Source organism: Labrus mixtus, chromosome 22 (assembly GCF_963584025.1).
Source record: "Labrus mixtus chromosome 22, fLabMix1.1, whole genome shotgun sequence".
NCBI lineage: Eukaryota > Metazoa > Chordata > Actinopteri > Labriformes > Labridae > Labrus > Labrus mixtus.
This window is the reverse complement of record NC_083633.1, coordinates 4610839-4679253: the sequence shown is the minus strand read 5'-3', so window position 1 is coordinate 4679253 and position 68415 is coordinate 4610839. Positions and strand designations below refer to the sequence as shown.

General features: G+C 40.0%; 4 protein-coding genes and 1 long non-coding RNA gene across 9 annotated transcripts; 4 read left to right on the top strand and 1 right to left on the bottom strand.

Moving 5' to 3' along the window:
* Window positions 1–9826: 9826 nt before the first annotated feature.
* On the top strand, window positions 9827–26352 carry LOC132956427 (NXPE family member 3-like). 5 transcript variants are annotated; one of them, XR_009666021.1, is made up of 8 exons: window positions 9832–10224; window positions 10777–10951; window positions 13473–13768; window positions 14117–14187; window positions 14920–15126; window positions 15210–15545; window positions 24527–24662; window positions 25084–25220. XR_009666021.1 is itself a non-coding variant. In XM_061029891.1 (7 exons), the coding sequence occupies exons 1-7, from the start codon at window positions 10097–10099 to the stop codon at window positions 17550–17552; spliced, it is 1356 nt and encodes a 451-aa protein (XP_060885874.1). In that variant the 5' UTR covers window positions 9827–10096; the 3' UTR covers window positions 17553–17889. The 5 variants fall into 5 exon arrangements, 3 of the variants coding, with proteins under 3 accessions (XP_060885874.1, XP_060885875.1, XP_060885873.1); XM_061029891.1 differs by lacking the exons at window positions 24527–24662; window positions 25084–25220 and adding an exon at window positions 17410–17889 and having other exon boundaries at window positions 9827–10224; XM_061029892.1 differs by lacking the exons at window positions 24527–24662; window positions 25084–25220 and adding an exon at window positions 26212–26352 and having other exon boundaries at window positions 9834–10224.
* A 482-nt stretch (window positions 26353–26834) lies between these two features.
* LOC132956435 (NXPE family member 3-like) lies at window positions 26835–28095 on the top strand. The gene is made up of 2 exons (XM_061029901.1): window positions 26835–26926; window positions 27661–28095. Exons 1-2 carry the CDS (start codon window positions 26866–26868, stop codon window positions 27873–27875), a joined length of 276 nt encoding a protein of 91 aa, XP_060885884.1. The 5' UTR covers window positions 26835–26865; the 3' UTR covers window positions 27876–28095.
* A 103-nt stretch (window positions 28096–28198) lies between these two features.
* On the top strand, window positions 28199–48184 carry LOC132956422 (NXPE family member 3-like). Its single transcript, XM_061029883.1, has 7 exons — window positions 28199–28286; window positions 38674–38809; window positions 42199–42690; window positions 43379–43674; window positions 44009–44079; window positions 46275–46481; window positions 46565–48184. Exons 2-7 carry the CDS (start codon window positions 38693–38695, stop codon window positions 47107–47109), a joined length of 1728 nt encoding a protein of 575 aa, XP_060885866.1. The 5' UTR covers window positions 28199–28286; window positions 38674–38692; the 3' UTR covers window positions 47110–48184.
* LOC132956438 (uncharacterized) lies at window positions 29723–34783 on the top strand. The gene is made up of 3 exons (XR_009666026.1): window positions 29723–30347; window positions 32120–33520; window positions 33661–34783. It is a non-coding gene; the product is annotated as an uncharacterized LOC132956438 (long non-coding RNA).
* Window positions 48185–60922: 12738 nt separating the features above from the next.
* LOC132956424 (NXPE family member 3-like) lies at window positions 60923–68182 on the bottom strand. The gene is made up of 6 exons (XM_061029886.1): window positions 68057–68182; window positions 63781–64248; window positions 62628–62923; window positions 62293–62363; window positions 61827–62033; window positions 60923–61745 (listed from the first exon to the last, which is right to left on the bottom strand). Exons 1-6 carry the CDS (start codon window positions 68171–68173, stop codon window positions 61192–61194), a joined length of 1713 nt encoding a protein of 570 aa, XP_060885869.1. The 5' UTR covers window positions 68174–68182; the 3' UTR covers window positions 60923–61191.
* Window positions 68183–68415: the final 233 nt, after the last annotated feature.

The following is a 68415-nucleotide window of genomic DNA, read 5'->3' as shown; positions in this document are numbered from 1 at the left end:
ACGGTTTCTTTGGTGGCCAAATGGGGACCATGATCAAAACCTGGTTGAACACAGGATGGTTGCACATCTGTTTGGGGCTACATCGTATAATTGACACGGTCATGCATAATTTCTATGTTGATGATTGCCTTGCATCTGTAACTTCTGAGGAGGAAGCAGTGGCCCTATATCAAGACCTACGTGCACTTTTTGCTAAATGGGGGCTTTCAACTCACCAAATGGATTAGCAACAGACGTGGGGTGCTTGCTGCTATACCTCTAGAGCAGGGGTGGGCAAACTTTTTGACTCGCGGGCCACAATGGGTTCTAAAATTTGACAGAGGGGCCGGGCCAGGAACAGATGGATGGAGTGTTTGTGTGAACTAATATAAATGACATGTAAAAGCCATTACATGAACGGATTTGGCCTTTAACAGGTAGCAAAGCATGAATATGCAAGGCTCATTGTACAAATTGATTTCCAAATGCATTCATTTAATTAATTTAAATTTTAATAAACACAGTAGAGAAACTCACGTTCAGTTTCAGTGGGAACAGTGTTGTTGAGCTCCCTTTTTTGCCAGTGCATTAAAGTCTGGAGTTAGTTTTGTAGTGGTAATTCCCAGGATAGATCCGAGGTGTTGGTCAGTTAACTTGGATCTGTGAGGGGCTTTGTTGATGTTCATGACGCTGAATGTCTGCTCACATACGTAGGTATATCGCTTAGCTCAGGAAATTCGTCGGATTTCCCCATTAACTCCAAAAATGCGCTGATCTCCTCTTTCAGCTCCCACACTCGTTGAAACACTTTGCCCAAACTTAACCAGTGGACACGAGAGTGGTACAGTAAGTCCTGATGATCCGCATCAGTTTTCTCCAGGAACATAATAAACTGATGATGCTGAAGTCCCCTTGCTCGTATAAAGTTAACAAATTTTACAACTGGATTCACGACATGATTAAGCTGCAATACAGACTTACACAGAGATTCCTGATGGATGATGCAGTGAAGGAAAATAACATCCTGGTCAGGGTTTTCCTCTTTCACTTCATCCTGGATTCTTTTCCGCAGCCCAACATGTTTTCCAGTTAAATTTGGCGATCCATCCGTTGTGACATTGGCAAGTTTACTCCAAGGTAGCTTCATTCTCTCGATGACCGCAGACACCTGGTTATACAAGTCCTCTCCTCGCGTTTTTCCTTTCAGGGACTCCATGATCTCCTCCGTTATCTCAAAACTGTCATTAATCCCTCGGATAAAAATGAGGAGCTGAGCAGTGTCTTTCACGTCATTACTTTCATCCAGCGCTAGTGAATATAACTTAAAGGACTCAGCCTTTTTGTCTAATTCGCTGGCTATATCTTCGTCAATCAGTTCCACACGGCGAGTCACAGTCCTGCGTGATAAACAGATTTTTTCAAACTGGCCTTGGCTCTCCGGACACAAGAGACCTGCTGTCTCTACCATGCATTATTTTAAAAACTCGCCTTCGGAGAAAGGCTTGCTAGCCTTTGCTAATTTGAATGCCAGCAAAAAACTTGCCTTGGTAGTTGACTCTTGAATCGCAGTTTGTTGGTGAAAAAAATGTTGCTGAGTCTGTAAATTAGCCTTCAACCTCTGAGCCGCAGCCGCCCGTTCTTGCGGGGACTGCTTGCTAGCGTAGTTAGCATGCTTCGTTGCAAAGTGACGGCTGATACTGTACTCTTTGAAAACTGCAACAGTTTCTTGGCATATCAGGCATACAGCCTTTGATTGGACTTCAGTGAAAAAATATTTAGTTGTCCACTCCGTATTAAACACTCGGCATTCACTGTCCACTTTTCTTTTCTTTGGTCCGCTCATTTTTACAGAAGGGCTCATACGGGTTCATAGGGCAAAGCGAAAAAGTAAAGAAGGGAATAATACACCACACTCTGAAGTGTGCCATCTATTGGGGAAACGCGGGCATTACAGGGGAAAACGAACAAGGTTTAATTATAATAAAATTTAATTTAATAATAATATAATTTGGACAAGTTCGGCGGGCCGGATTAAAAAGCCCAATGGGCCGTATATGGCCTGCGGGCCGTAGTTTGCCCATGCCTGCTCTAGAGGATAGAGCAAAAGACGTCAAGGATCTGGACTTGGACAATGACACATTTCCAGTGAAAAAGGGCATTGGGTGTACATTGGTTTGTTCAGTCAGATGTTTTCAAGTTCAAGATTATGATAAAAGACAGACCCTTCACCAGAAGAGGGATCCTCTCCACAGTCAGTTTAATCTATGACCCCCTAGGGATTCTGGCACCTGTGGTCTTGTCCGCTAAAAGGATCCTACAGGACTTGTGCAGAAAAGAGCTTGGTTGGGATGATGTTGTTCCAGCGTCTGCTGCACAAGAATGGGCAAGTTGGTTGCAGAAGCTTTCCCAGCTTGAAGCTTTGAAAGTGGACAGATGCCTGAAACCAGTGGATTTTGGGGAAGTAACTTGTGCACAGTTGCACCACTTTGCAGACGCAAGTGAAAGTGGTTACGGGACAGTTACTAACCTGTTATCATACAACATCCACAACACAGCGCACTGCACATTTATCATGGGAAAGGCCAGAGTAGCCCCATTAAAGTCTATCACCATACCCCGTATGGTGATAGACGGCTGCTATGGTTGCAAGTCATATGGATGTAATGTGGAGAAAGGAGCTGCAGATGTCTCTGCAGGATTCAGTGTTTTGGACAGACAGCACTTCTGTACTAAAGTACATTCAGAACAAGACGTTGAGGTTTCAAACCTTTGTAGCAAACAGGGTTTCAAAGATACTTAACGTGTCTAATCAGTCTCAGTGGAGATATGTTGACACCACAAGCACCATTTGGCCTCTAGGGGAGTCAAAGCAGAGACATTGTTGAAGGATGACACATGGATGTCTGGACCTCGTTTCCTGATTGGACCCAAGGAGGAGTGGCCTGTAAATCCTGACAACTCTGGGAAAATTTCAGCTGATGACCCTGAGGTCAAGATAAGCTTGATGGTAAATGCTGTGCAGGCTGAGGAGGAGAAGGATGCAGTATCCCGCATGATCCATCATTTCTCTTCTTGGACCCAGCTAAAGAAAATGGTTGGTTGGATCCTTAAATTCAAGAGCCTGCTACTATGCCTTTGTCAGAGAAGAAAAGAGTCGAGCCTGACTCTGGCTCAGTCTCGTCTGGACAAGGTACAACAGGAAGTAGAGGTGGAAAGGGAGATGCAACGCTTCAGAACCCAGATTTCAAGTGGCTCTCTTTCAGTGGAGGACCTCAAGACAGCAGAGCTTGATATTATTCGCTTTTGTCAAGGAAAGAAGTTTTCAGATGAAATTAACAACTTCTTCAAGGGAGAAAGTGTGAAGAGGATAAGTCAGATCTACAAACTCAATCCAGTCCTTGAAGAAGGTATTCTAAGGGTTGGAGGTCAACTTCATAGAACAGCTATGCCTGACGAAGCCAAACATCCTACTATATTAACCAAAGATCTTCATATATCAAAGATCATCCTCCAACATATACACAAAGAGATAGGACACAGTGGGCCAAACCACATGCTGCCTTCGTCAGAAATATTGGATACCTGGTGCAAGCGTGGCAATAAAGAATGTCTTGTCTTCATGTGTTGTATGTCGACGATTGCATTCAGCTCCAGGACACCAGCAGATGGCAGACTTGCCAAGGGACAGAGTTTCTCCAGATGCACCTCCTTTCACTTATGTTGGGGTTGATTATTTCGGACCCCTTGAGGTTAAATGAGGAAGGAATACAGTGAAAAGATATGGTGTACTCTTTACATGCTTGACAATACGAGCTATTCATATTGAGATAGCTTCATCTTTGGACACAGATTCCTTTATTCATGCCTGCCGACGCTTCGTAGCAAAACGCTGACAAGTGTTGGAAATGAGGTCAGACATTGTTGGGGCTGAGCGTGAATTGCGGGAGGCAATTGAAAAATGGAATCATGACCTAATAAATAACACCCTCCTTCAAAAAGGAATAAAGTGGACTTTCAATCCCACTACTGGATCACATCATGGAGGAGTATGGGAGAGATTGATAAGGTCTGTGAGGAAGATCTTGAATTCCAGCCTTAAGGTGCAGAACCTTGACGAGGAGGGCCTTCATACTGTTCTCTGTGAAGCAAAAGCTGTTATCAACAGCCATCCGATCACCAGAGCATCCACTGATCCCAATGATTTGGAGGCTCTCACTCCAAACCAACTTCTGCTGCTAAAGCCCAAGCCTTTTCTACCACCAGGACAGTTTCAAAAGGAAGACCTTTATGCCCGTCGCAGATGGAAACAAGTGCAGTACATGGCTGACTTGTTTTGGAAACGTTGGATCAAAGAGTACCTGCCTCTTCTTCAGGAGCAACAGAAATGGTTGAGAGTTAAACGCAACTTTAATCTTGGAGATATTGTGCTAATCGTTGATAACACAGCACCACGTAACTCCTGGGTTACTGGAAGGATCGGTCAAACTATTCCAGATAAAAGAGGACTAGTACGTCAGGTGAGGATCAAGACCAGGACCAGCTATCTTGACAGGCCTGTCACCAAGGTTTGCCTTCTCCTGGAAGCAGAGGAGCCATGAGAGCATGCTGACCATTGATCTTCATAGACCTTGACATTGACGCTTACCAAGACATTGACATTTTTTAACTTGACTGTGTGATGTAAAGATCACTCTTTTTGGATTATTTTTTAAGAAGAAAAAAAAGGGAACGTTTTCTAAAAATTAACTGTATATTTAAAGGTTTCTCATCTATCTCCTATATAATTAAATGTTAGATAATTATTGTGTCATAATAATTAGGGGCCGGAATGTAGGAGCCATATATGTAAGTTGATTATGTATTTGGTGTCATGGGTTGTTTACTGATTTGTTTATTGTTTACAGTCTGCTTGTTACTGGTGGTGGGTGTGTTCAGCGGAAATCTCGTGGTGATGGCAGTGATTATATGGGCTGCACTCACCTGTTTACCTGGTTTTTGGCTTGGATGGAGAGAGGGGGTGAGCATGGGAAGAGACAATTTCTGTTGACCGCCACACTATACTGCACTGCGATCGCAAGTTTATTTGATGACCTGATAACAGCGGTTGTAGTATCTTGTTTTGTTTTTGGAAGAATAAATGACTAAAGCAGCTTGGATCTGGAAGTCATTTATAACGACAGCGCGTCACAGCTTCACTCCCGTGTTTAGTCCCTCGCGGCAAACTTTTTGACGACCTGCAAAGGCCGATATAGCCGCAATATGTACTGTATGTGCAAAGTCACAATTTAAAGTAATGACAAAATGAAAAGCGCTACATTGAAATGCAAAATTAGCTACTACCAGCCTTCACTAGCCCAAATAGTTTCATTTAAAATAACTTCAGCCTCTGACAAAGAAAATAGCCAATCAGATTTCAGGATTATTAGGATGCACCAGGGGTGTCAAATCAGATAAAAAAAAGCCACTACATTTTGTTTGAACCTCACAACAAAATAATGAAATAGGAGTTAAAGATGTATACAACTTTTCAGTGTATCTACAAGATTACATATATATGGGTGCAACTGTGACAAATTAAAGTTTCAGACAACGATACTAGTGTTTCATTGGTACACACTGCATTAAATATACATATAGAGTTATCTGAATAACTTGGTGAGAAACACAGCTTGCAATCACTGAGGTTCCGTGGTCAATTAAAAAAATAGCCTTTGACACTGGAAACTAGAGGCTTAATTTGGAACTCCATGTTATCAAGGGAGATAGAGGTTAAATCATTACTCTGCAACAGAGGGAAAAGACTCTGGCAATGCAGTCGCTACTTGAAGGACACCCCTAGCAGTTTTGCATCAGACCGAGAACTGAATGCAAACACTTCTGCTCATGCATCTATTAAGAGAACTTCTGCGGAAAAGCGCTCATGTCCTAATTCCCTAATCTAACACCTACAGTCCACAGTACAGAAAAGCAACTGCATTTATCACTGACCGATGAGAGTCTGCTCAGCATAAGCACTCACATGTGCTTCTATCTTTAGAGGTAAAGCTGCAGGTATCATTTATTACCGAAGTTGTGGAAAGTGGGGAGAACCATATCAGCCTTTGAGCTGCTTTAAGTTACATCCATAATTTATCACCAGACTGAGTCTTAAAGATCTTAAATGTAAATAATGCTTTGGTTGCAAAGGAATTCACTGTGAGGTCTGAAGGAGTTCTACTTAGTAGCTTTTTTTTGGTAAAAGCTACATCCAGGAGTTAAACTATATTATGTAGCTGTGACAACTACTTCTACTGCTCTATAAATAAGAGGCCATAGTCTTCCATTAAGCAACTGTTTTCTAGTTTCATTATTTCACGATGATGTTTTCAACCTAGGCAGTTGCAACTTGCAGTCTGTCGTGTCAACCTAAAAAAAAAGCACCAAGCAAGAAATATGATTTGTTTTGTAACAGTGCATCCATTTGTATTAAGAATTTCTTTTCAACCAGGATCGGCTCACATAACAACCGACAGGAAATACTGGACATAAATATCGAGGGTTTTATTCCACCCCCTCCTCCCAACATACCGGACGAGCTGCTCTACTCGTCGGTGCCTGCCTGGTACACAGGCCCGGCGAGGAAGCAGCGAGAGAGGAAGCAAAAGTGGGGAAAGCGAGCCGGCATCCATGCTAGGCTAAGATGCTCCCCGGACAAACCGGCACTACCAAGCCTGTTTGTCGCGAACGCCTGGTCCATTGTCAACAAGTCCGACGAGCTGAGACTGAGGATTTATTCGCACAAGATGAACAACTGTGCTTTTTTCATCACCGAAACCTGGCTGAATCCTAACATCCCCGATGCGGCTATAGAGATAGCAGGTCGGACTGTTTACTGTTCGGGTCGAACAGCTGATTCCGGAAAAGACAAAGGTGGTGGAGTGTGTATTTATGTGAGTAACACCTGGTGCACATCCACAGACACTGTTGAGCAGTTCTGTTCCCCGGACTTGGAGTTCATAACGCTGAAATGCAGGCCGTTCTATCTGCCCAGGGAGTTCACTGTTGTGTTTCTCACTGCTGTTTACATCCCACCACAAGCTAATGCTGAGCTAACGCTGGTTAAGCTGCATGATGCCACACATGAACTTCAAAATGACCATCCAGATGGCGTGTTTATAATAGCAGGGGACTTTAATCATGCTAACCTCAAATTCCATCAGTTTATTGACTTCCCAACGAGAGGAAATAACATTTTATACCATGTATATTGCAACATACCAAGGGGTTACAAAGCCTCGCCTTCCCCCATCTTGGCCGGTCTGACCACATCAGCCTGCTTGTGACCCCTGCATACAGACCTCTCATTGCAAGGATTAAGCCCACAGTTCGCACCATCAGGGTCTGGCCTGAAGAAGCCATGGCCAGACTACAGGACTGCTTCGATGAGACAGACTGGGACATCTTCAAACAGACTTCCACACACAACAACCACACAGATCGGAACACCTATGCCTCATCTGTGCTGCACTACATCACCTTCTGCATGGACAATGTAACCACAGAGAAGAACATACGCACACTCCCCAACCACAAACTGTGGATGAATGCAGCTGTGGTTAACCTGTTAAAGGCTTGTGATGCTGCTTTCCGCACAGGGGATCATGTGGCCTACAGAACAGCCAGGTCCAAACTGAAGAACGGCATCAGAGAAGCAAAGCTACAAAATGCATATAGAGGAGCACTTTAACAGCTCTGACTCCCGACGCATGTGGCAGGGCATCAAGACAATAACAGGCTATGCAGGCAACAACAGCAGCCCAACACACACTGCCAACCCATCCCTACCCGAACATCTGAACCGCTTCTTTGCCAGGTTTGATTGCAGGGACAGTCACAACAACTCACCACTGACACTGCAACGGGACCCACCAGGTGAGACGGGCTCTGAACAACATCAATCCCAACAAAGCTACTGGACCAGATGGAGTACCAGGACGGGTCCTGAAACACTGCGCAGGACAGCTAACAGCAGTGTTCACCGACCTTTTCAACACTTCCCTGATACAGGCCACAGTCCCAACCTGCCTCAAGTCAGCCATAATCACTCCTGTGCCAAAACAGACAGCAATCAGGTCATTGAATGACTATCGACCAGTGGCGCTGACCCCGGTAGTGATGAAGTGTTTTGAACAACTCGTTCTGACACACATCAAGAACAACATCCCACCCTCCTTGGACCAACACCAGTTTGCCTACAGGACCAACAGGTCAACTGAGGACGCATACTGCCCTAACACACCTGGATCAGTGAGACAGCTACGTACGGATGCTGTTCATTGACTACAGCTCCGCTTTCAACACCATCCCCCCACACATCCTAGCCACAAAATAGATGCAGTAGAATAGAGATATAAGTGGACAGTGATCTTTTTAAAGTAAACTGAATTATTGACAAATGTAAACAGAGCTATATGCAGTAGATTAATACTGAGTGAGGGGAGCAGCCGGCCAGCCGTCCCGTCCATGTTAACACGCTGTAGATACAGCTCAGAAAACATCACAGACAGTGGGACTCGGGTGTCACACTCCTTGTAGACAGTCATGACTCAGAGTTATTTTCAGAGGATATACTTGATTTCTGCTGTATTTATGTGTAAAATGTCACACATTCAGCCTTTAAAGTATGCACAGACTCTATAAATTTGCACTAGCTCCATTCAGACAGCTGCTGTACCTTGCCATATAAATTATGCTGTGCAGCTGTATAACAGAGTTCAATTAAATCTGATATAAATTGTATATCATTTTATAATCTTATTCCTGCATTGGTCAATTTACATTTTATGGTAGGCCTACGGCTTTAATTTGACATTTCTGTAGGGGTTTCTTTTATATTTTCGTGCAGGTTAATAGGCTACATGGGGGGGGGTGACAAATATAATAATATAACATAGGCTTAGTCCATAACTATAGAAATAAAGTTATTACAACACAAGCTTAGTCAATTTTTAATTCATTTAGATATTTTAGTGTAAAGAACGTAATAAAATGTGACATATTGTACATTTCCTGTACACTCCTGTTTTGATAGAAAGATTTGCAGAATCACATAATTCACAGAGTGACATCTTGGTGGCACTCTGTTGTCTCAAGTGACTCACACATCTTCCTAGTTGTTGTCTCACTTAGACTGACAGTTACGTAGCAGTGCAATTGCTCATACAATGGAAAATGGAGTTGATGAAGGGGCAGAAGAAAGGATCCTTTGTTTTCTTGTCCCCTGACATCATCATATTAGATCCCGAGCAATTCTGTCCCAAAACACTTTTTTTTCCATGTTGAGATCATTGCAGTGGATATTACTTCAGTATTTTATAGAGTGGCCCTCAGTGTATCGGCCTGGTCTTCTAAAATGTCTATAATCCGCCATTTAATTAATAATGCGGCAGATACAGAAACACCTAACTTTGAGAGGGAAAAGTAGACAATATATAATTGGAAAAAATTAAAACACAACTTTGATCATTGAAAAGAGTAAATAAGAGAACATTTGTAAATGAAATGTTCATAAGGGGAGAGCATGCTGTAAGATCAAGAAATGTAAACGACTATTGTCCTTAGGTCAAGTTAAGAATAATTCCAAAGTGACTTCCGGCAGATTAAAGTTTTAAAAATAAACAGTTATTAATAATACAAATGTATTTGGACAAATATTCCATCTTTTTTTTGTTTATTTTATTTTAGTAAATTTGTTCAATGCATCTTTGTCACCATCCTTCTTTTTCAACTCCTTGCCAGCTGAATTATAAAGAAAACTCTATCATCTTCCTCAAGAAAGTGACCTCCGCTCCTTCCACTGGTCCTGCGTCGGCTCCTTACATGCCTGACAACTTCTGCACCTTCAAGCCACTGTGTTCTGCAGATGCTGAGGAGGAACATCTCATATTGGAGTCCATTGCTTGGCCTGAAACTCCTCCTCTGCCAGCTCCTTTTTCATTGAATCAGACAAGTAACGCCGCCCACAGCACCTTCACCATTCTCCCAGGGGGGGTTGGAGACGAGCAGCATGTAGGAGACCAGCTGGAAGTTATGATAAAAATGTACGACTTCCAAGGTAACCCCAAGAAGTCTGGAGGAGATGCAATTGTTACCCGTTTGCACAACAGGGCACTTGAAGCAGGTGTGGCTGGACGAGTGGTGGATCACCTTAATGGCTCCTACTCTGCTGTATTCTCTTTACTCTGGGAAGGAAGTGCACAGGTTGAGGTAAAGTTCAAGGCTATATCTTTAAATTGTTAATGTACAATAAGTGATGACTAAATAATTACCTAATGCAATGTCCTGTAGGTCATTTAATTCATGAAATCTAAACCATTCCCCCAGACTTACTTTTGCAAACAAACAACAACATAAAAAGTAAGAAAAAAGAAAAGACATTGTGGAAGTTTTAAAAACTACTGTTCCTCCAATTGCCTCTTCTGGCGGTCTCTAATGAGTCATTCACCTTTGATCCCGTTGCCCAACTTTACAACACAAATAAACATGTTTTTTTATTTTTATTGAACCTTTATTTAACCAGATAAATAACTCATTGAGATCAGGATCTCTTTCACAAGGGTGACCTGGCCAAGAGGGCAGCAGCACACGTCATAAAAAGCATTACATGATAAAGAGACAGTTTACAAACAATAAGTTAAGAGAGAACAACAATTTACAATGTGCAAATTGATTTACAGATAAAGTGCAGAATCTTGATCACAGAGTACAATTCAGAAACACAGGCACTGTCCAATTGTCTCGCGTTTTTTATCTTTTAAGATCGAGCCAAAGGCTTCAAGAGCTCCGCCATTTTCAAGTCATTTTGGAGAAAGTTCCATACGGTGGGAGCAGCAAAACTAAACGCTCTTTTCCCGAGCTCAGTGCATACACGAGGCACAGACAGTTTAAAGACATCACAGGAACACAAGGCATAGTGGCTTCTGGTTCTTTGAAGGTATGAACATAGAAAAGAAGGCACCAAACCAAGAAGAGTATGAAGGTAAATATGTTGCAAAATAGGAGAGCTTGTAGAATGTGATGTGAGAGCTTGTAGAATGTGATGTGAGAGCTTGTAGAATGTGATGTGAGAGCTTGTAGAATGTGATGTGAGAGCTTGTAGAATGAGCTGTGAGCTTGTAGAATGTGATGTGAGCTTGTAGAATGTGATGTGAGAGCTTGTAGAATGAGATGTGAGAGCTTGTAGAATGAGATGTGAGAGCTTGAAAGAAATGTGAATCATTGGCCAATTCCTCCCTCACGCAGACACACAGCGAGGGGAGGAGGGAGGGGGAGGGGGGCATTTCTAAAAGTAGAAATTTGTTTTGCTACAGACGTCTCGCAAAATGTGTTGCAAAACTCAAGCAGCGCAGATTCACGCGAGAAAAGTAGTTTGTGCAGTTGTAGTGGCAGATTTGAGAAGTTGTAACCGCAGAGTTGAGGTTGTGAAGGATAATAGGCACGAATAATAAAAAAACATGTGAGTAAATGTTGGATTACAAGTTTGCAGCTGTCATTTTACTTGTGTAAATATCAGTCTACTAATTTGTGAATATTTTTTCTGTGACTTCACATTCAGATCACGGATGTGTGAATATTTTCTTTGGGTTCAAATTTTTAACTCTACAGGTTCACATTTCTTTCAAGCTCTCACATCACATTCTACAAGCTCACATCACATTCTACAAGCTCTCACATCACATTCTACAAGCTCTCACATCACATTCTACAAGCTCGCATCACATTCTACAAGCTCTCACATCACATTCTACAAGCTCTCACATCACATTCTACAAGCTCTCACATCACATTCTACAACTCTCACATCACATTCTACAAGCTCACATCACATTCTACAAGCTCTCACATCACATTCTACAAGCTCACATCACATTCTACAAGCTCTCACATCACATTCTACAAGCTCTCACATCACATTCTACAAGCTCACATCACATTCTACAAGCTCTCACATCACATTCTACAAGCTCTCACATCACATTCTACAAGCTCACATCACATTCTACAAGCTCTCCTATTTTGCAACATATTTACCTTCATAGAAGAGCTTTATAAATAAGCTTCAGCCAGTGTATATGCCTGCGCACCTTCAAAGATGGCCAATCTGAGTTAGTGTACAGGTCACAGTGATGAGTGAAGCGTCTACAACCAGTCTTACAAAATGTTATTTTCTTCTGCTATTCTGGAAAACTTAACATTGAGGAAATGTATTTACCACAACGGTTAAACGTTATCAAGCCAGTAGCTTTTACCTGAAAAATAAAATATAGACTTTAGACAAAAGTAATGTTACTCAATCATCACTTGAGTGTGTCTCCATACATCTGTAGTGGTGACTGTGTCTCCTCCAGACACCCTGTCCTTTGCCTGCATTTTAATGTTTTGGTTTTCTGGGTGGGGAGTGGATGTGCTTCCCCCTGCCAATGTCAGTGTGAAGGTGTGTTTAGGAGTGGATACAATTCAGTTATTGGTTGTGATTCAACCCCTGGCTAATATGATTGATGTGGAAGTAACAGCAATAACTTAAAATATAATCATAGTGAGGTGAGACGAAACGCTACACGGATAAACCTTGTTCAAAAACGAGGGTTGTCTCTCACTCATGGTTTCAGAATTGGCCTGCATTCTGTTGGACATGCAGATGTCTTACATCGGTGGTTAGCTTGTGCTACCATGCGATATTGCAGTGTATGTACAAGCAGGAAACTTACACACTACTCACCTGCAGTGAGTGTGCACTTCTGGGGACGGTGAGCCCAGGAGGAGGGGCCCAATTTGGATGTTGTGTTCACAAGCTGCAACAAACAATGCCACTGACTCTACCTTTACATAAGACATCAGTAGAACACTTTAATTAACCTTTTTGTTGAGTTGAATTACTGAACTAAAGAGGTTGGTGTTGTTGGATCCTTTTGGAGATATTTTCATGCAAATGTTAGTCATTTGATGTGACTGTATGTAAAAATGTTTCCTGTGGGCCAGAGAATGGTGTGAGGATTGTTGAATGCTTTACTCCACAGACAAGTGGAGGGTCTATAATTATAAGAAAACTAATTCTATGGAGGTTCCAATAGCCTAGTGGGTATGATGTGCACCCAATTTACATAGGGTATAGTCCCCTTTGCTGCGGCATGGGGTTCAAATCTGACCTTTGCCCTTTGCTTAATGTCATCCCCAACTCTCTTCTCCCAACACTTCCTGTTGTTGTCAGCTGTCCTATCCAATTAAGATGAGACAGGTCCAAAAATATACATGTTGAAGAAAACAAGTTCTACTGGCCAGCTAGTGGGGAGTTGACCATTTGCATCAATGTCTCTTAAGCTTTTAATTTAAAATAAATGAACAACTTCAGTCAGCTGACACCAAAAATACAACTTTGTTTTCTAATTATTCAATTAATAATTAGTAGGCATGACTTGTATGATATAACTTTAAACTCTTGTTCTTTGTTTTATCAGGTGACGCTTGTCCACTCAAGCGAGGCTATCACAGTCCTCCGTAGGCTAAGCAGAGAACAGCCTGATAGGACTATCTTAAAGAGCGTCTTCCGCTCAGGTTCAATCTCTGAAACTACCATCTGTAATATTTGTCTACGTCAAACCAACCAGCCACAGTGCAACTACACTGACCTCCATACTGGTGACCCGTGGTTCTGCTACAAGCCAAAGAAACTGAGCTGTGATACCAGGATGAACCACATGAATGGAGGAATAGGTATAAAACTCAAGGCTAATGAGGCGAACCTTTTCAAAAGGTGAGGGAGCACAGCAATAGAAACGATGCATCTAGTTTTACATGTAATGACTATAAACAAAGTGTAAAGTATGTATCTCCTGGGGGAAAATGTCATGTTTATAATCACAGGAGGCAAAGATAAAATCTTAAGATGTTTATAGTGTAAGATGATACCTATCAAAACACTTAGTCTGAACAATTAAAGTCTCTCTCATCAACAAAACTATAAAGTGTATCTTTAGAGTCCAAATATGGAGGCAAAGTATTTACGGTGACTAAAGTGCTACCTTTTGGTAAATCACATTTGACATTTACATATTGTAGTGTGTTTAAGAGATTCTTAATCATGGGAGCTTTTCCCCCCCAGCAATGTCAACATGCAAGTCTTCATTCAGGCTTCAGGACCGGCCAATGTTACTGTGCTGCCTCAAAGGAAAGGTAAAGCACAACTTTTCTACTTTCAACTAAAAAATATCTCCATGTGACCTTGAAAATAAAAATGGTTTGGTAAAAATGTATACAACCTAACTCTCTGTATTCAAACAGATATACATATAAGTCAAAAAAATATAAAAAATAAACCAGCTTCTATCTACAAAACTGAGGAAGAGCTGCAAGTGCTTATCTCATTAACTCAGTACCAGTGTACTAATAAAAAACTCAAACCACTTAACATCTGTAAATATTTTAATTTAAATAATTAACATTGTCAAATAAAAGGCATTTGGTAACATTTTCCTGAACCACAATAAACATGTGCATTCGAGACATACACTCACTATATTGTAGTAAAGCATAAACTTAATCTTTTGAAAAACATCAAAGAACTCTGTAGAAGCCATTTTAATCATGATCCATTAAATTTAAGAATTTTGATTTCAGTTCATGTTAATAAAACACAACATTTAGATCATAAGAAATAAGAATATCATTTACAGTAAATATTTCAGAATTAAGTAACAGATTGTCTCCTACTTAGTGATAAAAACTGTTTATGAAAGTTGCCACTACAAATGCTTTTGTGACATGTGTATAATGTCCTCATTAGTGTAAAGTAAAATGAGTAAGGTAAAGCAGAGACCTTGTTTTGGCCTTTTTAGGGGATCTGTGGACAAATGATACAACAATGAGTTTAATAACCAAATGCTTATTTTGATCAACAATTCTCAGAGCAACCCATGGATAGTCAAGGCAGTGGGAAGTCTGGACTCTCTGGGTATTACTACCAGGGTGTGTGGCGATCACTAGGTGGCACCAAAGTCCACCAATTCAACAACTCCTCTGCCATCAGTCAGTGTCTGAAAGGAAAGGAGGTCCACATGTATGGAGACTCCACCGTCAGGCAGTGGTTTGAGTACCTTGATGCTTCACTTCCAGGTAGTTGATTCAAAGTGATTCCAGGCAACAGTTTAATTGTATTTATATCACAGCTTAATCTGCTCCTTTTTTCATACTTTCAGATGCTAAGGAGATAAACCGGAATAATCCAAAGAAATCAGGACCTTTCCTGATATGGGATAATGCAAAAAACATCTTGGTGAAGTTCCACTTACACGGTCCTCCTCTTAGTGCTTCCATCCATATCCCAACCAGTGAGCTGCATTACATTGCCAATGAAATAGATGATGTAGTTGGTGGCACCAACACAGTTGTAATTTTTGGTATCTGGGCCCACCTCACTCCTTTCCCAATGCAATTCTACATCAGAAGGCTTTACGGCATCCGCAGGGCGGTGATTCGTCTGTTAAACAGGGCTCCAGACACGCTGGTGGTCATCAGGACTCCAAACCTCAGAGGTACAAACCCCTATATATTTGCCTTTAATGACTGGTATGCTATTCAACAGGACAAGGTGGTCAGAGCTGTGTTCAAAGGACTTAATGTTCAGCTGGTGGATGCCTGGGAGATGGTTCTGGCCCACCACCTGCCTCACTACATTCACCCACCTCCTCCCATCATTAAGAATATGATTAACATTATATTGTCCCACATGTGCCCCCAATAGTGCATTTAATAATAATAATAACTTTATTCATATAGCACTTATCTAAACAAGGTTACAAAGTGCTTTACAGAACGCATTCAATCAAACAAAATAAAACATACATGAAAAGTGCTTCACAAAAGAATCAGGATAAAACATTGGTGAGTTATAAAAATGTATTCAATGAATTAAAGCAGGACATTAATTACTAATCAATCGTTAAAAAGGCCTTCTTATAAAAATGTGTTTGGAGCAAGGATTTCAAAATAAGAACAGTTTGCCAGCCTAATTTCTACGGGTAGGGTAACCCTTAGTAACCAGCCTAGATCTAGGAACGACTAATAAAGGTGCTCTTGATGATCTAAGATTTGGCTCGGAGCATAAGGGGTTAAAAGTTCTTTAATGTAAGGGGGGGGGGGGTTAAATCAACCCTGTAAGTAACGGGCAGCAAATGGAGGGAGGAAAGGATTGGGGTAATGTTTGACCTACAGTTTGCATTTGTTAAAGGGGTCATATTATGCTTTTTCTGGTTTTATATGCCCTTTAGTGTGTTTTCCATGTGTCCTGTGCATGTTTAGGCACATCTATGTGCAAAAATTCAAAGTCCGCAGAAACGTAGCTTCTCCTACGTCCTCCTGTTAGCTTCAGCATCAGCTGCATGTAACGCTCGGTTCTAGCCCCCCTCGAAAAAAAACTTGCCAGTGTGACGTCTTGTCAGTGTGATATCACTGATCTAAGCCCATTGGCTTGTTGTGGCAAGCCCAGCAGCTCATGTTGCACGCCCATTAACTTCTGTAGCACGCCCACAATATGCCGCAGCCTGCGGTAGCACAGTAGTGCTAAGGTGCTAATGTTTTTGCTCCCTTCAGAGCCAAAGTGGCTGCATTCCCAATATGGTAAAAGGGGCGTGACATTTCCGAGAACCGTGCAGAGCGACTGACCAATTACGGCAGAGCCGACAGGCCGACTAATCAGATCAGACTTGGCACACGTGGGGACTCTGAACGTGGGCACTTCAGAGCCTTAGAGAGAGAATCAGAAGAGAGCCGGTGCATGGAGCGGCAGTACATGAAAACAGATACTTTTTAACTTTAGCTATTGTGAACATACTTTAGTAGGTACATAGATTAAATATAAGAACCCCAAAAAGGGCATAATATGACCTCTTTAAAATCCGAGCAGCAGCATTCTGCACTTGCTGGAGGCTGGCCATTGAGGACTGACTAAAGTGAAAAGTGAGTTGCAGTCGCCTAAACGTGAAAAGACAAAGGCATGAATAAGCTTCTCTAGATCAGGGAAAGACAGAGTTGATTTAATTTACTAATGTTTCTTAGCTGGATGTAATTATTATTATTGATGTGTGGAAAGAAGTTAAGCTGTGAATCAAATGTAATACCTACATTTCTACCTGTAGATTTTATATTGGGTGTTAGACCGGACCAAAGAGCGGCTTGAATTTGCTTGCTATATGATCGGGGCCAAAGAAAATGACCTCTTGTCTTCCCTGTATTTAGCTGCAGACAATGACAGCTCATCCATTTCTCAATGGGGGCCATGCACTCCACTAAATTGTTTAAGCGGCTGATATTGTCTGACTTGAAGGACAGGTATATTTGCACATTATCAGCATAACAGTGATAGGAGACCCCCTCAAAGTGATTCATAATATTTCCTAGTGGGAGCATATGAAGGGAAAACAAGACTGGACCAAGAATTGAGCCCTGTGGCAGACCGTATGTCATGGGGGCCGAGGAAGAAACAAAATTACCAATTGAGACAGAAAATCCTCTATTTGACAGGTATGACCCAAACCATTTGAGTGCAGTTCCAGTGATGCCCACACACTGATTAAGTCTATTGGCTAGAATTTTATGATCAATAGTATCAAATGCTGCGCTTAGGTCCAACAGCAATATAACCAAACATTCCCCATTATAAGCGCTCATCAGCAAATCGTTTGTAGCCCTGATAAGAGCAGTTTTGGTACTGTGTCGTTGGAAGAACCCTGATTGAAACTTGTCACAGATGTCATTATTGTTTAAAACAGATGTGAGCTGGCTAAAAAAAAAACACCTTTTCAACCTTTTCAAGAACCTTAGATATGAACGAGAGTTTGGAAATGGGTCTATAATTCTCTGGAAGTGATAGATCAGGGTTAGGCTAATATCCATGATTTTTTTTTAGGAAAAAAGATAAGAACTTTTCACAGTCAGCATTTGAGGAAGCTGACAGAGCTGGGGGGCAGGGTTAATAAAACCCTTTTCACACATATGGAAATCTCCTGAAAAAATCTGGAGATTAGGCTCCCCGGAGGGGCTTTAGGGTATATGTGAACACACACAGCCAAATTTTTTGTGCTGACTTTACCCGGAGTATCTCCAGCCAGACCCTTAGTATTTTTTAAGCAGAAAGTCCGATTGAGCTAATGTGAGAACTCTGCAGCAGAATTCACCTCGAGCCAATGGGAAGAGAATGACGTTTATACAGTGACTGCCGCACGGTGCATAAAGTGTCTGCACGTGACCACTACGATCTTGGTGCACGTAATTAAAAGGTTGCATTAAGTTTTCTGTTCATCAGTATATTGTTCTCTGCTCTTTTGTGGATGTTGTCATTCCATTGGACTACACATAGCATTGATTTAAAGTCAAATATTCTCATTATAGCGTCGTGTAGCGGACTCTGTTGCTTCGGCCGCTACTTCTAAAGCTATTAACTAAGTCAACTAAGTCACTGTGTTGAGATAGTAAAGATGGAGTTTGTTTTAGTTGGCCAAGGGAAAAAGATTAAAGATATGTGAACAAATAGTACTGATGGGGTATTTTGGGGCAGTATCAAACACAGTGCTGAAGTAGACACTCAAATGATCTGAGATAAAAACGTTTTCCAAGGCCAAACCTAGAGTAAAATCTAAATCTAATGTGTGGCCCCTGTTGTGAGTTGGCCCAGATACATGCTGTACTAGGTTAAAAGACTCAGTGATTTTTAAAAACTCAGTTGAAAGACCATTAGAGGGATCATCAATATGGATATTAAAGTCACCAGCAATAATAAGTTTGTCAAAGCCAGCAAATTCATTTAAAAAGCTACCATTGGACCCGGAGTCCCTATGGCAATATTCAACATCCTCGACAAACTGATAACCAAGTTTATATGTATACATATATATATATATATATTACTACCAAAGCAAAAGGGTGGGCTTAATTTACCTAACCTCAAATACTACCACTGGGCGGCACAACTGAGGACCTTAATAACATGGTTTAACTACTGTTAATCAGCTCTTTCAAGGGGAAGTATTGAAATCTTACGAACACCTCCAGAGAGAATTTGGTTTATTAGGGATAGATGTCTCCAGTTACGACACTATCTACAGACGCATTATCTACAGACGCATTAAGACTGGGAGCCGGTGTGTAAGTTACCATCGAGTTTAGAAAGAATCTTTATGTTGACTATGGAAGGAGTGTTGAAAAAGAATCTTATTTCCCATCTCTACAGATGGTTTCAGGGTAAGGACACAGGAGACACTTTACAAACGAAACAGAAATGGGCATTAGAAATGAATACTATTATTACTGATGAAATGTGGGAAAAGACATGCCAAGAGAGCAAGAGAGAGAGATGAGTATGGAGTTTCCCTCTATGTTCTAGTGTTTCTTAATTTTTCATTCTACAGTGTTTTCAGTGTTTCATGTATTTATTTTGTAGTTGTCCTCAGTGTTTCTTGTGTTCATTCCTTCCTCTGTGTGTTTCCCTCCAGTGTGATTGCCCTCATTCTCTTCACCTGTGTCATTAGTCTCACCTGTGTTTGATTACCACTGTGTCTATTTAGTCTCTGTGTTTCTTCCCTCCTGTGTCAGTTCATTGTTGTATGTCAGTTGTCAGTCTACTAGTGTCTCCTTGTTTTTTTGTTTTGGATTTTGATAGTAAGTTTTTGTTTGCCTTTTTTGATTGTTAAATACTTTTAGTTTATTCTGCACTTGGGTCCACCTCTCCTTGTTTTCCAACCATTCATGACAATTTGTATCTTGTTGTCAGAGCATCTAGGAGGGATGTTACAGCAACTACAACAACTACCAATCTAGTTGAAGGCTCTTTCCTCTTAACTGTGGATGGAGTTTGTTCTTTTTTCACATTCAGTGAGTCCAGTTTGGAAAATTCAGTTGAAACTCAGCGTAGCAACCTGGGCGAGAACAACTTTAACCTTTTTAGAGAACAAAAAATCCTGTAAAACTGGTTTGATTCAGGATACTGCCTGCAGGGTTTTAGAATGTATAGCTGGTGTATGTTCCTATCAGTAACTGTATCTTCCTGTTTTCTCTTTAAAAAAAAAAAGGCAGTCACCAAAGACAATCATATAGAGGGTAGAATGAAGGGAGGCAACATTCTTGGCAGTGAAACCCTCCCTCTGAAAACCCAATGACTTTTTGTGTTGTCTTGATGCTTCTTGTTACGACAGGTTGTCTGTTATCTGTAAGTGAAGGATTCTATCATAGTACTAAAACTCAGAGAAATAAACTTCTTTTTATTATTTGATCACCATCACATTAAGAAGATTTCACCACTGTGTTCTCTCCATATTAATCTCTACTGAGGTAAGACATAATGTTCTTTATTTTGATTAAGGGTATAATTTTTATTTTTATTTTTTATTCATGTTGTGTCAACATGTTTCCATTTGGGTATTTTGTAGTTTTTCTAAACCCCTTTTATGCTGCTGAATAATTCTTTGCTTAAACCTTTTGGAGGATGTACTCCTGTGTCACATTTACTCTGTTACAGCATACTTTATCAATCTGTTAAATGATTACAAAAAAATCAAATTAAAAAAACATGTTGTATAAAATAGTCCTCCATTTACAGTTTTTTATATCAAAGAAGTTCAAAATGTATTTAAATACCTCAATATGTTGAGTCATTTGGGAAGAATGAGCTATTTGACCAGTTTAAATTAAATTACTGTAGACATGGTATCACATGTTGAAGCTGGGAGACACAGAGTTGATGAGGTTGATTGAATGTTTAATATCTAAAATTGTACACCATGGTTATTAGAGTCACTGATTTTTGAATCTACAAAGTAACAAGTGAAACTGAAGAAAAAACATTGAGGAATAAATGGAACAGAATTAGAATGTGAAATGTAATTGTGTTAAAGTATAAAGTAACAAAATAGTACCAATTAAAACATTTAAAAATAATCTTTAGTTAGGCTAAATGTATGTTTACTTCATGCAGGCATTACTGTGTGCCTGCAGGGAAACTAACCCGACCTTACATACAACCTATTTTCCACAAATTACTTCACTACTTCATGAGATCAGATTTCCTGATCATGTACAACCCAGTCTCATGTCAAAATGTGTAATACCTACATTGGTCCACAGCGCAAAACGTAGTAGTTTCACAATAAGGGCTCTAAAATTGTGACATGCCTACGTTTCCTTTTGCCTATTCTTTTGTATAGGCATGCCTCAGGTCACGTGACTGCCCAGTTTGGAACAGATCGATGCATATTAGCAACATTATAAACTATAACATGTAACAATACATAAAGACAATATTGTACAGTTTGTGTGATTTATATGATTTCATAATTATATTTAACAAAATAATCCTGACGGATTAGATTAATACCAGAAAATGCAATCAATAAAGTAAACGGCCGGCGATAAGAACTACAAACGGGCGCATGACACTGACATCAAATAATGACGTATTGATAATCGTCACTTGTGAGCGACCTCTTTGTTAGATCTTTCAGGGGGTATTTACTGATGTTTTTTAAGGTTGGTTGCAAAAACACATCTTAAATCTGTGTTAACCAAAGATCCCATTCAAAAAGCCCATTATGCTATGGTCTGCCAGTGTACTGCTGACATGCGCAATCGTGCAGTCACGCCCACTGTCGGTTTAAAGGCAGAGGGCGTGCACCTGGTAACTTTTAGTTCACTATTGACTCAACGCCCCCCGCCCCCTCCCCCCTCTCCCTCCTCTGCGTAGAATCAAATTTTGAATCCCTTTTTCATACACTGTCACCAGAACAAAAACTTCCTAGGTCTCTTCTAAGAGATTTTGTGAGCCCACAAGTCACTTGAGGCCCAACTCTCAATTTGCCGAACCTTTCACAACTGAAACACTTTTATCAAAACATCAAGAGTGTTAAAAAGTGTGAAAATATTCCAAAAGACAGAGGGTCATTCTCCACTATATGCTGTATGCTTTGTGAACAAGACTGATGTTAAAAACTCCTTTTTAAAGGTGCTTAAATGAGCTCATTTGACCATTTGAGGCATAGAAGAGACATGAAGACCTGTTCAACCCTGTTGCTCTTTGGCTCTCATAACAAGCACATGGGATGTTTCAAAGATATGAAAGACATTAAACTGAATATTAAAACAATCACTGATGACAAATTAGATTAACTCTTCTATAAGGAAAGAACGATTAAAAAAGTACTAGAATGAATTAATATGGAGAAGAGCGTAAGAGATTTTTACTTTTAGCCATAATTCTAAACTAAGCACTTAAGGCTGTCCTCCAAGCATATAGTTCCCCAGATTTTATGATATACTTACACCAAAACAAACAAACAAACAAACAAAATAATAATAATAATAAAAAAAAACATTTTATGTACTGGGCTTTGAAAGCGCTCTATGAAAGTATGACTGCAAGACCCCTATGAAATGAGAATATTACGGTTTTTGGCTTAGAGCTGAACGACATACATCGTTGGAAAGGTCTCATCCTGGAGAGTAACATATGTGAAGATGAGGTTTCAACATGACCCCTGTTTTGAAATAATGACCTTTGAACCTTGAACCAAGGGCATGTTTGAAGGCTTATACCTCAGCAACAAAAGGGGCTACAGACATGGGAATAACTGTTTTAGAGAGGTCTTGGAACAAAGTATCATGTGAGGGTAGTCAGCTCATCAATACAACAGGGGGAGCTGCTATATATGGTTAAAATACATTTTAACAAATGTATCAATTATTTTTTAAATATCTGATAACATAAATGTGTTAACCATCCAATTAAACTCCCCTGTGGACCCTCAATTAAATATATATTACTTCTTAGGTAAGGGAAACACTGAGATTTGTCTAAAAGAGTAGTCTTTTCCGTTTCCAAAAAAAGGTTGTAACTAAGATTATAAAAGGCTTACAAAAGATATATTCACTGAATATGTCACGGATCTCGTGTGGCCGAAGTATTTATTGCATAGTACATATATGATCTATGTTAAAATAAAGTACATGTATCAGTTAATTTCTGACATTTTGACTGTTATTCTAGAAACGTAAATTTTGGTAGTTATGTCTGGCGTTGTGCACAGAGGGAACATAATTAGGGTTGTAAAAAATGTATATCTACCCACTATATCAAATATTTACTAAAGCCGAATGGGTTTTGTAAAATAATCTAGACTATATATATTGTAAAAAAGTGATCAAATCAAACCTGTTTTAAAAGATAGTATTAATCTGTCAGGATTATTTTGTTAAATAAAATCATATAAATCACACATGAACTTTACAGTATTGTCTTTATGTATCAAGGATTGTTACATTTTATAGTTTATAATGTTGCTAATATGCAACTATATTATATATTATATTATATAACTATCGATCTATTCCAATCGTTTTATTAAATTTGGTTGTAATGAAAGACATCCATAAAAATGTAACAGAAATCATTATTTATTGCATAGGAGCTTAGTTTGATGTCTAGGGTCTGATGTAACCCGTTTTAAGAGCCACGAACCGAACGTCCACTTCCTTCCGGTTCGTTGTTGCTAGCGTCCAAAGCAACTACCATAGCAACAGTAGAAAACATAACAGTCCAACGTTTTTCTAGCGAGACCTGAAAGAATGTCATAGAAACGAACAAACTAAAGATCATAAACATAAACCGAACGAAGATTATGAAGATACAATGTACATTTGTCGCCAGAAAGGTTATCAAAACGACACTGAAGCCTCAAACTATCTTAAAATATTGCATTTTCCACCGAAAATAGAAGGGATGTCCGCCATGTTTTTCTTTTCGCCAGGGGAAAACTGGGCAGTCACGTGACCTGAGGCATGCCTATACAAAAGAATAGACAAAAGGAAACGTAGGCATGTCACAATTTTAGAGCCCTTATTGTGAAACTACTACGTTTTGCGCTCTTTTACCTGCTTTTTGTAAAGTGTGTCAAGATAACACTTGTTATGAGTTGAGGTTATACAAATTAAATTGATTGATTGATTGATTGATTGATTGATTGATTGATTAGGCTAAATGTACATGTTTCCTTTGTGCCTCCATTACTGTGTGCCTGCAGGTAAACTAACCCTACCTTAAGTCAACCTTTTGTCCTCAAGTGACGTCAGTACATTTCATAAGACCATGTAACCTTGGCACACCTGATTGTGAGAATTTGACCATCAGTATGAACATTGTAATTATGTTCCTGTCAAACCTCAAGCACCAAAAAGTTGTTTTGTTGTAAACTCCCTGTTTGGTAACATATAATTACCTTAATTTATGACCTTACTTGTCTGTGCTGCTGCAACGCCCGAATTTCCCCTCTGGGGATCAATAAAGTACTATCCTATCCTATTCTATCCTATTATCACATTCTCGATTGACTAGATTAGTTTGATGTTGGTAGTGAGACATGATGACACTATAAATATTCAGAGGTTTTTATGACTGAGTTAAGTGTCTTCAAGAAGAATTCACATTATAAACTTAACACAGAGTCTGTTTCCCCTTTTGGTTGTTTTAATCCAGTACCAGAGGAGGACTCACCATGTGGCTAAAAGGTTTTATAAGTAACCATGTCAACATGAAACTTGTGAAGACTTGTGTCATCCTTCTCCTTTTGACTGTGTTGTTCTTTACACTAAGAAACATGGACCTGCTGCAGGTGAGAACTGGGATTATTGGTAACACTTTAAAGGTGGTCATTGAGTGTCTTTCAATGTACTAAAGCGGGGAATGGGCCCCCCTGAGGGCTCCTGAGACACTGAAAGGGGGGTTGCGAGATGCTTACCATAAACAAGTAAAAGTTTTATGATTTGCAAAATGCATATTTCACCCATTATTGTGAAAAAACATAAGGGGAAAGCATGCTGTAAGATCAAGAAATGTAAACGACTACTGTCCTTTGGTCAAGTTAAGAATAATTCCAAAGTGACTTCCGGCAGATTAAAGTTTTAAAAATAAACAGTTATTAATAATACAAATGTATTTGGACAAATATTACATCTTTTTTTTTGTTTATTTTATTTTAGTAAATTTATTCAATGCATCTTTGTCACCATCCTTCTTTTTCAACTCCTTGCCAGCTGAATTATAAAGAAAACTCTGCCATCATCAACAAGAAAGTGACCTCTACTCAGCCCACTGCTCCCCACACTGCTCCTCACACTGCTCCTCCCACTGCTCCCCACACTGCTCCTCCCACTGCTCCTCCCACTGCTCCTCCCACTGCTCTTCCAGTGCCTAACAACTTCTGCACCTTCAAGCCACTGTCTTCTGCAGAAGCTGAGGAGGAACGTCTCATATTGGAGTCCATTGCTTGGCCTGAAACTCCTCCTCTGCCAGCTCCTTTTTCATTGAGTCAGACAAGTAATGCCGCCCACAGCACCTTCACCATTCTCCCAGGGGGGGTTGGAGACGAGCGGCATGTAGGAGACCAGCTGGAAGTTATGATAAAAATGTATGACTTCCAAGGTAACCCCAAGAAGTCTGGAGGAGATGCAATTGTTACCCGATTGCACAACAGGGCACTTGAAGCAGGTGTGGCTGGACGAGTGGTGGATCTCCTTAATGGCTCCTACTCTGCTGTATTCTCTTTACTCTGGGAAGGAAGTGCACAGGTTGAGGTAAAGTTCAAGCCTATATCTTTAAATTGTTAATGTACAATAAGTGATGACTAAATAATTACCTAATGCAATGTCCTGTAGGTCATTTAATTCATGAAATCTAAACCATTCCCCCTGACTTACTTTTGCAAACAAACAACAACATAAAAAGTAAAAAAAAAGAAAAGACATTGTGGAAGTTTTCAAAACTGGGGGTTCCAATAGCCTAGTGGGTATGATGTACACCCAATTTACACAGGGTATAGTCCCCTTTGCTGCGGCATGGGGTTCAAATCTGACCTTTGCCCTTTGCTTAATGTCATCCCCAACTCTCTTCTCCTAACATTTCCTGTTGTTGTCAGCTGTCCTATCCAATTAAGATGAGACAGGTCCAAAAATATACATGTTGAAGAAAACAAGTTCTACTGGCCAGCTAGTGGGGAGTTGACCATTTGCATCAATGTCTCTTAAGCTTTTAATTTAAAATAAATGAACAACTTCAGTCAGCTGACACCAAAAATACAACTTTGTTTTCTAATTATTCAATTAATAATTAGTAGGCATGACTTGTATGATATGACTTTAAACTCTTGTTCTTTGTTTTATCAGGTGACGCTTGTCCACTCAAGCGAGGCTATCACAGTCCTCCGTAGGCTAAGCAGAGAACAGCCTGATAGGACTATCTTAAAGAGCCTCTTCCGCTCAGGTTCAATCTCTGAAACTACCATCTGTAATATTTGTCTACGTCAAACCAACCAGCCACAGTGCAACTACACTGACCTCCGTACTGGTGACCCGTGGTTCTGCTATAAGCCAAAGAAACTGAGCTGTGATACCAGGATGAACCACATGAATGGAGGATTGGGTATAAAACTCAAGGCTAATGAGGCAAAACTTTTCAAAAGGTGAGGGAGCACAGCAATAGAAACGATGCATCTACTTTTACATGTAATGACTATAAACAAAGTGTAAAGTATGTATCTCCTGGGGGGAAATGTTGTGTTTGTAACTACAGGAGGCAAAGATAAAATCTTAAGATGTTTATAGTGTAAGATGATACCTATCAAAACACTTAGTCTGAACAATTAAAGTCTCTCTCATCAACAAAACTATAAAGTGTATCTTTAGAGTCCAAATATGGAGGCAGAGTAATTTATGGTGACTAAAGTGCTACCTTTTGGTAAATCACATTTGACATTTACATATTGTAGTGTGTTAAGAGATTCTTAATCATGGGAGCTTTTCCCCCCCAGCAATGTCAACATGCAAGTCTTCATTCAGGCTTCAGGACCGGCCAATGTTACTGTGCTGCCTCAAAGGAAAGGTAAAGCACAACTTTTCTATTTTCAACTTTTAAAAAAATCTCCATGTGACCATGAAAATAAAAATGGTTTGGTAAAAATGTATACAACCTAACTCTCTGTATTCAAGAAGATATACATATAAGACAAAAAAATATAAAAAATAAACCAGCTTCTATCTACAAAACTGAGGAAGAGCTGCAAGTGCTTATCTCATTAACTCAGTACCAGTGTACTAATAAAAAACTCAAACCACTTAACATCTGTAAATATTTTACTTTAAATAATTAACATTGTCAAATAAAAAGCATTTGGTAACATTTTCCTTAACCACAATAAACATGTGCATTCGAGACATACACTCACTATATTGTAGTAAAGCATAAACTTAATCTTTTGAAAAACATCAAAGAACTCTGTAGAAGCCATTTTAATCATGATCCATTTAATTTAAGAATTTTGATTTCAGTTCATGTTAGTAAAACACAACATTTAGATCATAAGAAATAAGAATATCATTTACAGTAAATATTTCAGAATTAAGTAACAGATTGTCTCCTACTAAGTGATAAAAACTGTTTATGAAAGTTGCCACTACAAATGCTTTTGTGACATGTGTATAATGTCCTCATTAGTGTAAAGTAAAATGAGTAAGGTAAAGCAGAGACCTTGTTTTGGCCTTTTTAGGGGATCTGTGGACAAATGATACAACAATGAGTTTAATAACCAAATGCTTATTTTGATCAACAATTCTCAGAGCAACCCATGGATAGTCAAGGCAGTGGGAAGTCTGGACTCTCTGGGTATTACTACCAGGGTGTGTGGCGATCACTAGGTGGCACCAAAGTCCACCAATTCAACAACTCCTCTGCCATCAGTCAGTGTCTGAAAGGAAAGGAGGTCCACCTGTATGGAGACTCCACCGTCAGGCAGTGGTTTGAGTACCTTGATGCTTCACTTCCAGGTAGTTGATTCAAAGTGATTCCAGGCAACAGTTTAATTGTATTTATATCACAGCTTAATCTGCTCCTTTTTTCATACTTTCAGATGCTAAGGAGATAAACCGGAATAATCCGAAGAAATCAGGACCTTTCATGATATGGGATAATGCAAAAAACATCTTGGTGAAGTTCCACTTACACGGTCCTCCTCTTAGTATTTCCGTCCTTATCCCAACCAGTGAGCTGCGTTACATTGCCAATGAAATAGATGATGTAGTTGGTGGCACCAACACAGTTGTAATTTTTGGTATCTGGGCCCACCTCACTCCTTTCCCAATGCAATTCTACATCAGAAGGCTTTACGGCATCCGCAGGGCGGTGATTCGTCTGTTAAACAGGGCTCCAGACACGCTGGTGGTCATCAGGACTCCAAACCTCAGAGGTACAAACCCCTATATATTTGCCTTTAATGACTGGTATGCTATTCAACAGGACAAGGTGGTCAGAGCTGTGTTCAAAGGACTTAATGTTCAGCTGGTGGATGCCTGGGAGATGGTTCTGGCCCACCACCTACCTCACTACGTTCACCCACCTCCTCCCATCATTAAGAATATGATTAACATTATATTGTCCCACATGTGCCCCCAATAGTGCATTTAATAATAATAATAACTTTATTTATATAGCACTTATCTAAACAAGGTTACAAAGTGCTTTACAGAATGCATTCAATCAAACATAATAAAACATACATGAAAAGTGCTTCACAAAAGAATCAGGATAAAACATTGGTGAGTTATAAAAATGTATTCAATTAATTAAAGCAGGACATTAATTACTAATCAATCGTTAAAAAGGCCTTCTTATAAAAATGTGTTTGGAGCAAGGATTTCAAAATAGGAACAGTTTGCCAGCCTAATTTCTACGGGTAGGGTAACCCTTGGTAACCAGCCTAGATCTAGGAACGACTAATAAAGGTGCTCTTGATGATCTAAGATTTGGCTCGGAGCATAAGGGGTTAAAAGTTCTTTAATGTAAGGGGGGGGGGGGGGTTAAATCAACCCTGTAAGTAACGGGCAGCAAATGGAGGGAGGAAAGGATTGGGGTAATGTTTGACCTACAGTTTGCATTTGTTAAAGGGGTCATATTATGCTTTTTCTGGTTTTATCTGCTCTTTAGTGTGTTTTCCATGTGTCCTGTGCATGTTTAGGCACATCTATGTGCAAAAATTCAAAGTCCGCGGAAACGCGGCTTCTCCTACGTCCTCCTGTTAGCTTCAGCATCAGCTGCATGTAACGCTCGGTTCTAGCCCCCCTCGAAAAAAAATTGCCCGTGTGACATCTTGTCAGTGTGATATCACTGATCTAAGCCCATTGGCTCGTTGTGGCAAGCCCAGCAGCTCATGTTGCACGCCCATTAACTTCTGTAGCACGCCCACAATATGCCGCAGCCTGCGGTAGCACAGTAGTGCTAAGGTGCTAATGTTTTTGCTCCCTTCGGAGCCAAAGTGGCTGCATTCCCAATATGGTAAAAGAGGCGGGACATTTCCGAGAACCGTGCAGAGCGACTGACCAATTACAGCAGAGCCGACAGGCCGACCAATCAGATCAGACTTGGCACACATGGGGACTCTGAACGTGGGCACTTCAGAGCCTTAGAGAGAGAATCAGAAGAGAGCCGGTGCATGGAGCGGCAGTACATGAAAACAGACACTTTTTAACTTTAGCTATTGTGAACATACTTTAGTAGGTACATAGATTAAATATATGTAGGTACATATATTAAAATATATATTAAATAATATGCCCAAAAAGGGCATAATATGACCTCTTTAAAATCTGAGCAGCAGTATTCTGCACTTGCTGGAGGCTGGCCATTGAGGACTGACTAAAGTGAAAAGTGAGTTGCAGTCGCCCAAACGTGAAAAGACAAAGGCATGAATAAGCTTCTCAAGATCAGGGAAAGACAGAGTTGATTTAATTTACTAATGTTTCTTAGCTGGTAGTAGCAGGATTTAATGAGATTATTGATGTGCGGAATGAAGTTAAGGTGTGAATCAAATGTAATACCTACATTTCTACCTGTAGATTTTATATTGGGTGTTAGACCGGACCAAAGAGCGGCTTGAATTTGCTTGCTGTATGATCGGGGCCAAAGAAAATGACCTCTTGTCTTCCCTGTATTTAGCTGCAGACAATGACAGCTCATCCATTTCTCAATGGGGGCCATGCACTCCACTAAATTGTTTAAGCAGCTGATATTGTCTGACTTGAAGGACATGTATATTTGCGCATTATCAGCATAACAGTGATAGGAGACCCCCTCAAAGTGATTCATAATATTTCCTAGTAGGAGCATATGAAGGGAAAACAAGACTGGACCAAGAATTGAGCCCTGTGGCAGACCGTACGTCATGGGGGCCGAGGAAGAAACAAAATTACCAATTGAGACAGAAAATCCTCTATTTGACAGGTATGACCCAAACCATTTGAGTGCGGTTCCGGTGATGCCCACACACTGATTAAGTCTATTGGCTAGAATTTTATGATCAATAGTATCAAATGCTTAGGTCCAACAGCAATATAACCAAACATTCCCCATTATAAGCGCTCATCAGCAAATCATTTGTAGCCCTGATAAGAGCAGTTTCGGTACTGTGTCGTTGGAAGAACCCTGATTGAAACTTGTCGCAGATGTCATTATTGTTTAAAACAGATGTGAGCTGGCTAAAAAAAAAACACCTTTTCAACCTTTTCAAGAACCTTAGATATGCACGAGAGTTTGGAAATGGGTCTATAATTCTCTGAAAGTGATAGATCAAGGTTAGGCTTTTTGAGTAAGGGCTGGATGCTTGCTTGTTTAAAATGATTGGGAAAAGTTAATGATGTAAAGTAAGCTGGAGCCAACTGTACCAATAACCTCTTTCAGGAGTGAGGTGGGTAAGACATCAATAGGGCTTGAGGTGGTACGCATGTGAGACACAGTGTCGATAAGCTCAATAAGAGAAATTAATTGAAAATGGCTGAGCAGTTCAGAGCGGACAGGATAATCATAAATATGTGCAGTTGTTGTTGGTACAATATTAGACCTAACATTCATGATTTTTTTCAGGAAAAAAAATAAGAACTAGTGTTTGAGGAAGCTGACAGAGCTGGGGGGCAGGGTTAATAAAACCCTTTTCACACATACGGAAATCTCCTGAAAAAATCTGGGGATTAGGCTCCCCGGAGGGGCTTTAGGCTATGTGTGAACACACACAGCCAAATTTTTCGTGCAGACTTTACACGGAGTTACTCCGACCAGACCCCTAGTATTTTTTTCGCAGATAGTCCGAGTAAGAACGCTGCAGCAAATTCTCCGGGGCAAATGGGAAGAGAATGACGTTTATACAGTGACTGCTGCACGGTGCATAAAGTGTCTGCACGTGACCACTACGATCTTGGTGCACGTAATTAAAAGGTTGCATTAAGTTTTCTGTTCATCAGTATATTGTTCTCTGCTCTTTTGTGGATGTTGTCATTCCATTGGATTACACATAGCATCGATTTAAAGTAAAATATTCTCATTATAGCATCGTGTAGCGGACTCTGTTGCTTCGGCCGCTACTTCTAAAGCTATTAACTAAGTCAACTAAGTCACTGTGTTGAGATAGTAAAGATGGAATTTGTTTTAGTTGGCCAAGGGAAAAAGATTAAAGATATGTGAACAAATAGTACTGATGGGGTATTTTGGGGCAGTATTAAACACAGTGCTGAAGTAGACACTCAAATGATCTGAGATAAAAACGTTTTCCAAGGCCAAACCTAGAGTGAAATCTAAATCTAATGTGTGGCCCCTGTTGTGAGTTGGCCCAGATACATGCTGTACTAGGTTAAAAGACTCAGTGATTTTTAAAAACTCAGTTGAAAGACCATTAGAGGGATCATCAATATGGATATTAAAGTCACCAGCAATAATAAGTTTGTCAAAGCCAGCAAATTCATTTAAAAAACTATCATTGGACCCGGAGTCCCTATGGCAATATTCAACGTCCTCGACAAACTGATAACCAAGTTTATATGGCAGAACAAGAAACCAAGAGTAAGACTTAAGACACTATTACTACCAAAGCAAAAGGGGGGGCTTAATTTACCTAACCTCAAATACTACCACTGGGTGGCACAACTGAGGACCTAGTAGCATGGATAACTAACGATATTGATACCGGCTGGGTCAGTATAGAACAAAATTCATGTCCAGACATCCCTTTAGGGGGGCTTCCATTTCTAAGCCAAGTGATCTGGAAGAAGTTAAAAATAGAGAATAAATGGATAAAATTCACAATGAAGACTTGGCTGGATATAAAAAAAAACAATTTCATCTTTTTAATTCCAGGACATTTAAGCAGCTATTCCAGGATTTTTACCTATTAAAACTGTTAAGCTTCAGAAAATGGTCGGACAAAGGTTTAACTACCGTTAATCAGCTCTTTCAAGGGGAAGTATTGAAATCTTACGAACACCTCCAGAGAGAATTTGGTTTATTAGGGATGGATGTTTTAAGATTTCTCCAGTTACGACACTATCTACAGACGCATTAAGACTGGGAGCCGTGTGTAAGTTACCATCGAGTTTAGAAAGAATCTTTATGTTGACTATGGAGGGAGTGTTGAAAAAGAATCTTATTTCCCATCTCTACAGATGGTTTCAGGGTAAGGACACAGGAGACACTTTACAAACGAAACAGAAATGGGCATTAGAAATGAATACTATTATTACTGATGAAATGTGGGAAAAGACATGTCTTTCTGGGCATAAACTAACAAGCAGTCCTACCTGGAGGGAGTCTGAATGAGAATATTTAAAACCCCTTCTTTGATGGCGAGATACAGCAACACATCAGAGCTTTGCTGGAGAGAGTGCAGGAAGATAGGAGACCATACTTATAATATCTGGGATTGTCCCAAATTGAATAAATACTGAAGAGATATTCAGGCAGAGACCAAGAAAATTCTGGGGCTTGACTTGCCATTAGAACCAGCATTTTTTTATACTGGGGAACACTCAAGAAGAAATAAACACAAAAAACAGACATATTTACTCTGAGTGTTGCTGTTGATCGCAAAAAAAAATATTACAGTGTTGTGGAGAAATGTAAAGCCACCTACTGTACAACAATGGAGGGAAAGGTTAAAAAGTGTTTATGAGATGGAGAGCATAACAGCCTGACTTCAACTAAAGACAGATGTTTTCAAAAATAAATGGGAACCGGTACTACTTCATTTGCCAAGATAAATTAAGATCACAACTGCATAACTCCATTAGATGGGCACTGGGAATGTACTTTCTACTTGCAATAGGTGTTGGACGGAGGAAGTCAAGAATATGAGGATACATATGCTTAAACATATTGGGTATTAAGTATTGGCTGAATTGAAGTTTTGAGAGATACCTGTGCATGTGGTACATTTATGGACTGACCAGATAAAAGATTATCAGTGTCTTGTGTTTTGTTTTTCCACCTGCTGTACGACCCATATTTTGTTTGTTTTTGTACATGTATGCATTTTGATATGATTGAAATGAACAAAGCAACTTTGAAACAAAGCTCAAGTTAAAAAAACAAAACAAAAAAAACACTACCATTGTGTCCAGGCGGGCGGTAGATCATTAGACAGAGGATGGGTGAAGTGTAGCAGTTTTTAAACATTGAGGCCTCAAAGCTAGAGAATGTATCTGTTGAAATAGGGCAACAATTAAAACAATTTTAAAAGACAACAGCTAGACCACCACCTCGACCACTTGCTCTGGGTGAGCTGAAGTAGTTGTAATTAGTAGGACATAGCTCAAGCATCTGGCTGTGGTCGCCAGGTAACAGCCAGGTCTCAGTTAAAAATAAAAAGTCTAGATTCTTGGAGGAAATAAGATCGTTCAGAATTAAATATTTTTTGGAGAGAGACCTTACATTCAAGAGAACCAATTCCACAGGGATACTTTGGTGGCTAGAGGGGGCGGTCTCTATAGGGACTAAGGTACAGATCCTAGGGGCTGTAGGCATATTGATGTTATTTTTGAAGGCCTATTGTTTATTACAACCTGTGTATCAAATGTCGTTGTATTTTGATGTAAGGGAGTATAGGGCTAACAGCTGGTAGTTGACAGAGAATACCACATGAGGGAGGTGGTGAGCATTTTTCAGGATGGGGTTGTGACTGTAAAAAACATGTTGTGTGTCAAAGTATGTACACCCAAACTGCTAGGATGTATTCCATTTCCATCTCTCCCATAAAAGGAGGGGCGATTCCAAAAGAGGTTTAAAATTATCAATGAAAGCAGGACTATTATGGACTGCCCAGGTAGACTGCAGCCATGTGTGGAGACTGAAGATGCGGCAAAAACGACCGGCACCTCGGCCTAGTGGAGGAATGGGGCCGGAGACAAAAACACACCTGCCACATGAATCCAGCGAGCGAAGGAGTCTGTTAAAGTCATATTTTAATATTTCTGAAGATCGCTTTGAAACATCATTGCAGCCGATATGTAAGATGATGTTCGTAACGCGTGGGTGTTTTGCCAAGAGACTGGGGATCCTATCCAGTATGTCCAACACCATTGCGCCTTGAAAACAGTATGTCACCGCTGATCTTCTCCTGACATGGCCCACTATGGAATCACCAATAACCAAGGTGTTCGGCTCCATCGCTAGCGATGCAGGATCCGCTCGCTGCAAGGAAGCAGGTGAGGGAGGATGATTTGCTGCAGATCGCCGTGAAGCCAGAGTGTAGTTCAGCTTCGAACGGTGGGTAGTGGGACGGGAAAAGGCCCCCTGCAGGGTTCGGTGGAGAAGCCCAGGTAGGTGGAAATCCAGCAGGGTTGCATAGTACCATGTAGACTGAACATTTCATATGGATTTTCCAACTGGATTTCCGTGTTTGAGGGGGTGTGATAAAAGATGCATATTGAATAGAGAAGTCAGGACAAGAAATGACACTGTTGATGGAATGTGTGAGCTTTGTGGGCCTCTATTTTCCATAGTATTTCCTGGTGGCTATGGCTGACTCTGAATACTGGAAATGGGGGATCGTCAAATGGACTGATCATGAATCCTTCTTTGACCTCTTTTTCCAATAGGGAGTCGACAATTTCAGTTTGATGAGGTCATCGCTGATATCAATGGGGCAGACCAACTGAAGGGGTTTTAATTCTGAGAAATGTTTTCTTTCTAATCATTTCTTTTATATTTAAGTTACTGGTACAATATCACTTAATTATTGAAAGTTAATTTGGTTTAGTAAATGATCTGAGGTTACTTTAGGGGTTTATTTTGATTTATTTTCTTCAAGAGAAAAGTGTAAACCCACTATTTGAGTTGTGCTGCACCCAGCATCAGTGGCTACAAGCCTACAACCAATCATCATTATTTTGTGCGCTCTGAATCAACAAATAAACATCAAGTTCCTGGTTGAGAGCACACCAAAACAACAAAAGCCTAAACATGCAATTCTAAAAAACAAATGTAACGGGAAATGTATGTGCCTCCTGGAAATGTACTAGACTGTTAGTGATGCACACGAAGATTATAATTACAGATCCTCCCTGGATCCACACCGAGAACTGTCCTTATCAGGTTTCTTTTTTATCTTAGCATTGCCACAGTGGGTGCGTCATAACTTTGTAACTGAATGTCTATATAGTGTGGAGTTGGACTGCCCTTCTCTGGGCTTTGCTGCAGACTTATCTTTCAATCTGTACATTTGTAAAAGGAATAATAAAATGCCAACAAATACAACTGAATGACTCAAAGATCTTTTATTAAACAATCTCTCATTACAGAAATTTCCAGCACACATATCAATTCATAGTCTCCAGTTCAGGGGACACTTAAGGGCCCAAAAAATAAATTATGATCCAAACGCAAAATCAGAAACATTCCAGTAGATGTGAAGTCATTTAATTGAGATAAAAGGAAGGCTAGATATAAGTCTATAGTTAGCTAATGTTATTGAATCAAGAGTAGGCTTTTTAAGAAGAGGTTTAATTACAGCTGTTTCAAATGACTGTGGTACAGTCATCTCCCCAGTATAACTTTAAACCCTCATACAAGAACACGCATACCTTCACCTGAACAATGAACGAGCACCACCCTAAACAGTCTCACCTTTCAATACATTCAAACGAACCATGTTGAGAGACCACATTCCTGTAGTTCAGGATGTTCTTAACATGTCATTCTCAACCTTTCACCATATAGTAGTAGTAAGTAGTAATGATCAGTCTGAAATAAAGGCTACTGTTTGTTTTGTGCTGATGTGATTAATATATTGTAACTAAAATTCAACAATGACATATGATCTGATTTAATAGTGCTCTGGCCAGAGTTTTCAGATTGTGAAATATAAAGCACATGTTGTAGGTATGCAAGTTATGTAACAAGATCATTCTCTGATGTTGATGATCACAGAAGGATTCAAAAAGGTTTTTTCAAAGAGTTATATACAGTTCATATTACAAAAAATGGATTCTGGATCTTTTACTTGGTTTGACTGTCATGCACAGGGGTGGGCAACTGGTGGCCCCATCAACCCTCAATGAGGCCCTCAGGTCAATTTTTACATATCAAGTAATTGGAAACATGAAGAAAAAATCACAAAATCTGCTATGAAATCATGAAAACCAGAAATAGTGCCCATCCCTGTCATGCGTGTATTAAGTTTCAGATAAAAGATATAAACATTTAGTAAAACATTTTTATTTATTTTCCATATGGGTGCCTCCGCCACCTTGACATATTTCAGTGCTCAATGGAGATGCGTTGTTTATGCAAAGTTTATGCTTCAGGCCCATACTTGAGTTACTGTCAAACTGGTTTTCATCTGTTCAGTTGTTGTTCAGCTGGTGTTTTTAATATATGGATGGATACGTAACCAAAGGTTAAATGTAAGGAGGCAACATTCTTATGAAGGGCATCATTCATCTTGATAATAGAACTTCTAACCTTGATGACTTTATGAAGCTTCTTTATCACTTTTTTGACGCTTCTTGTTATGACAGGTTGTCTTGTTTTCTGAGTAAAAGGTTTACTTTTTTTAAATTTGGATTTCCGTCACATCATCGCTGACATCACTGGGGCAGACCAACTGAAGGGGTTTTAATTCTGAGAATTTTTTTATTTCTAATAATTTCTTTTATATTTAAGTTACTGGTGCAATATCACTTAATTATTGAAAGTTAATTTGATTTAGTAAATGATCTGAGGTTACTTTAGGGGTTTATTTTGATTTCTTTGCTTCAAGAGAAAAGTGTAAACCCACTATTTGAGTTGTGCTGCACCCAGCATCAGTGGCTACAAGCTTCTTTATCAGTTTTTGACGCTTCTTGTTATGACAAGTTGTCTTGTTTTCTGAGTAAAAGGTTTACTTTTTTTTAATTTGGATTTCCGTCACATCACAGAGATTTCACCACTGTGTTCACTCCAAATTAATGTCTTCTGAGGTAAGCCGTAATATTCTTTATTTTGTTTGGGTGTACCTTATGTTTAATTTTATAGACGCTGGGAAAACAACATGTTTCCATTAGTATCTACTTTGAAGGTATTTTTTTTAACGTTTTCTGTACCTCTTTTCTGCTGCATGCTTTAACCTTCTTGCGTCTGATTTTTGTTTTTAATTGAACCCCTGTATCACATTTACTTGTTTTGTTACTGGATACTTTAGGGATAGGAAATACTCTTCACTGTTGGAGTTCAAACTCTGATATAAAACCCCATGTCATATATCATACTTTATCAATCTATGATCCCATCAGTTTAAAAGAATATGTTCAGTTTGATAAATCTAGTTAAAAATAGTCCTCCATTTAGAGGTAGTACAGTGCCATCAAAATATATTTAAATGCCCAAAAATAAGTGTCGTCATTCGGGAAGCATGAGCTATTTGAACAGTTTCAATTAAATTACTGTAGACATGGTATCATATATGCTGAAGCTGTGAGACACAGAGTTGATGAGCTTAATTTAATGTTGTCTAAAATTATACATCATGATTTTTAGAATCATTGATTTTTTTATCTACAAAGTAACAAGTGAAACTGAAGAAAAAACATTGAGGAATAAATGGAATAGAATTATAATCTGAAATGTAAATGTACTAAAGTATAAAGTAACAAAATAGTACCAATTAAAATGTCTACTTAAAAACAATCTTTAGTTAGGTATTAAGGTCTTTTACCTGCTTTTTGTAAAGTGTGTCAAGATAACACTTGTTATGAGTTGAGGTTATACAAATTAAATTGATTGATTGATTGATTGATTGATTGATTGATTGATTGATTGATTGATTGATTGATTGATTAGGCTAAATGTACATGTTTCCTTTGTGCCTCCATTACTGTGTGCCTGCAGGTAAACTAACCCTACCTTAAGTCAACCTTTTGTCCTCAAGTGACGTCAGTACATTTCATAAGACCATGTAACCTTGGCACAACTGATTGTGAGAATTTGACCATCAGTATGAACATTGTAATTATGTTCCTGTCAAACCTCAAGCACCAAAAAGTTGTTTTGTTGTACACTCCCTGTTTGGTAACATATAATTACCTTAATTTATGACCTTACTTGTCTGTGCTGCTGCAACCCCCGAATTTCCCCTCTGGGGATCAATAAAGTACTATCCTATCCTATTCTATCCTATTATCACATTCTCGATTGACTAGATTAGTTTGATGTTGGTAGTGAGACATGATGACACTATAAATATTCAGAGGTTTTTATGACTGTGTTAAGTGACTTCCAGAAGAATTCACATTATAAACTTAACACTGAGTCTGTTTCCCCTTTTTGTTGTTTTAATCCAGTACCAGAGGAGGACTCACCATGTGGCTAAAAGGTTTTATAAGTAACCATGTCAACATGAAACTTCTGAAGACCTGTGTCATCCTTCTCCTTCTGACTGTGTTGTTCTTTACACTAAGAAACATGGACCTGCTGCAGGTGAGAACTGGGATAAGTGGCAACAATGTTTTTTTGTGAATCAGATTAAAGGGTACTATTTTCAACAGTGTCTTTTAATGTACTAAAAGGCCTCATTCACCAAGATCTGTGCGACAATTTACACATAAATAAAGTAGAAATCAAGTATGTCCTCTGTAATTGTCTCTCTGAGTCATGACTGTCTATTAGTGAGAAGCAAAGTCCTGCTGGCTGTGTTGTTGTTGTTGTTGGAGCCGTGTTTACATCGTGTTTACAATGGATAAGATGGCCTTGAGTATAAAGCTGTTTTAGTCAGGACTGAACAACACACTGTTTATTTAAATGTCAGATAAGTGTCTTTAGGTCACGACCTTTCTGTGTCAATTTATATGCAATATGAAGATAAGAGTTAACCAGTGTGCTAGTAGTCATATATAAGCTCAAGTCCATTTACAATTTCTGTTTAATTACTACAGCAGCACAAAATTGTTAAATGGACTTATATAGCGCTTTTCTAGTCTTCTGACTACTCAAAGCGCTTTCACACTGCATGTCACACCTAGCCACACCCTGACGGCAAAGGTTGCTATGTAGTGACATTATCAGAAGTAACTAATCCCATTCATACGGCGCTGATGAAGGGGTTAAGTGTCTTGACCAAAGACACATCAGACATGTTGCTGCAGGAGCTAGGGACAAACAATCAACCTTGCGCTTGAGAGATGACGACTCTACCAACTGAGCCACAGCCGCATCTAAAATAGAACTTACCCCCGGAACCCCCTAGGCCAGGGGTGGGCAAACTTTTTGACTCGCGGGCCACAATGGGTTCTAAAATTTGACAGAGGGGCCGGGCCAGGAACAGATGGATGGAGTGTTTGTGTGAACTAATATAAATGACATGTAAAAGCCATGACATGAACGGATTTGGCCTTTAACAGGTAGCAAAGCATGAATATGCAAGGCTCATTGTACAAATTGATTTCCAAATGCATTCATTTAATTAATTTAAATTTTAATAAACACAGTAGAGAAACTCACGTTCAGTTTCAGTGGGAACAGTGTTGCTGATCTCCCTTTTTTGCCAGTGCATTAAAGTCTGGAGTTAGTTTTGTAGTGGTAATTCTCAGGATAGATCCGAGGTGTTGGTCAGTTAACTTGGATCTGTGAGGGGCTTTGTTGATGTTCATGACGCTGAATAAACTGATTTTTTCAAACTGGCCTTGGCTCTCCAGACACAAGAGACCTGCTGTCTCTACCACGCATTCTTTTAAAAACTTGCCTTCGGAGAAAGGCTTGCTAGCCTTTGCTAATTTGAATGCCAGCAAAAAACTTGCCTTGGTAGTTGACTCTTGAATTGCAGTTTTTTGGTGAAAAAAATGTTGCTGAGTCTGTAAATTATCCTTCAACCTCTGAGCCGCAGCCGCCCGTTCTTGCGGGGACTGCTTGCTAGCGTAGTTAGCATGCTTCGTAGCAAAGTGACGGCTGATATTGTACTCTTTGAAAACTGTGACAGTTTCTTGGCATATCAGGCATACAGCCTTTGATCGGACTTCAGTGAAAAAATATTTAGTTGTCCACTCCGTATTAAACACTCGGCATTCACTGTCCACTTTTCTTTTCTTTGATCCGCTCATTTTTACAGAAGGGCTCATACGGGTTCACAGGGCAAAGTGAAAAAGTTAAGAAGGGAGTAATACACCACACTCTGAAGTGCGCCATCTATTGGGGAAACGTGGGCATTACAGGGGAAAACGAACTAGGTTTAATTATGATAAAATTTAATTTAATAATAATATAATTTGGACAAGTTCGGCGGGCCGGATTAAAAAGCCCAACGGGCCGTATATGGCCGGCAGGCCGTAGTTTGCCCATGCCTGCCCTAGGCGGTTCTGTGTCCTCCTGCCATAGTCTCATAAAATCCTGTGAGAAACACTCTAGACTAATGCTTTGAATTGGAAATTACAATTAAAAAAAAAAATCAAAGACACGATTTAGCTACAAGGTTGTAGATAATAATGCACTTTTTCAGACTTATGTACTAAAGCTAGAATCATAGCCTATATCTCCAGTGAAAGGATATGAACAATAGGCTGGTCTGAGCAATGAAACTCCCGGGCTTCTTGCCTTCTTCCCCTAGTAAAAGACTATTGCCCTTAGGCATCGTTTTAGAGACATTTCAGTGACTTCCAGCAGCTTACAGTTCACAAATCAACAGTTATGATTAATCCTTATTCTTTTAGAAAAATCACTTATCTTTTATCTTATCTTATCTTGGGGCGGCAGTAGCTCAGTCTGTAGGGACTTGGGTTGGGAATCGGAGGTGAAAACTGAATGTCTATCATGAACCCTGGATGGGGAAATTCTGGTTTTACACTCTCACACATGCACAAACAGGACCTGTGGACATGCATCAGTGAAGAGATGTCAGAGTGGGGCTATAACACAGAGAGCGGCCCAGACTGAGCTACTGCTGCCCTCTTACTATGACATCAATTGTTGTTGAATTGTTCAAAGAGTTAGATTCTGGCTTCAGGTGAATGATACAACTTCCTTCATAGGCTGTTTATAAAAAGTGTAAATGGCCACATTGAAGTCACTTATTATTGTTTTGGGCGTCCTGTGCTGAAGCTTCAGTCTCTCTGACCATCACCAGCTGATTCTCTTAAAGGGACTCTGGCTTTCTGTAATTAAATATTAAGACCCTGATGCCAGCCCATCACCCTACACAAACGTTAAGACCTCAGGGGATGGCTGGTGCAGTGCTTCTCATCTCCAGCTCCTCAGCTGGTCCCATTCTTACCCTGGATGTGTCTGTCTCAGGCTCACTAACAGCAGCCTCAGTGCAACAACTGGCTGAGAGCTGAATGTTAAACAGTCTGCTGTGTGTGTCATCAAATCTGAAACCTTTTGTTTCCTAGCTTTACTCATCATATCCTGAAACACTGTGTCACTGACCGAGCTTGAAACAAGTTTGGAGTGATAGTGGGGCGGCAGTAGCTCAGTCTGTAAGGACTTGGGTTGGGAATCAGAGGGTCGCCGGCTCAAGTCTCAGCACGGACCGAGCCTGGAAATTGGCCTGGTAGCTGGAGAAGTACCACAGCAGTCCTCTTCCTGGGCACTGCCAAGGTGCCCTTGAGCAAGGCACCCAACCCAGCTCAGGAGCGCCCACTGTGGGCAGCCCACTCACTCTGACACCTCTCCATTAGTGCATGTCCATAGGATCTTGTTTGTGCATGTGTGTGTCTTTCAGCCTATGTTTGTGTAGCATGTTTACTAGACAGAGTGTAAAAAACAAATTTCCCCTCACAGGATCAATAGAGTCTAAATTATTCTTTCAGTTTATTTTATTTAAGTAAATTTGTTCAATGCATCTTTGTCACCATCTGTCTTTTTCAACCCCTTTCCAGCTATATTATGAAGAAAACTCTACCATCATCAACAAGAAAGTGACCTCTGATCCTTCCACTGCTCCTTCCACTGCTCCTCCCACTGCTCCTTCCACTGCTCCTCCCAGGCCTGATGATTTCTGCACCTTTAAGCCACTGTCTTTGGCAGATGCTGAGGAGGAACGCATGTTATTAGATTCCATTGCTTGGCCTGAATCTCCACGTCCGCCACCTTTTTTTTTATTAAACCAGACAAGTGATCCCGCCCACAGCACCTTCACCATTCTCCCAGGGAGGGGTGGAGTAGAGCGGCATGTAGGAGACCAGCTGGAAGTTATGATACAAATGTACGACTTCCAAGGTAACCCCAAGAAGTCTGGAGGAGATCTCTTACTTGCCCGGTTGCACAACAGGGCACTTGAAGCAGGTGTGGCTGGGCGAGTGGTGGATCACCTTAATGGCTCCTACTCTGCTGTATTCTCTTTACTCTGGGAAGGAAGTGCACAGGTTGAGGTAAAGTTCAAGGCTTAATTATTATTATTAGTATTGTAAAACAAGTGATGGTAAAGGAATCACCTAATGTTATTGTCCTGTAGGTCATTTAATTCATGGAATCTAAACCATTTCCCCTGACCCTCTTTTGCCAACAAGCAACAACATAAAAAGTTTAAAAAAAAAGACTAATGAGTCATTCCCCATTGATTCCCAAAATGCCCGACTTACAAACCAGCTTTGTACAAAATATAGTGTTTCCCACACATAGATGATACATGAGTGGGACGCCCAAGTACATTTCTGTCCCCCAAGTACATTTCCGACCTGTTTGTAATTTTCATTTTTTCAGATATAATACAGATTATACAGATGAATTATCTTGAAAACATTGATTTAACAATCAAGTGATACAGTAGTATCAGTACAGCTCAGTCTGTAGGGACTTGGGTTGGGAACCGGAGGGTTGCCGGTTCAGGTCACGGTGCTGACGAAATATGGAAGTTGGTCTGGTAGCTGGAGAGGTGCCAGATCACTTCCTGAGCACTGCCTAGGTGCCCTTGAGCAAGCCACTAAATCCCCTCCCCACCACATGTTGCATGATTAACAGAGTGTGAAAACAGAATTTCCCTTTCATCTTAATCTTAAATAAAAAATAGCAGGCAAAGGGTGTATGCTATAACTTGAAAACTCTCTTTTGTTTTATCAGGTGACGCTTGTCCACTCAAGTGAGGCTGTCACAGTTCTGCACAGGCTGAATAGAGAACATCCTGAAAGGGTTCTCTTTAAAAGCCTCTTCCGCTCAGGTTCAATCTCTGAAACTGCCTCCTGTAACGTTTGCCTACGTCAAACCAACCAGCCACAGTGCAACTACACTGATCTCCGTACAGGCGAACCTTGGTTCTGCTACAAGCCAAAGAAACTGAGCTGTGATGACAGGATTAACCACATGAGAGCTGGATTCAATGTAAGACTCAAGGACAAAGAGGAGAAGCTTTTCCAAAGGTGAGGGAGCACAGCAGTAGAAAAGCTGCATCTAGTTTTACATGTAATGACTTTAAGTATGTAGTATGTGTCACCTGGTGGAAAATGTTGTGTTTGTAACTACAGGTGGATGAAATCTCAAGATGTTTATAGTGTAAGATAATACCTATCAAAACACTTAATCTGAACAATTAAAGTTGACTCTCATCAACAAAACTATGAAGTGTATATTTTCATTCCAAATATGGAGTGATTTATTATGACTAAAGTGTTACCATTTGGTAAATGACTTCTGACATTTACATAATGTAGTGTGTTTAAGAGATTCTTAATCATGGGAGCTTTTTCCACCCAGCAAAATCAACCTGAAAGTCTTCATTCACTCTTCAGGGCCAGCCAATGTTACTGTGCTGCCTCCAAGGAAAGGTAAAGCACAACTTTTCTACTTCCACCTTTAAAAGATATCCATGTGACCTTGAAAATAAAAAATACTACACAATAAAAATAAAAGGTGACAATAGCTGTTTATCTCTGTGCCTTGTAGAAAGCATATCCCATATAAGGCAAAAATAAATAAATGAACCAGATTCCATCTACAAAACTGAGATAGAGCTGCAAGCGTTTACTTCATTCATGCTCAAAACAAGATTTATTTTATGCAAAATACGATAGGGGTTATCACAACCGGCTCACCTTTACAGGTACTCTCCCCTGCACCATCTGTGAGCCAGTGGAATCACTCTCTCCTTTTCCCTCCCTCAAGGCACCCCCTCCAAACTGGAAATGAGTTGAGTGGCTTATGCAGGTTTTCAAATTGGCACTCCCCTTCCTCGATGTTTCGTTGATTTAAGCCCATGACATCTCGGGGGGGGGGGGGGGGGGGGGGGGTTCGACGGTAGAACCAGCGTCCTGGTACTACCCTCGCAGTCCGCCACTCAACTCTGATGTTTTCCCTCCCCAGGTTTGCTCTGCCAGCGCTCATTCCGCTTTATCCAAATCCACCGGGATGTTGCCTCCGCCTGCTTGGTGATGTTGGCTATCAGCCGCTTCCTAGCCTGGCCTTCAATTCCAAGCAGTCCCAGAGCTCTCCAGAGCGACTGCCCTGCGAAGCCCCTGCAGCCGACCTCCACTGGCAGGTCCATGCCTTCCACCCATTACGCTGGCTGTCGAGGATGAGAGTCTGATATTTCTTGAGCTTGCGCTCATGTGCTTCCTCAATCCTCTCTTCCCAGGGTACTGTAAGTTCCATTAGGATCACTTGCTTGGTACCTTTAGACCAGAGGACAATATCGGGTCTGGGGTTGGTAAGGGTTATCTCCTCTGGAAATTTGAGCTACTGCTTAAGGTCAGCCCGCATCTCCCAGTCACTTGCCGTGCCCAGGACTCCTTTAGTCCTCAACTCTGCTGTTGTTGTTGCACTTTCCCCTGACCTGAGAAAGTGGATGAAACGAGGACCATCAGTAGGTTGTTTTGGCCTCTTTCTGGCCTGTTCCACACCAGCAGCCAGTTGTGTCAGGATCTGGTCGTGTCGCCACCTGAATTTGCCATCCGCCAGACTTGACCCACACGATGAGAGGACATGCTCCAGGCCTTCCACAGAGCGTTCGTTTCGGACAATCCCCATGTGTGGAGGTTTGATGGAGTCGGCAGGACATCATACACGGAACACAACAGAAACTTGATCCGGTGTTCTTCCATGCTCCAGATGTCCTTCCAAGTCAGTGCCCTTTCTCGCACACTCTCCCACCTCCTCCAGCTGCCCTGTTTGTTCATGGCTACCGCCTTGACATGTCTGCCTTCCTCCTCTGCCCTGCGTACCTCCCTTTGAACCATGCCACGGCGTTCCTTTGGATTAGTCTTTTTCCAGTTTGCCCTAGTGGAGCAACCCAGGCCTAGCCTGCCCTGGGCTACTGCCCCAATGATGTCAGCATGGTGAAGGCGATCCTCCGCCTCCCTCAGCGCTCTGCTGGCTGACCACTTGCGACCTGTTCTGACCTCAATGTCTGCCTGGCGAACTCTTGCATCTTTGCTGTCTCGCAGCATCATGGCCTGGCAGGTTTTTATTGCCTTGTACTCCTCCACTACTGATGTTACTGGCAGCTGCAGCTTGTTGCCTGTGCTGTACAGGCCAATGGAACAGAAGCTTCTTGGGACCCCCAGCCATCTCCTCAGATAAGTGTCAGGAGTGTGAAGAGATAGTTCTATTGTACTATTAAAAATGTTATCTATTTAACAACTGCAAAGTTTTGCTTTTAATAATTAATATTTTCTTATAAAAGGTATTCGGTAACTTTTCCTTAAAGAGCATATTGCAGGTTAAATCTTTTTGTAAATTAACACTTAATATTGTCTGATAAAGGTTGTAGAAAAAGTCAATGTTTGATTTGATATTTTATACAACACAAAAGGGCAAAAGATTAGAGGAGAAAGTGGCCGTTTTCTGTATTGCTGTTTAGAACGCTCTTTTTTTCAACATTGCGTCATATATGATGTCATCGTAAGTCTCAAGTGTAATAAGCAAGGTCAAGGAGAGACCTTGTTTTGGGTTTTTTTATGGGATCTGTTGACAATAAAACAATGACTTTAATAACATAAAGGTTATTTTGATCAATATTTCTCAGGGCAACCTGAGGTCAATCAAGGCAGTGGGAAGTCTGGACTCTCTGGGTATTACTTCCATGGTGTGTGGCGATCACTTGGTGGCACCAAAGTCCACCAATTCAACAACTCCTCTGCCATCAGTCAGTGTCTGAAAGGAAAGGTGGTCCACATGTATGGAGACTCCACCCTTAGGCAGTGGTTTGAGTACCTTGATGCTTCACTTCCAGGTAGTTAATACACATTAATTTCAGGTGACAGTTTAATATTACTTATATCACAGCTAAACTTGTTCCTTCTGTCATACTTTCAGATGCTAAGGAGATTAACCGGAATAGTCCCAAGAAAACTGGACCTTACATGATATGGGACAATGCAAAAAACATCTTGGTAACATACCGTGTCCATGGTCCTCCTCTTAGTTTTATCTACGTCCCAACCAGTGAGCTGCGTTACATTTCCAATGAAATTGATGGGTTGGTAGGTGGCACCAACACAGTTATAGTTTTTAGCATCTGGGCCCACTTCAGCCCTTTCCCAATTGAGCTCTACATCAGACGGCTTCAGAGCATCCGCAGGGCGGTGATTCGTCTGTTGAACAGGGCTCCAGACACACTGGTGGTCATCAGGACTGCAAACCTCAGAGGTTTAACACCTTCTGTATCGTTAAACTACAGTGACTGGTACACACTACAGGAGGACAAGGTGCTCAGAGCTGTGTTCAAAGGACTTAATGTTCGACTAGTGGACGCTTGGGAGATGACTCTGGCCCACCACCTGCCTCACAACATTCACCCAGGCCATCCTATTGTTAAGAATATGGTTAACATTCTCTTGTCCTACATATGCACCAAATAGGGCTAATAGATGTGCATTTGTTATGAGCAGGTTAAAGAACTCACTCTTTTTTACATTATATTACAGTATAGCAGGTAAACTCTGTGTTATCTGCAAAGACCCAATAGTAATCCATCACAGCACTTCGCAACATTTAGCAAAGTTACAGTGGCAAGGAAAAACTGCCTTTTTACAAACAGAAACCTTGAGCAAAAGCAGATTCATGTTTAACAGCCAACTGCTGAAACAGTGTTGGGCTTGAAAGTATGTGTTTTATTAGCAGTAACAGTTAAGTATGATAATAGACTGATCAGTCTAATATTAACATTAATAACAGTATGATGAAACAGTTAGGACTGCTTATGTTTGATCATGTGTATGTTTTTATCAGACCTCTGAAGGACTTTATATTTTTATTTTTATAAATCATGATTAAAATGATCATTTTGGTCATATAAAAAAACATGTTTGTTGTGTTGAACTTTCGTGCACAGCCTGAATACACCCTCTTTTTTTGAGAAATAGAAATATTGCATGCTGGTCCATCCATGCTCAAACTGCCTGCAATCCCTAAGTACAACGAGAAGAGATTACCATAATAGGGAAATGGGGAGCATCATTTAAAATGCCTATGAAGAGTAATAATGGTTTGAATATGAACTTATTGTTAATCACATTGTGTATTAATTTAGAGGGAATTAAAAGTAGTTGAAAAGTCAGTACCTTAGAAATTACCTCATGAAAAATGAAACAGAACCAATTGTTTACAGATTTTTCAAACAAAAAAAACGTGTTTTATTAATAAAGAATGATCTCTGTCTAAATGCATAAAAGACCTAGATGGTCTAATTAACATGCTACACAAACATAGGCCGAAATACACACACATGCACAAACAGGATCCTCTGGACATGCATTAATAATGAGGTCTCAGAGTGAGTGGGCTGCCCACAGCGATCGCTCCAGAGCAGTTTCGGGTTCGGTGCCTTGCTCAAGGGCACCTCGGCGGTGCTCAGGAAGTGGACTGATGCCTCTCCAGCTACCAGACCAATTTCCGGACTTGGTCCGGGGACTTGAACTGGCAACCCCTCCGATTCCCAACGGAATCCGACGTGAATCACTGAACGAACTAAACGAGAGCTCCGACATGAATCACTGACTGACTGAGAGGAAGAGCAGAGCTCTCGTTCAGTGAACGAACTGAACGTGTACTGAACGTACTGAACAGAACGGTCGGGGAAAATAAATGTGATTGTTTTAGCAGCTTTCAGTTTGCAAACTGTAACTTTATCCAACTAAATTCTCAGCTCATTGGTTTATTATTCACCACCGGCTGTTCTCAGTACGATCGCGAGCAGAACTAAACGTTCGGCCGTGTTTCAGTTTATTAAATTCTGATTCACAGACAGAGCTGCGGAGAAGTACTGAACGATTCGGTGAACGAATCTTTTGAACGAATCACTTTACTGAACTGATTCTACTGATTCAGTACACTGAAAAGAACTGCTTTTCCCATCACTAGCATACAGCAAGTGACTGTCCTCTGCTCTTAAAGCAAATTTTTCGAACCACTGTGCCGAGGCGTGGTTTGGTCACTTGACTAGTGACATTCGAAACAGTTGAGGGCTTCGAATGTCATACGAATCACCTGATTGGTTCGGTTTGTCATTTGAATCACTTGGCGGGATCAAGTATGTTCCGGGGTAGGCTATCCCTATTTAGTGTGGTTCATTTGAATTTTTTTCGAGAGTAGGTTGGTTTTTTCTCTGTTGTTGTTGTTGGTTGCTTAAAGAGTTAGTAGTGTTGTATCGGATTACGTATTTTGTAGAGAATCAGTGTAGATAGATAGACCCGGATAATAAGGTAATTACCAGTGTTATTTTGATTTCACCTGTAGCCTATTTACACTGGAAACCCCCTTAAGGGCAAGCCCTCAAGTACAATGATGTCGCTATAGAAAACATAATTACACAAATGTCCTTGATGTACATGCCTGTAGTAGCCAATGCCAAATTTCAATGGGGTGGACAATTACATATGAATGCATTCAAATTATGATTGACTTTGCTAACTGATTGTTTCACAGGTCCAGTGTATGCTGTTTGATTCGAGGCTGTCATACAGCAACAACACCTCGTCCATGCTGAGGCACTTGTAGCATATACAATTATAATACGGGGCACCAGCTTTAAGAATAAGCAAGAGACTATTAACCTTAATTATAGTAATGAATTAATAAATGAATCTGTCTCATATCATCAGAGTAAGTTCTCAAGCAGTTTAAAACCAGAAAAATACACAGACAAATTACTGAATTTTTATGTGTAAAGTTTAAAGGTCCCATATTATGCTTTTTCTGGTTTTATATGCCCTTTAGTGTGTTTTCCAAGTGTCCTGTGCATGTTTAGGCACATCTATGTGCAAAAATTCAAAGTCCGCAGAAACGCGGCTTCTCCTACCTCCTCCTGTTAGCTGTAGTATTAGCCGCATGTAACGCTCGGTTCTAGCCCCCCTCGATAAAAATTTGTCAGTCCAACGTCATTGTCAGTGTGAGATCACTGGTCCAAGTCCATTGGCTCGTTGTGGCAAGCCCAGCAGCTCATGTTGAAATTTCCGAGACGTGTGCTGAGCAACTGACCAATAATGACAGAGCGGATCGGCAGACCAATCAGAGCAGACTTGGCCCACGTGAGGTCTAACAGTGGGGGCTCAGCAGAGTGCATCTGACGGACTCAGAGCGCAGAGGGAGCAAGGAGGAGCAGTACATGAAAACAGACACTTTTTTCGGACTTTAGCTATTGTGAACGTACAAAAGTAGATACATAGATTAAATATACGAACCCCAAAGAGGGTATAATATGGGCTCTTTAATATAGAAAATGGTGAACAAGATATGTGAATAAAGTAAATATGCAAAGAATATAATTACGACAGTGATACTGACGTGACAACGTAAATAAGAGAATGTTAATTCTTGGTTTCTTAGTTTGATATGGTGATTTTCTTATGTTAGAGTACCGGGGTAAAACGCGGTATCGTTTGAGTGATTTAACTAGGTAAGGATTTATAAAAAAGGGGGCTTAATTAATTTGTTATAAAAGTTGATTTAGAGGCTTTGATTCGGATACGACAAGCTTTGCTTCCACACACCCAATGCTTAATCAGAACGCTCCTTACTCTGAGTCACGTTCGGTAAAACTCCGCCGAATGGTACCACTCGTCAAGTTCTTGCGGATCGAGGATGCCGGCGGTCCACGGTGACAGCCGTAGCTAATGTGGTCGGAGTTGATGAGTGAAGTGGGGTGATGGATGGCACAGCGGTCCGGTCGTCGTCCGTTGGGTCCGTCTTTCAGCTGCTCAAAGCAGGTCCAAACAACGTCCTTTAAAGATGAACGGTCGTTAACTGTCACTGACTTAAATGGTCAATTCTAGTCAGTTTGAGAATAACAAAAATAAGGTTCTGAAAGATGTGTGGTCAATACTTCAAAAGGGAAAAGCTAAGCGCGTAACTTGGGTCAAAAGGCACCTGAGTTAACGTGCGATGAGAAAAAACCAAGAGTTAAAATGCAGAAGTTGAAAATGTCTAAAGAAAAAGGGGGACTCGCTGTCCCTAACCTAAAGCACTATTTCTATGCAGCTCAAATACAATCAATAAGCACCTGGCTAAATGATAACTCTGAAGCAAGGTGGAGATCTATAGAAAAACACATGTGCCATGTTTCAATAAAAACAATACCCTTCTGTACAAAGACTAAAAGTAGGACACAAGTAATCAACAATGCATTAATAAGAAACACCTTAAAGACTTGGGGCACAAAAGGGACTGACCATATTTGGACAATGTTTAGATGAAAACGGAATTATACCATTTGAATCTCTAAGGACATATTATGATTTACCACACTCCCACTTCTTCCGATATTTACAACTGAGAAGTTACATTCAGAACAGTGAAATAGGGAGGAAGACAAGCAGTGATCTCCATCCACTTGTGCAATTTTTTTAAAGAACTTTAGTAATGTTAGTGCACCACATAAAATTTCAACTGTGTATAATATTTTAGAAAATGGTCAAAATTTTGAAGATACATGGGCAAAGCTAAGATGGGAGGAAGAACTTAATTCACACAAATCTGAGGATATCTGGAAGGAAATGAATCGGAATGTGCACTCAACCACTATATCTCCTTACTGGAGAGAATATGCATGGAAAATACAATCACGTTATTTTATAACACCAGTGCAACAAGCTAGGTATAATAATAAAGTATTACCAAACTGCTGGAGGGAATGTGGCAAGTCTTATGCCAACTTTGGTCACATTTTTTGGTCCTGTCCATTATTAAAAGTGTTCTGGAACAATATTCAGAGGGAAATCAAAACCATTTTCAATGACGCCATTCACTTGAATACAGACTTCATATTGTTAGGTAAAACAGTGGACAAAATTCGTAATGAAAACGATCAATATAAGTTAAGAATTCTGCGTATAGCAGCACTGAAACAAATAACAAGAAGTTGGCTTAAAAAAACATGCCCCTTGATATAGAAATGGAGAGAAACAATTCAACAAATATATCAGATGGAAAGTTTAACTTATAAAATGAGGGGGAACTCAAAACTATCTGAAAAGAGATGGTCTAAATGGTCAACATATTATGGTAGGAAGGAAATTAACTGAAACTTTGGGATCAAGACAATAGGACTGACAGTCACTTAGGGGAGCACCACCTAGGTTTTTTTTTTGTGGTTTTTTTGTTTTGTTGTTTTTTTGTTTTCTTTCTCTGTTCTTTTTCCTTTGACTCTTCTTCTCTTTCTTTTAATTTAATTGTATTATTTCATTTTATATAACTAATTTGTTTGTTTGCCCTTCCTAAAGATGTTAAATATCGTAGAGAAAGGGAAGAAAACCTTGATGGAGGGAAAAATTTATGAATTTATGTAACACAGATCCAAGCTACCTCAGTTTTACTTCAAGCTACTTTAAACATCTGTAATACATGTTTCTGTATTGTAAGTATTATTTTTAGAATTTCCACATCACTGGGGGACACAACCTTTTTGACACCACACCACTTATAAAAATGTAAAATATTGTCATCCTTATGTTGAATATAAAATATGTGTACTGTATGTTAAGACATGATGACAATAAAAAGTAATAGGATGTTGGTTTTAAAGAGCTTGTGGCAAAATTGGACCCCACATACACTCTGCCAACAATGAAGGCTCTGAAGAACATGGTGGTTGCCAAGTACGAGGAGGAGAGGGAGAAAGCCAAAGCTGATATCCAGGGTGTCGAGACTGTGAGCCTCACATCAGAAATGTGGACTTCCATCAACATGGATGCATATCTGGCTGTCACCTGCCACTTTTTCATTAAGACTGACCAGCTGTCCACTCTTCTTCTAGGGGCCAAGCCTTTTCCAAGAACCCATACAACAGCCCACATTGCAGCTGAAATTACCTCACTGATGGCAGAGTGGGAAACTCAATTTGGATGTGCATGGAGATGCAGTGGCAGCAGCTTTAGCTTCCCTAACCCATAAGAACCCACGGTGACACAGGTGTCACACACACTTTGAATGTTCTGGAAAGTTCCTTATACAACTTTTTCCTTCAGTTTATCAAATGAGGTCCCTAAGTGACACATAATGAACATCCTGAAAGAGGTCATGTGACAGATCATGCAAATTTGTTTCCCAAGACAACATTTCCAAGATGGCTGTGTCGAGTCATCACATGGGACAAAATTAGCAAATTTTAAAAAGCTTGTATTTGGTACTAAAGGTAAGATCCAAGCCATTTAACAATCCTAATACTTAAATGACATGTCCTTTAAGACATTTAAAATGTTCTGACTACATTTTTTTTAACAAATTGACATAAAACAAATCCCAAAATTATCGTTGTGGCATATGTGTCACGTCAGGCCTTTAACCTGAAAATAGTCACGTAAAACATCGTGTGACATATATGTCACAATAAAACATATTTTAATAATCCGCTCAGTTAATTAAGCTGATCTAATGATATTTAATGAACTATATGTTATATTGTTCAATCCAAAGGATTTTGATTTTAAAATTTACATAAAAAAGCTGTCATGTTGATTAAATTAATAAAATGAAGGAATACAATACATGTTTCCTATTAATTAATAAAATAAACAAACAAACAATGATTGAATACCCTATTCCAATGAAATTGCAATGTCATATAATGTGTTATTTAGTTTGAATAAGTTTGAGCAGTTCAGAGCTCAGGATAAATTGACAGTTATTCATGGAGATGGCGGTAAAAGTATGAGCAACGTGAAGTTAGCTCAAATTAGGACCCTGAAGACCTGATTACACTACCAGCAACAAATTCATATAATATAATTAGTCAAGTGAGTCTGATTCAGAAAGTAGTGAATTAAGTGATTTAGAGTTGGGACACCCCAGGAGGTTGCCAGCCACAGAAGGGGGGTAGCGAGATGCCTTTCAAAGAACTAATATAAATGTAAAATCATTTAAAATTGTTTGTTTAGCCCATTTTTGTAAAAATAGATACTTAAGTAGTTCGATTTAAAATAAAACCACATGACAGCAGTCAACAGTGTAGCTGTCTGCTGCTCTTTACACATACACATGAACACACCTGTGTGTTATTAAGGCCACTCAGTCATAAAGTCCATACATGGAAATTACTTTTATTCTGCTTCTAGCCTATCTAAAGATTAATTACCATATAAACGTACCTCCCAAGAAAGTTGGTGTTGTTTTTGCTGAAAATGTTCACATTGACCAGTTTGTACACTGGCCTGGGAAATGGGGAAAGCGTGGCTTTTGCAAATTCTGCCAAATCAATGCAACCACCACCCTCTAATGTGTGTCACTGCTTCAATGCAGAAATAAATTGTTATAATATTGTAGTAATATGACCATTTTGTCGCGGCTTAACTGCCACAAATGCTGATAAGGCTGATTCAAACTTGGTGTGATAATATGAAAGTTATAGTTTCTAAACTTATTTGAGTTATGTTTAGTCAAGCTTCCTACTTAAGTCTGACTGTTTTTCAGTCATATACAGTAACAGTAACTTGTTTAGAAGACCTTCAATGAGGCAGTCTTATATATTTATTTAGTTAGCAATTTTTTTTGGTTGCAAAACAAAAAAATATGGTTTAACCAGATAAGTAAAGTTATAATTTTGAAATATGTTGTACAAATACATATAAATAGACAAATCAATGTTATAAAGTGAAAAAACCATCAAGTTGATTTACTGTAAAATGTGGAAAAAAATATACCGTAAATGCCCAATGTGACGTATATGTCACTTTTCAGATCTCCAACACTAGTGGGTGGTATTTTAAAAAAAAATTCAGAAATGTCTTATATGGGGTCCATTTCGTCTATTCTATGTTCCCCATAATTTTCCTATCAGTATAATGTGCTTATGGGCTAAACACAGACCTGACTCCTCTGACCAACCAGCAACATGAAAACACAGGGGAATGCATCACGGTATGTAATAGAAAACCAGAGAAAAAATTACGTCAAGTTCACCACATAGTTTATGCATTCAGACAATATGTATTTTCCTGTCATTTCAGCTGCTGGCTGCATTCCAGGTGGCAACTGTTCAGCTGTCGGAGGAGAAGATAGTTTCGGAATCAAAGGTCATCCCCCTCTACCGTGTGTTGAATCATACAACAGAGCAACTATATTCACAGACCATCACCCCCATGGGACAATATCTGGCATACAACCTGATCAGGTGCTTGGTGGACAGATTACAAGATAAAGAAAAAGAGAGTTCACTGGCAGTCGCTACACCTGGTGGATCCACACTTCAAAACCTTTGGATTCACCAGTCAGAGAGTGGCTGCTGGTGTCAAAGAGCGTCTCATTTCAGAATGTACATAAATCATCAGTAGAAACAATGCCCAGCAGCAGCAGCAGCAGCCATCCACTTCTCAAGCACCACCTCAACCTCGTCCTCCAGCACCAGCAGCAGTCTATTTATTTTTTATTATATTATGAATAAGGAATGACTAATGACATTTCTGGTGATGATTAATTTTTTATTTAACCTTTATTTAACCAGGTAATAACCCATTGAGATCAAGACCTCTTTCACAAGGGTGACCCTATTTTATTTTGTCAGCTTTAAACCAATCGAACAGGAATGTGCATGGCAAATCAAATTCCAAACAATCTATGGACCAATAAGTAAAATGTCTTGATTGCAATTAATTTTATTGACCACTAGATGTCTTCCTCGAGCACTGTGTCATTGAAGCCTCGAGTAATGAACCAATCAAGTCTCGAAGCTTCAACAAAGCCTCGATCAGCCATCACTAGTGTACACTGTGTTAAATGAGGCCTCGAGTAATTAATCTATTTGTGATACAATTGGCTGGAAAGCTAGTGATGTTACGTTTGACACCGAGGCTTTGAAGCGTGTGTCGAGTAGGAGGGGCTTTTCTAGCCGAGGCCCCATATCGAGGCTCGTGTCATTTTCAGAGAAGCGCGTCATCAATGACAAACGAGGCCTCACTTCGAGTAGAACTACGTCATTGATTTGTTTGTGTTTCGGGTTGTGGATAAAAGGAAGCGAAACCCACTTGTCATGTCTCCTTGTGAGTTTGTGTTAGTTGGTTGGTTGTTTAGTGAGAGTTTGTGGTTGAGAGTTGGAGTGCTTTAAGGAGCTTGCCTATAGCAACAACACCTCATCAATGCTAAGGCATTATCAAGCTGTCCATGAGTATGTACAGCCTGATAATAGGCCAGGAACCAGGCAAGGTTTGTATTTTTTCCCCTGTAATTTGCTTTGCTTCATCACAATCATACCGAAATACATGTTGACTAAAATACATTAACATTTTCGTTTTGTCCTAGGTTCCAGAAATGCGCCCAAAACTCCTAAAGATATGCCGTGGAAGTAGTCAGCTGAATCCTCTGATGCTTGAATTCAGCATGTGAAGAGCTACCAAGACTGAGCAACCTCAGCTCTGAAGTTTAACCTATGTAAGTCAAGAACAGCAAGATTGCCTCCTCAAATGTTGGAGTCCATCATGTGCAAAAAGGGTATCCTCTTGTGTCTGTTGGCAGACCACACTTGAAGAGAAAGAAGCAATGCCTGACAATTGCTTTTAAAGACTGGAACTGCTGGGGGTTTACCTCAGTTCTCCTCCAATGAGGATAGAGAATTCAGACACCCCCACCCCCCATTTTCACACCTATTTGTTAGTTGCTGTTGGGGGGTGCTGGACTAAGACTCCTTTGTTTAGTTCCCTCCAAAATAACTCTAGTCAGGTTTGAGAACTGCGATACAGGCCTGAGTCCTTTGTCCAGCACACATGGCTGAGGCCAAACAATACAGAGCAAAGGAAAAACTCTTTAATAAATAGACTCAGAGAGAAGATGAAACTTCCATCCACCACCTCAGCCACAGCAACCAGAAGCTTTAACTCTAAGCCTACACTTTGTGGAAATAAGAATGCTGAATAGAAGACAATGAAAATAGAACTTGGCTGGTTGAACTACCAAGATTATGTACAAACAAGTAAGAAGGCCTACTGGGGGTGGACAAGAGAGATAGTTGTAAGCAAAGATGATACTGTATCCACCATACTTGAAAAAGGGAAAACACTTTTTTCCCCCAACGGTACATTGACTTTCCCCAACGGTACATCGACGAAAGGCAAATTAGAGGACTTTGAGTGCATACTTTATGTCATTGGTTCTGAGGAGCCCCTTGAGGGTAGTGTCACAGTTTGAAGTTTGTCAGAGCAAACTAATTACAAGATCCACAGACTATACCTCTGTACAAAGCCAAAAGATTGTAGTGATTCTGAGCTTAGTGATGCAACAACAGACATGCCATTTTCACCTGACACATCCAACACACTTGGGCCAGCTACACATGCATCTCCATCCTCATCCAGCCCATCACTGCTCTCCCCCACTCCTGTCAAAAGACCTCGGTACAGGAGTAGGCCTTTCTCTTGGAGCAGTCCCAATACTACCTCAACATTCCAAGCTACTCCTTCTTCTCAAACATCAGGCCAGCCTCTTATAGATCTCTCCAGTGATGATGAAGTTATTGTACTTGGATATGACACCAACATGCCTTGTGAACTTGTCGATGGTCTTGCTGACACTCTGATATACTCACCTCTACACGTCAAGACCACAGTAAGTCTAGATTCCTGGCTAGTTAACAGCCAACAAGAAAGCGGCGCAAACACAGTCTTTGAAAATTAAATAGAAGAAGTTGTGGCAGCTGAGATGGAAGAAGATATTATTCACATTGTGGATTCTGAGCAGGCTTCAAGTTCCACCAGCACGATTGCCATTGATTTCTTTGAAAATCCAGAGAATATAGTGGAGAAGCAAGTCATTGTGAGCCGCAACGCACACTGTCTTGTGGACATGATTTAAGCATTTACAGACAACTGCATACTGGATGCTAATATTTCAATCAGGCGTGTGCTTGAATGTGGCGAGGCTGAGGCTGGAGTTGGGAGTGGGGTCACCAGAGACTGCCTCACTGATTTCTGGGATATGTTTTATGCATCAAAGACCTGTGGAACCAACTACAACAGTGGTTCTCAAACTTTTTAGACTGCGTACCACCTCCGAAAAGATTTGGTTCTCCAAGTACCACCATTATGGTAGATGTTAAAATATACTGTAGGTCATAGCAAAAAAAATCCTTCTTGACTCCTGCGCATAGTTAAGACAGCAAAATAGAGCAGAATCACATCAGCTTCAGAGCAAGAGAGAGAGGTGCCTTGCTCAAGGGCACCTTGGCAGTGCTCAGGAAGTGGTCTGGCACCTCTCCAGCTACCAGACCAATTTCTGGACTTGGTCCGTGCCGGGACCTGAACCGGTGACCCTCCGATTCCCAACCCAAATCCCTACAGTCTGAGCTACTGCCGCCCATAAGAGTATGACAACAAAGAAAATGGCGTTTTATATTGTGGAGATTCCTGAACTACAAGATCCCAATTTTGCACCACAAATTCCAAGAGAAAGAGTGGACTGCTGTTGCTCGCATCATGGCCTTTGGATGGCAGAAATTTCAGTTCTTTCCAGTCCAACTTGCCCCTCCATTCCTTACAGAGGCTCTATCTCTCTCCTGTTCAGACAATCTACTAGAGGCTTTCTTCAACTATATCAGCGCAACTGAGAAGAATGTGCTAACTGAGGCAATTAGCAACTTCAAAGGGGCAGATATGGATGAACTCCTCAGCATACTCAGCAGTCACAACTGCTGTGTACTCCCAACTGAAGAAAATCTGCCAAGTCTGGTGGAGGAAATAGCCCACAAAGAGATGGTACAAGAACCAGCATTTATCATAACGTGTTGGAAGCCAATTCTCAGGTCTATTGGACAATCCATGAGTTGGGAATGACTGAAGAACATTCTGGATGATCTCAAACCCAAGGCAAGAAACATTACCAAAACCATCAAGTTACCAGGATCTATGTCACTGGAAGAACAAACTACCTCAAATCATCTCTTGAGATTTGTAAGAGAAAGAGATCAGAAGGAGCTTGGCCTATTCCTCAGGTACTGCACAGGGTCTGACTTGTTCTTATCTAAGACCATTAAAGTCACATTCACAGCAGAACAGCCACAGTTCGCAAGGGCGCCTTTGGCTCACACCTGCAGTTGTTCTTAGGAACTGGCATCTAACTACAAAGACTATGCAGATTTTAGAACAGAATTCATCTCTGTGTTGAAGAGTGGAGTGTGGGTAATGGATTTGGCCTAAAACGGCTTTGTTTGCTTAGACAGCAAATGAAAACTGCACACACACACACACACACACACAAGTTTAGCAGCGTCATCTTTTATATAATCCACAAGTTCTACATGTGGAGGGCAGATGCATCGTTGTAGTAGAAGGTAGAATTTTTCTTTTAAATGTATGATCTCTTTAAAATTCAAATATGACAGCTGAAGGCACTGTGGAAAAAAAGTCACACTTGAGTTAATATTTCAATAAAGACAATTTATTTACAAAAAATAGAAATGTGACACTGTATTCTTGGAAAAGTTGTATGTAAAAACTGGCCAACTGTTTGTGGTTGATGTTTTTCCATTGTTGTTAAAATTAAACCTAAACATAGTTCATAAATTACAGTGTTTGTAATGCTATACAGATCTTCAAACCTGGAAGAGTTTATATTGCCAGTACGGTTCTATGTTGTCAGTGTCAAATTTAAAGTGCTATATATACATTTTTCTAACCACAGTTACAGGAATATTTGACTTAAGTAGAACACGTTTCACCACCATCACAATGAGCACTAGAATCCAGAGAAGCCAAGAGAGTACAATACCACGCGAGCAGGTGAAACAATCTGGCGCCGAGGTGAAGCAGTAGGAAGTCTTTGTAGTCGAGATCCTGATGACCAACTAGATGCACCTGGCACCGCCTGAGCACATGAGCCCCGCCCACCAAACTGACACAGACAGGGGAGAGACACATGAGGATTAAACAGACAGGGAATGACAAACAACACGACAAAAGGGGAAGGAAGGGCTGCCATGATGTGAATCATGACACTTGATTTCCACATGTTTTACTTGTTTCAAGCAAATTTTCACTTGAAATAAGAATCTCCATGGAGTTAGTTTTTTTTGCTTGTAATAAGAAAAAACACTTACTCCATGGACAAATTGCTCTACTCATTTAAAGTGAAAATTTGCTTGAAACAATAACCATGTGTTTTATTTATGACACATTGAAATGAAGAAAATATTGATCATGCCAAGCCACAAAGTCATCCACAACTGCCTCATAACCCTGCTCCCCCCCATCAAGAAGGCTGACAATCAAAGTATCATCAACACATTTCCCAATGTGTCTGTTTTTGATAGATCGATTGATCTTTATTGTCATTGTAAATGTATAAAACAAAACTCTATAGGAGCAATCCAGCTGCAGCATATAAAAAAAAGATCAGGATAGAAAGAACATCATTTACTGTCACGCACTGCCACCTATTGGTAAAAAGTCCATTATCCAACCATTCAGGATAGGATCAAGTTTAAAGGTCCCATATGTAGGATATTTACTGAATTAAATCATAAAAATGACCTAACTATATCATCAGACATCAAGGAAACATGCTATGCTTCTCTGTCAACAGAAATTTTACCTCAGAGAGGACATGATTAATAATCAAAGCCACAACACATTTACTCATGTAATAAATTAAGCTCATGAATAATTTAACTACAGTGGATCCATACTTTAGCTGATTAACACATCGAATAAAAAAATAAATTGTCAACTTAATGGTTAATAAGATAGTTACATTAAGGTGAATAGGAGATGCTCCCTCACAAGCTAAGGTATTCTCCTGACTTTTTTCTTTTTCAATTGAGCAGCCAAAGGTTGGATGGCATAATGGATTTTTTTATTTTTTATTTTTATTTTTCATGTAAATTGGCTGAACAAATTCATGTCATGGGTATTTAGTAATGGGTAGATAGTGAGTACTTCTTCATTACATGTTCTAGAGTAGCTAATTATAATTTAACAGATAATGTAACTACACAAATTGTTGCATAGCTAACTACTAGTTAGCCATTAGTTAATGGGTAGATAGTAACTTCTCATACAATTCTAGAGTAAATGGACTAAATGGTAAATTTAGCTTATTGTGGTATGGTAAATTTAGACTTGAGCTCAGATGTATTTAAATTTCCATTTAATACATCTGACATTGGCCACTAAACAAATATCTAAATTATCCCTAGTATTTTCCTACAACTCCAGGAATGTTTTCATCAAACTAAGTACCTAGCTCAATGAGCAGTGTGGGTTAATGTGAATCTTCACACGCCTGTTTTTATTAGAGCTATTTGACTTCAAACTGATTGCAATCCGGTTTGCTCTCGTTTTTTTTACTCACAATTCTCTGTTAAAAAGATGGATCAAAGTAGTACTTGCTTTGTCTGTATAGTCTGCTTTAGGAAAAAGAAATCATTTGATAGAAACACACAAGAAGCAGAAAAACTGCTTCAGTTTCAGTTTTACCAACAAGAGCTGCATTTTTCCTGAATTGATAAAATTCCTTCATTAAATGAACAGCTATCTCTTCTTTTGTGGGCATATGTAGGACAATAGAACATCAACCATATTCTTAATGATGGGACGTTTTGGATGAATGTTGTGTGGTAAGTGGTGAGCAAGAACCATATCCCATGCATCCACTAGTTGGACATTAAGTCCTTTGAACATGGCTCTGAGCACCTTGTCCACCTGAAACGAGAACCAGTCACCGTTGCTTATCACATTACCAACGTGCATAGCTTGGAGGGTCCCAGTTCTGATGACCACCAGTGTGCCAGGAGCCCTATTCAACAGACGGACCACTGCCCTGCGGATGCTCTGAAGCCGTCTGATGTAAAGTTCAATTGGAAAAGTGCTGAAATGGGCCCAGATTCCTAAAACTACAACTGTGTTGGTACCACCAACCAGCGTATCAAGTTCTTTGGAAACGTAACACTCCTTACTGGTTGGTATTATTGAAATCCGAAGAGGAAGACCATGAATGCGGTATGTTACCATGATTTTGTTTGTATTTTCCCATATCATGTAAGGTCCTGCTGGCTTCGGACTGTTCAGGTTTACTGCCTTAGCCTCTGCAAGTGTGACAGAAGGAACAGATTAAGCTGCAATATTAATAAACCAAATTTTGCCTACAATAACTGTGGAACAGATACCTGGAAGCGAAGCGTTGAGATACTCAAACCACTGCCTGATGGTTGAGTCTCCATACATGTAGACCACCTTGCCTTTCAAACACTGGCTGATTGCAGAGTCGTTGTTGAATTGGTGAACGTTAAAGCCACCTAGTGATCGCCACACACCCTGGTAGTAATACCCGGAGAGTCCAGACTTCCCACTGTCTTGATTGACCGCAGGTTGCCCTGAGAATAATTGAAAAAAAAAAAAAGGATTGGGTTATTTCAGGTATCACTTATCATCAACAGACCCTCCCCCCCCCCCCCCCCCCCATATGGGATATCCTTACTACCTAGCAATTACCAAAACAACTTCATTCTGCCAATGCCTTAGTATAAGAGAGATAGGTTGTATGTACTTTTTCACAAGTCATTTTAACTGTCAAGGTCTCAAGCTCATCCAGTTTTGATTTTTATTGGTGAGAGTAGGAAAGATCATGCTTACCTTTCCTTCGTGGCAACACAGTGACACTGGCAGGTCCTGAAGCCGGAATGAAGACTTTCAGGTTGACATTCCTGTATAAAACTTCACATTATATATTGTACTTTACACACACTAATATAATCACTGTCAAAACATGATTTACCAAAAGGTAAAGATTTAATTGCAAAGTTACTCTGCCTCCATATTTGGGCTTTAAAGATATATAAATACCTTTAGACTAACTCATAAATGTCCGTTGTTATTAACTAGACATATTTAAACCAGGAGATACATAGTAAGCTCTAATATTTGTATGTATTCATCAAGTGAAAAAAGTAGCTTTTTAAGCTCATCACATTTGAAAGAGCTTCAACTCTTCGGTCTTGAGTAGACTATTATATCCTGTTTTCATGTGGTTAATCCTGGCATCACAGCTCAGTTTCTTTGGCTTGTAGCAGAACCACGGGTCACCTGTATGGAGGTCAGTGTAGTTGCACTGTGGCTGGCTGGTTTGGCGTAGGCAAACATTACAGATGGTAGATTCAGAGATTGAGCCTGAGCGGAAGACGCTTTGGAAGCGAACCCTATCAGGATGATCTCTGTTTAGCCTACGTAGAACTGTGACAGCCTCACTTGAGTGGACAAGGGTCACCTGATAAAACAAAGAACAAGAGATTAAATTTATAGCATACAAGAAATACCTCATGTACAGTACCTGTATAAATAGATAGTTCATAACTATTTTTTTTTTGCTTCAGTGCACTGAAGTTGCTAATTTATTTAACTTAACAATCTATCTTAAACATAAGAGATTGGTTGATATGGTAAACTCTCCACTAGCTGGCCAGTAGAACTTGTTTTCTTCTCTCTGTTATATCAGCTGAAGACAGACAGAAAATGTTGGGAGTAGAAAGTGGGGGGTGACATTCAGCAAAAGGCCAAGAGTGGATTCTAATCCCAGGCCACTGCAACAAGTACTCTGTAAATTGGCTCGTAACATAATATCCGGACCCTTAGTTTTGCAACTATCTAACCCAACAATTCTGACACAATCTCTGGCCCATAGACAATTTTAGAGTAGCTGAAGTGTTCTGTAGAGCATCAGATCATTAAAAAGTGTAAACATAAAGTGTTATGAGTGTTGTGAGCAGCCGTGTGTTGGACAGACTCAGGCCTGTGGCCCAGGTGTGAAGTGTAGGGGGAAGTCAGACTCAATTCCCTCATTGGAGTAGATCTGGGGGATAACAGCAGGGAATCAAAGACTGTAGTCTCCCATTGTTCTTCATCTCTCAAGTGCTGGCCTTCCTCCGAAGACAGGTCTGTATCACTTTCCCTGCTTCCACAGCACGTTTTTAAGAGTCTTGGTGCGTAGTCGGCAACTAGTTGGTCGAGCACAGTGAGTTTTCTTTCCTTATATAACTACCTACAGGACAATACCATTGCAATAGGTAATTCTTTTGGCATTACTTATCGTATATTAATATTTCAGGATATAGCCTTGAACTTTACCTCAACCTGTGCACTTCCTTCCCAGAGTAAAGAGAATACAGCAGAGTAGGAGCCATTAAGGAGATCCACCACTCGTCCAGCCACACCTGCTTCAAGTGCCCTGTTGTGCAACCGGGCTACAATTGCATCTCCTCCAGACTTCTTGGGGTTACCTTGGAAGTTGTACATTTGTATAATAACTTCCAGCTGGTCTCCTACATGCCGCTCGCCTCCAACCCCCCCTGGGAGAATGATGAAGGTGCTGTGGGCGGCATTACTTGTCTGATTCAATGAAAAATGAGCTGGCAGAGGAGGAGTTTCAGGCCAAGCAATGGAGTCCAATATGAGACGTTCCTCCTCAGCATCTGCAGAAGACAGTGGCTTGATGGTGCAGAAGTTGTCAGGCATGTAAGGAGCCAACACAGGACCAGTGGAAGGAGCGGAGGTCACTTTCTTCAGGAAGATGATAGAGTTTTCTTCAAAATGAATCTGGCAAGGGGTCGAAAAAGAAGGATGGTTACAACGATGTATCAAACAAATGGACTAAATTAAACTAAAAGAGGATGGAAGATTTTTCAAATATACTGCCATGATCTCTACACAAGAAAAAAAAGTTACAGGATTGAAAGGATTTAATATGTGGATGTCAGTGGACAAGAAAACATCCACCGCATCTTGACTTCACAAAGACAAGCCACTCTGCGATGCTCTTTTTATACCTAGAAATGTTACTCGCCTGTTTCCTGTTAACCTTATTAACTGTAAGATGTTCCATCAGCTGTTATTTAAAGCATTTTACAACTTTTATACTATTTTGTTGCCACTGTCCCAACTGTTTTAAACATGTCTTCACCATCAAATTTAAGTACAATTTATTTTTAAATGGAAAATGACTTCCCCTCCCAGACTTTCCTGTGGTAAATTGATGCACCGTGCTCCGGCATCTGGTAAAAATAGAAGCCTTGTGTAACTGGCCGAGCTGAGACAGTGGAAGCTGGTGGAATTTGGCCGTCAGACACACTCTGGCTCAGCATTGAAAAAAGTTTTTGTTACTCCCCTACAGGCCTTAGCTTTCATAGACGTCCCATTAGGGGACATTCAAATGGTTAAATGGACCAGAGTCACACCAAAGATGTGAACGAAAGTAAAAGCATCTTTTGGTTTGCAATCTCGGGACTAACTTACATTGAATTTATAAAGGGTTTTATTCCCTTCCATACAGATGCAGGATTTAGGAAATGGTCAGAATATAAACTCACTAAGCTACAGCAACTCCACAGGGATAGAAGTCTAAAATTTGAACAGTTAAATAGGAATTCACACTTCCTAACACTGATTTCTTTATATATTTACAGTTCAGGACATTTTCCACTAAGCATAAAGAATGGAATAAAGTCTTGGAGCCCACTTGAATTGAGGAAACAGGAAATGGGGGTAAGAAAATTACAAGTCACTTTTATCATGTATTTTCAGGTATGACTTTGAAAATTGCAAAGCAGATAAAAGGAAGATGGGAAACTGAATTAATGTAGACATACCAGAGGGAAAATGGTAGAAATATGAACTGAAGCACATCTTGTAGCCAGTTCTAATACATGGAGGGAATTGAAGTAGGAGATAATGAGATACTTACGGACACCAGTAATAGTGGTTAAAATGGTCTCAGCATACTGTGATACATGTTGGATAAATAGTGGTAGAGAAATCAGTCCATATTTTGGACATTAAAAACATTTTGGGAGGAGGTTTTCTGAGGCTCTGGAAACAATATTTCATCAAAAGATCGAATGAGGAAATACTGGGCCTAAAACCGATAGGTTGATGGTAGAGCTATAAAATACCTTTTAGAAATAGTGATAACAGCAGCTCTCACATGTATCACAATTAAATGGTTAAAACCTGACCCTCCAACATATAGTACATGAGGAAGGGTAATACAATCATTTTTTTTATATTATGGTATAATTCATTAAATTGAGTTAAAAGGGGTAGATTAAATCATTCTTCCTTCTTCTTTTCGGGCATGAAAGAACAAATGAACGATGATTTGTCTTTCTTATGTTGTGTATTTACTTTATTTTTTTACATATTTTTAATTACAGCTATTTTATTATTTTGTTTTTTTACATTTTTACCTTCCAAAATAATAAATCAAAATCAAATCAACAAGGCAGGTCATATTGACCGTACCAATAATTATCCCTTTCACGCATACTGGTCACTACAATGGACAGCTATTCAAAAGCTGTTTTCCACTCCAGTGGACTTTAAGCAAGTCAGCCCATACACTGTCATCCATTGGCCAGCTGTTGTAAGTGTACCAAAATGTAGATGGCCCATATAACTTGCAGGTGATGTTTTTTTCTTAACATCAAGTAAAAACTAAGGAGCAATGTTATTGTGAAAGGATCAAATATTGATTTTAGTTTTGGAGAAAATCATGATTTATCAGCTGTCCACTAGTTGGACATCGTGCATTGCCGGCTACATTTCAATGACAATACTGAGACTTTGCTAATCGTGAAAATAACTGATGTTGGGATGGTTTTGGTTACTCTTCATAAATTGATTTTCTCCCATTAAATGTTGTTCAGGCAGCCTTCAGGCAAAAATTGAGCAGGTAATTTTAGCTCATCAAACATGTTTTTCCTTTTTTAAACAGGAACACTCAAAAACTCAAAGACGTTCATCCTTCAAAACTTAAATTTAAATGGATCTCTCCACCCCAATTGACATGTGAAAACTGCAAATGTGATTTTGAAAGGGGAAGAATTCTGATCTTTGTTTATGCACTACAAGATAAATAAATAAACATTTTTTGCATTATAGAGTTGCATGATGTCCACTCTAGTGGACACTCCTGTAACTTCAGAATTACTAATTTTAACAAAATTAAAAAAATAAATTCAACATTTCATGTCTTAAGAAGTCACAGTGCAAAATCAAATGTCACATTTTAAGAGTATTTAAAGTCCAACTAAATCACATCTTACCTTTTAACTGCTTCATCATGTAAACACCTGTGATTCTTTTTTTTCATTGCATGCAGGGATGGCATCAAGTTTGTGTGCATGTCATGTATGCATTTTCCCTGCTGTCTCCAATAAGCATTTATTTAATTTAGGGCTGGGCAACGATTAAAAGTTTTGATTGCGTTAATCGCATGAGTTCCTGTGATTAATCGCGATTAATCGCATTGTTATACGCAAAATCCAATAATGAATTAAAAAGTAGTGTATAGCGCACTTTTATTGTAAATGTACTTCTCAACTTAAACAATGTAGCCAAAGCAAATAAATACAAAACTAAAGCTTATTGCATTCGTTGCAGTCTGGACGCAGAGTGGTGTGGGTCTCCTCTCTGCTCTCTGACTGCAGCTGGGTCTGCTGCGCGAGGCTACACTGACAGCCTGTGAGAGCTTTTGGAAGGGGGAGGGGCTCACGGCAGCACCCGCTGCTTGTTGGGGACAGTAACTGCAGAGCAATACGTGCTTTCACGTCAGTTTCTTACACCAAAAAAGTCTCCAATAACACCAGAAAAAGTCGCTAGATTTGTCGCTAGTAGCTGTTGACAAAAACAGTCGCCAAGGGGGTTTGGAAAGTCGCCAGATTTAGCGAGAAAGTCGCCAAGTTGGCAACATTGTTTCTCCTCTTTCCTGTGAGCGCCGCAGCAGACATGCGCAGCAGTAAGCAACATACTCGGCTCGCTCACGATGGAATTTTACAAAATAAAAGCCAGTGAGCAACAGACTTTTACAATAAGAAAATAAATAATAAAAACTGCGTTAATGCGAGATAAAATAATTGTCGGCGATAATTAATTAATGAGTTAACGCGAAAATAACGTGTTAACGTGCCCAGCCCTAATTTAATTACTACTAACAATAAAGTATCATTAAGATGTTATTTTCTGTGAAAATGTCATAACATTAAACACTTACATGGAATAATTGAAAACACAAGTTTTCTAAGTTTGTCTTTTTAAGGAATAAAGCAGTGAAATATTTGAATTAAAAATGCTCCCCTCATAAATGTTATATTATCATCTGTCCCACCTTTGACAAGGTGAATAGCTGGTTAGGATTTTGGGGGTGCAGCAGGTGGGCATCATTTTCAAGTAGGGCCCATGCTAGTGCCCTCACCCCCCAGCCCCTGTAGTGTTTATTTGCAACCAAAACGATTAATGTTATCTGAGAGTACATCGAAAGAGACTGTTGTAAATAGTCTCCTGTAATCAGACTCATAGAAAAACATACAAATGCTTTCTTTAAAGTGTTACCAATAATCCCAGTTCTCACCTGCAGCAGGTCCATATTTCTTAGTGTAAACAACAACATATACACAAGGAGGAGGATGACACAGGTCTTCAGAAGTTTCATTTTGACAAGGTTACTTATAAAACCTTTTAGCCACATGGTGAGTCCTCCTCTGGTTCTGGACTAAAACAACCAAAAGGGGAAACAGACTCTGTGTTAAGTTTATAATGTGAATTCTTCTGGAAGTCACTTAACTCAGTCATAAAAACCTCTGAATATTTATAGTGTCATCATGTCTAGCTTTCAACATCAAACTAAATCTAGTCAATCGAGAATGTGATAATAGGATAGGATAGTTACACCCAAACAAAATAAAGAATATTACGGCGTACCTCAGAAGA

What these genes read in the sequence shown, in the direction of transcription:
- LOC132956427 (XM_061029890.1), top strand. Translation starts at nt 10,097, where the DNA reads ATGCAATTGTTACCCGTTTGCACAACAGGGCACTTGAAGCAGGTGTGG. An exon ending in AAGGAAGTGCACAGGTTGAG is followed by an intron (nt 10,225 to 10,776) that starts GTAAAGTTCAAG and finishes TTATCTTTTAAG; the next exon opens with ATCGAGCCAAAGGCTTCAAG. An exon ending in CCTTGATGCTTCACTTCCAG is followed by an intron (nt 15,127 to 15,209) that starts GTAGTTGATTCA and finishes TCATACTTTCAG; the next exon opens with ATGCTAAGGAGATAAACCGG.
- LOC132956435 (XM_061029901.1), top strand. Translation starts at nt 26,866, where the DNA reads ATGCAAGTCTTCATTCAGGCTTCAGGACCGGCCAATGTTACTGTGCTG. An exon ending in TGTGCTGCCTCAAAGGAAAG is followed by an intron (nt 26,927 to 27,660) that starts GTAAAGCACAAC and finishes AACAATTCTCAG; the next exon opens with AGCAACCCATGGATAGTCAA.
- LOC132956422 (XM_061029883.1), top strand. Translation starts at nt 38,693, where the DNA reads ATGTGGCTAAAAGGTTTTATAAGTAACCATGTCAACATGAAACTTCTG. An exon ending in AAGGAAGTGCACAGGTTGAG is followed by an intron (nt 42,691 to 43,378) that starts GTAAAGTTCAAG and finishes TTGTTTTATCAG; the next exon opens with GTGACGCTTGTCCACTCAAG. An exon ending in TGTGCTGCCTCCAAGGAAAG is followed by an intron (nt 44,080 to 46,274) that starts GTAAAGCACAAC and finishes AATATTTCTCAG; the next exon opens with GGCAACCTGAGGTCAATCAA.
- LOC132956424 (XM_061029886.1), bottom strand. Translation starts at nt 68,173, where the DNA reads ATGTGGCTAAAAGGTTTTATAAGTAACCTTGTCAAAATGAAACTTCTG. An exon ending in AAGGAAGTGCACAGGTTGAG is followed by an intron (nt 62,924 to 63,780) that starts GTAAAGTTCAAG and finishes TTGTTTTATCAG; the next exon opens with GTGACCCTTGTCCACTCAAG. An exon ending in TGTGTTGCCACGAAGGAAAG is followed by an intron (nt 62,034 to 62,292) that starts GTAAGCATGATC and finishes AATTATTCTCAG; the next exon opens with GGCAACCTGCGGTCAATCAA.